Source organism: Procambarus clarkii, chromosome 9, assembly GCF_040958095.1.
Source record: "Procambarus clarkii isolate CNS0578487 chromosome 9, FALCON_Pclarkii_2.0, whole genome shotgun sequence".
In the NCBI taxonomy this organism is placed as follows: Eukaryota; Metazoa; Arthropoda; class Malacostraca; order Decapoda; family Cambaridae; genus Procambarus; species Procambarus clarkii.
Window position 1 is genome coordinate 18,033,030 of NC_091158.1, and position 66,279 is coordinate 18,099,308.

At 44.1% G+C, this 66,279-nt stretch overlaps 3 protein-coding genes across 4 annotated transcripts; all 3 read right to left on the reverse strand.

The window, feature by feature from the left end:
- Positions 1–35,291: 35,291 nt before the first annotated feature.
- LOC138362827 (tenascin-like) lies at positions 35,292–38,338 on the reverse strand. Its single transcript, XM_069321395.1, has 2 exons — positions 38,270–38,338; positions 35,292–35,942 (listed from the first exon to the last, which is right to left on the reverse strand). The coding sequence occupies exons 1-2, from the start codon at positions 38,336–38,338 to the stop codon at positions 35,292–35,294; spliced, it is 720 nt and encodes a 239-aa protein (XP_069177496.1).
- A 5,220-nt stretch (positions 38,339–43,558) lies between these two features.
- LOC123766278 (carbonic anhydrase 2) lies at positions 43,559–51,397 on the reverse strand. 2 transcript variants are annotated; one of them, XM_069321208.1, is made up of 9 exons: positions 51,262–51,397; positions 50,864–50,929; positions 47,777–47,944; positions 47,241–47,379; positions 46,523–46,695; positions 45,623–45,780; positions 45,367–45,453; positions 45,143–45,193; positions 43,559–44,902 (listed from the first exon to the last, which is right to left on the reverse strand). In XM_069321208.1, exons 1-8 carry the CDS (start codon positions 51,332–51,334, stop codon positions 45,161–45,163), a joined length of 897 nt encoding a protein of 298 aa, XP_069177309.1. In that variant the 5' UTR covers positions 51,335–51,397; the 3' UTR covers positions 43,559–44,902; positions 45,143–45,160. The 2 variants fall into 2 exon arrangements, with proteins under 2 accessions (XP_069177309.1, XP_045611305.2); XM_045755349.2 differs by having other exon boundaries at positions 50,864–50,926; positions 51,262–51,385.
- Positions 51,398–52,462: 1,065 nt separating this feature from the next.
- On the reverse strand, positions 52,463–60,423 carry LOC138349838 (carbonic anhydrase-like). The gene is made up of 8 exons (XM_069321210.1): positions 60,313–60,423; positions 60,005–60,040; positions 59,520–59,687; positions 59,251–59,410; positions 57,716–57,888; positions 56,574–56,731; positions 55,158–55,244; positions 52,463–53,387 (listed from the first exon to the last, which is right to left on the reverse strand). The coding sequence occupies exons 1-8, from the start codon at positions 60,377–60,379 to the stop codon at positions 53,370–53,372; spliced, it is 867 nt and encodes a 288-aa protein (XP_069177311.1). The 5' UTR covers positions 60,380–60,423; the 3' UTR covers positions 52,463–53,369.
- Between the last annotated feature and the right edge of the window lie 5,856 nt (positions 60,424–66,279).

A 66,279-nucleotide genomic window follows, 5' to 3' on the forward strand; every position in this document is an offset into this window, starting at 1 on the left:
CACACACACACACACACACACACACACACACACACACACACACAATTTAAAAAACAATAATTAGTTCTTGTCACAGAAGAGTCGTAACATTTCAAATGAGGCCAGTTTGTCAAAATATATTTATATATATATACACCTTAACGCTAGATAAATGTTTAAATGAGAGTCATTAATTTGGTTAAATGGTCGTTGTAAATATCCTTTTAAACACCATGTATTCTGACACTATGAAGGTGTGTGTTCTCCCTTGTCACCTATATATGTGCGTACTGGGTTGAGACTCGGTTCTTGGTCTCCCAGCTTTCCAGCCGGTGGTTGGCTAAATCAGTTACTCTCGACCTATTTTTTCCTATAACATCTACTTTTGAAACTGAGGTTGGTGTTGACGTATATTTCTACCGTCTCAAAACTTGTGGGACGCGGATCATAAATAATTCTCCAGGTGGCTCTGGATAGGAGAGTCACACTGTGCTCGAGCATTTGAAGTCTTTTGAAAGTCCATCTTCGCCCCTAACACGTCGCATTTCTTACGTAATCGACTCATCGGTAAACAAAATATGTGATGAGCAAAAATTAAAGCACTGATATATTGACATTTTCTATCCATTAGCTTGTATAGGTTAGGTGGGTTGCTTCGGTTAGTACGTTTTTAGTTAGGCTAAGACGATTGAATTTATTAACAGTGGCATAATCTCAAAAATGGGCTGTTTTTAAACTTTTCTAATTTTACGAATATTTATTTTTAACAGGAGATATTTTTTTTCTTTTTTAAATATATTGAGCATTAAAAAGACTGTTTTTAAAGCATAATTCGCACACCTTGAATGTATTTTTGGCGGGCTGGGAATATATTTTGGTTAAAGTTTCTTTTATGTTGGCGCCCAGGGAGAAAATAGAAGGGTGCCGTTGTTATATCTCTTAAGCCAGCAAGTGTAGTGGCTGGCTTGCTGCCTAGCTCTTGCTCTTAGCGCTCTCTATCTCTCTTTCTTTTGCCCTCTTTCTTTCTCTTGTTCTCTCTTTTTCTTTCTCGCTCTCTCTCTCTCTCTCTCTCTCTCTCTCTCTCTCTCTCTCTCTCTCTCTCTCTCTCTCTCTCTCTCTCTCTCTCTCTCTCTCTCACTCACTCACTCACTCACACACACACACACACACACACACACACACACACACACACATTCTACCTAGCTGGTGGAATGCATTAGGCAGTGATGTGGTGGAGGCTGACACCATACTCAGTTTCAAATGTAGATATGATAGAGCCCAGTAGGCTCAGGAACCTGTACACCAGTTGATTGACGGATGAGACGCGGGACCAAAGAGCCAGAGCTCAACCCCCCGCAAGCATAACTAGGTGAATATAACTAGGTGAGTACACACACACACACACACACACACACACACACACACACACACACACACACACACACACACACACACACACACACACACACACACACACACACACACACACACACAAAGGAACTAAATAGATAATCTGCAGTCAAGAAACATTTTGGTACAACGAAACTTTCATTTCTCGCCAACACAGTACCGTCGCGTCTGCCAAACCACAGAATATTGCTTGCTAATAATGGAAGCTTAATTGAGAATAATAAAGAGCCGAAGAAGACTGTTTGCCTTACAGAACGAGCCAAGCAGCTGATCCCCAGTACATGAACAAGAGTACAGGAAACTCACAAGCCTACATTATGAGTTGCCCAACGAGTCATGAGTCTTTATATTCTAGCCCTAATACTGAATAGATGTTTGATTTGTTCACATAAATATGTTCTGTGAGGGTTGAGGGCCATTTAAGTAATTTATCAGGATAGGCTATATAGTTCACAGTACTTTCAGCTAAGTCATGTTGAACGACATAAACGAATGTGCTATTCAAATTCAAATGAACCAATCAGAGGACATCCAGTTTGGCCTGACCAATGAGAGAACATCAGCATCACCAGCACGTGTCAAGGAAAAAAATTGTACATTCTCTCGCTGGCGTTAAGACGAAGATAATATCGCGCATGTTGGATGGGTAATGTCATGGGCATGTTAGCTAGACATGCAGGCAGGAACTGGCACCGGTTACGTGATTCATCACCGGGTGTGTGGGTGTGGGTGTGTGGGTGTGGGTGTGTGGGTGTGGGTGTGGGTGTGTGGGTGTGGGTGTGCGTGTGTGTAATTACCTAAGTGAAGTTACAGGATGAGAGTTATGCTCGTGGTGTCCCGTCGTCTCTGAACTTGAGCATCATATGCAGGCGATGAGTCACAATAACGTGGCTAATGTTGACCAGACCACACACTAGAAGGTGAAGGGACGACGACGTTTCGGTCCGTCCTGGACCATTCTCAAGTCAATTTTGAGTCATTCTCAAGTCACAATCGTCTTGAGAATAGTCCAGGATAGACCGAAACGTCGTCGTCCCTTCACCTTCTAGTGTGTGGTCTGGTCAACGTGAACATCATATAACGCTTTTGAAACTACTGACTATTTTAGCCCCCTCGATTATATTGTCCCAACCGTCCACCGCTCTGTACTTGCCTAGTTATACTCGCCTATTTGTGCTTGTAGGGGGGGTTGAGCTCTGGCTCTTTAGTCCCGCCTCTCAACTGTCAATCAACTGGTGTACAGGTTAACATCTGTTAACTACTCAGGCTACTCTGACTCTGAAAAAGTTCTTTCTAACGTCCCTGTGGCTCGTGTGTGTGTGTGTGTGTGTGTGTGTGTGTGTGTGTGTGTGTGTGTGTGTGTGTGTGTGTGTGTGAGTGATTACATACAACAGTACTCCACGAACACAATTTTTTTTAATTCATAAATTACCCAGTTACCTCGTACTGGCAGTAAAGAAATATCCATCAGTTAAGAAAACTCTTTGAACCACATGAAGGAAAACTGGGATTTAAAGAAAATAAAAATCCCGCTTTTAGACATTTTTGCCATATTAACAGAGCACGGGAGAATGAGGTCGAGTTATTATCAAAGAAAGTATTCCCTTTGAGCTCAAGATTAATCCTGTAATAGCATCTTAGGAGTAAGTGAAGACTAATAATGGAAACTTAAGGCAATAAATTATCTGCTTCATGGCAGAAGCAGCTCATTTGCATAATTATTGATACGAGGCCTCGCTGCACGATTGGTGGAAGATTGAGCAAGCTGTTGAAGTGTAGCCGTGGGGCGTTCTGGGAGGGGAAGGGAGGGGAAGGGATGGTTGATGTGGTGGTGATGGTGGAGATGGAAGGGAATTGGTTGCAATGGAGAAGGTGGGAGTGGCAGCTGGGTGGTATTGATGGTGGTGGCGTTACTACTGCTGTTTTAGATTTAACTACTCAGAACGAATCAACTATTTGTACAGGACGGTAGAGCGACGGTCTCGCTTCAAGCAGGTCGGCGTTCTATCCCCGACCGTCCAAGTGACTGAGTACCATACCTTCTTCCCCCCTCCCCCCCGTCCCATCCTAAATCCTTATCCTGATCCCTTCCTAGAGCTATATAGTCATAATGACTTGACACTATCCCCCTGATAATTCCATACTCAGAACGAAATGTCCATGTAGCACAGGCTATGGTGAGCCCGTAATGTTGCTTATGGTGATTGTGTTATTAGTTGGGGTGGTTGGGTGAGGGGTTATCTTGACGCCTTTTCCTTTCCACAGGCGAATACAGGAACAGACGAGTTCTGCCTCCCGTTAGCAGGCCGAAAGCTTTTCCTTCCTATAGCTCATGGTAAGCCTTTCCCACCAGTTGTCCCTGGAACCCAACCTGCCAGTTGGTTAACAACCAGGTACCCAATTATTGCTGGGAGCACAGAGACGAATAGTTAAGAATTAGCGCCTAGTCATTGCTCCTGGCCAAGACTCGAACCCAAATCAAATCGTGAGTGTTATTCTGATGGTTGTTGTTGTTGTCGTACTTTCTGTGACAAGGGGAGTGATAGATGACCCCCCCCCCCCCCGTTACGTAGTAATGTGTTCCATGTAGTACGAAGTAGAACGTAATACCGCGAACGTAGATTTAAATACATATTCTCGACATAACACATAAAATACGATAGTACCTTGACACTGGGTTCAAGGAATGCGAGACGTTACAAAATCCTTCAAGTGACCTTAAATGCTTCCTTGAAAATGCGGTCATTTGATGGAAGGAATCCGTTTTCTATACACCTGTAATCCCAGGAGGTGCTAGAGTGTAAAGATAAGGAGGGTTAGATCCTAAGGAACGGAAGGGAATCTTTAATGACGGCACTCCATCACACACCTACTTCATATAAACTGCAATCCGATAATCTTACTCTGCGTGACAGTGAAATCAGACAGTGAATGACAAATTTCATCAGATAAACACACGAGACAGCCAGGAAAATGCTCCCCCCCCCCCCCCCACACACACACTTTTCATCCCCCAGTAATCTATAATAATATTAGCCACAATAATGATGGTGGTCATATAAAGGATTCAATTCTGTCCACGAGAGTGAATCTGCCACAGGGCATCAGATCATTGTTTCTAACACGGTAATTAACTGCGGCAACAATTACTTTTTCTCCATGCCCGTTTTGAAAAAAAAAGGAATGGAAAAAAACCTCTTTGGGTCTGATAATTGGTCCTCTGCGCTAATTAAGGAACAGCTTCGTTGGCCTTGATTGTATGCAATATTTACAGGCATCGTTCGATTTGATGGAAATGGCTAGAATACAATTAATTTCCGAGGACGCGTTTAATTTGATTTCAAAGATTAAACCAACGTTTGGGGAGCCGGTCGGCCGAGCGGACAGCACGCTGGACTTGTGATCCTATGGTCCTGGGTTCGATCCCAGGCGCCGGCGAGAAACAATGGGCAGAGTTTCTTTCACCCTATGCCCTTGTTACCTAGCAGTAAAATAGGTACCTGGGTGTTAGTCAGCTGTCACAGGCTGCTTCCTCCTGGGGGTGGAGGCCTGGTGGAGGACCGGGCCGCGGGGACACTAAAACCCCGAAATCATCTCAAGATAACCTCAAGATAACGTAGCGTTATTTTTAGGCTCCGATATACAAATATTTCAGGGAAATTAATTTGTGGAGATCATAGCTTTTCCGAGCTAGAAATTACTCAGATTACCTACGGAGATGGAAGACCAGATTCGTAATAATTTATATGTTTTGAATGGTGAATGGCACATGTGCAGCGAGGGGATGACGGAACACTTTGGGCAACATTTGCTGGGCTTACGTACAACTGTCGGCCGCGTCTCTAGCGTGGTATTATATTTAGAGTTTTGCATAACATCTTATCCAAAGAAGCTGGAAAGTTTGTAAATACCGTAATGTTCTTTGGTATATTATGATAATAATGTTATTAATAACCATAATGTTCTTTCGTTTGTTAGACTGTGTTCACTTGTTTTTAATTTGCATATTTTTTGGTTGTACCTGTATTTACTTAGTTGTATTCACCTAGTTGTTCTTGCGGGGGTTTAGCTCTGCTCTTTCGGCCCGCCTCTCAACTGTCACTCAATCAACTATAATTAACTACTAACTAATTTTTTTCCCCCCACACACACACACACACACCCAGGAAGCAGCTCCGTAACAGCTGTCTAACTCCCAGGTACCTATTTACTGCTAGGTAACAGAGGTATCAGGGTGAAAAAAAACTTTGCCCATTTGTTTCTGCCTGGTCCGGGAATCGAACCCGGGCCACAGAATTACAAGGAGAGTGTAAAGGGGGAACCTGATTCTTATATAAACATTTACACAAGTATACATACATGTTATAACCCAAATATAGCGATGTAATGTCGTATTTTATCACACAAATAATATTAATGGATAACAAAATACAATACCATCAGGTTATCCAATATTAAGATAACATGTAGGATCTTCGGAAACATCTCCAAGGTATAGGATCGTCGCCATGGCAACATCAACTTGGCTAGCATCCAAGATTCCTTCTCCAAATTCCCACTAATTCCGTCGGAATTAGTGGGAATACAAGGATACCTACAAGGATAACTGTTTCTACCTGTTATTTTATATCCTAGGATAACATGCTATCCCATCCTCCAGAACCTTATTTTTGCAATCTAATTTTCCCCAGCTTAACCAACATTATTTTGTCTAATCGTATTGTATATAGTAGGTCAAATATTAGCTGCGTATTGATGCGTATTTACGGATCTGCTAAGCTTCCTAAAGTTGAGCGCCAGCTGCGTATATTTTGCTGTATACTAACTTGCGTATGTTCGTATATATTTGTGTAGTAGAGTGTTGCGTATACAGGCGACAAGCTGAACACAAATGGGGAATTAACTGTATTTTGCGTATAATTCAGTCAATTCCCAGTTGCGTGTATCACAAGTTTACTTTTGATTTTTACAAATCTCTCGAAATTTAAACTTTTGGCGAGAAAAACGAAATAAAAATACTGGCTGCACTTAGCAGCATCAAAAGGCGAGGATATAATTACATGTGATGGACTGTGAATGGTGCTTGTCATTACATAACGAGACGTTTGACGTTTGATGATTGATGTGGCAGGATGAGACACATAGTGTGTGGACTGTGATGAAACGATTCGACGTGAGTTTCAAACAAGCAAAAGGAGCCAAAGACACAGGTGACACTAGTAGAAAAAGGGGCCACAAAAGTAAGCCAGTGACACCACGAAACATCTTAATGGAGGAATTGCTTAGGGTGGAGGGGAGGTGGTGCTAGGGTGATGGAAGGGGGGGGGGGTAATGGAGTGGAGAGGGGTGAGGGGGGAGCAACCATTCTCCTCCTCTCCCCCCCCCCACTCACTTCCAAGGGGGTAAAAAAAAAGAATCTGTGCAGCCATTGTGCTTTAAGCAGCAATAAACAGACCTGAATTGCGAAAGTGCGTTGTTAGGAGAAATTTATCGGCATAATTACCACACTCTAATTTTTGCCCGACTGGAAGAGCCGCAAAGAGGGAGGCTGAGGGGAGGAGGCTGCGATGGGGGGGGGGCGGGGGGTGTCTCACGATTGATAAAAGAAGGGGGGAGAGGTTATGGGGGGTTGGTGAAGTTGAGTGGTTGAGGTTTGGATGGGGAGTTAATAGGGGGTATTTAGTGAACAAATTCACAAGGGCAGTGACGAGGATTCGAACCTGCGTCTGGGAGCATCCCAGACACTGCCTTAATCGACTGAGCTACGACAGGGTGATGCTCCCAAACGCAGGTTCGAATCCTCGTCACTGCCCTTGTGAATTTGTTCATTTGATGCATCACGTTAGTGTGATCTCTGTGTGTGAGGGGTATTTAGATTTGCTTTATGGGGAAGGCGGATGGTTTTTTGAAAGGTTAGGTGTTGGTTGTGGGTAACCTGCAAGAGTGGAGAGGGGGAGGGGGAAGAGGGGGAGTTAAGTGGGGATTAGTAAGAGGGGGGGAGGGAGGTAACTGGGGATTGGAGGGATGAGGATTGGTCATTGGGATGTCGGTTGGGAGTGCTAGATAAACCAACAAATTCTAATATGTCTTTTATTAAGCGAATTACAATAAAAATGTAATGCACAAATACATTTAATTCGCGTTATTATTAATAAATGTAATATTATCTTTATCGCCGATATATAAAGAAATAAAAAAAAATGATACGTCATAATAAATTAATAATGTAAAAGTTGAACAATTTTCTCCTTTTAATTTTCACCAGTTTTTAAATCACTCTAAACGACGGAAAACTTTAATGTTCACTCAAACTATAATTCCAGAGAATTTCCACTCCTCCAGATCATTAACACATTTACTTTTAATTTTTGAGCAATTTTTCGAGGCATTAATTCGAATTTCGCTTATATTTTTTCCCTAAATTTGATGGCGGCGGGGAAATTTATCAGACAATTCCCCGCCGCAGAGGCCTGTTAGTGTCTTCACAACTTCCCGGCAAGTGGATGGTAATAGGGAGGTCCAAGCAGGGAATACATGCAGGGGAGGGGAGGAGGGGGCGGGGGAGAATGTGTCGTGGGTGTGGTATTGGGGTGGGGGGGAAAGGGGGGTTGTGGAAAGAGGGTTGGGTGTGGAGTAAAGGAATGGGTGTCGAGGTCTGGAGTGGATCTGTAGAGTGGGGGGGGTGTGGGGGTGTAGGACGGTTTATCGAGGGTGGGGGGGTGTATCGAGGGTGGGGGGGTGTATCGAAGGTGGGGAGTGTGTGGGGGGGGTGAAATGTGGGCTACGTTGAGTAAAGGATGCTTTATTGGGAAGCGAGTGCGTGACCTAGAGGACTGGGGGGCGAGTGAATACACTCAAACACATTTAAAGTGGCATACATACACCCAGGTGAATACATACACTAACACATTTTTATACACTAGTACGAATACAAAAGCACACTTAGGTGTATACATTGAAACGTACCTTACACACACACACACACACACACACACACACACACACACACACACACACACACACGAGAATATCCACCGTTTCCGCACTATTGACACCACCCTTCATCACGACAAGTGGGATGGCACTCTCTGCCACCTTGGGATGGCACTGTCTGCCACTTCTTCCCCATCTTCATCTTCTCCTTCAGAGCTGTTGGGGTACGCGAGGCTGTGAGGCAGGTTGGCAGGGAACGTGGAGCTTTGGCAAGGAGCGTGGTGGAGGCTTGAAGACACAAAGCAGTGGACATTTTGGAAGGAATGCAGAGTGGAGGAGGCCAAGAGAGAGAGAGAGAGAGAGAGAGAGAGAGCATGGAGCAAAGGAACGCGGATCTGGAGGTCGGGAAGGTGGGGATCTGGAGGCCAGGAAGGTGCGGATCTGGAGCCCAGGAAGGTGGGGATCTGGAGGCCAGGAAGGTGCGGATCTGGAGGCCAGGAAGGTGCGGATCTGGAGACCAGGAAGGTGCGGATCTGGAGGCCAGGAAGGTGCGGATCTGGAGACCAGGAAGGTGCGGATCTGGAGGCCAGGAAGGTGCGGATCTGGAGACCAGGAAGGTGCGGATCTGGAGACCAGGAAGGTGCGGATCTGGAGACCAGGAAGGTGCGGATCTGGAGTCCAGGAAGGTGCGGATCTGGAGACCAGGAAGGTGCGGATCTGGATCCCGGGAAGGTGCGGATCTGGAGGCCAGGAAGGTGCGGATCTGGAGCCCAGGAAGGTGCGGATCTGGAGGTCGGGAAGGTGCGGATCTGGAGCCCAGGAAGGTGCGGATCTGGAGCCCAGGAAGGTGCGGATCTGGAGGCCAGGAAGGTACGGATCTGGAGCCCAGGAGGGTGCGGATCTGGAGCCCGGGAAGGTACGGATCTGGAGCCCAGGAAGGTGCGGATCTGGATCCCGGGAAGGTGCGGATCTGGAGTCCAGGAAGGTGCGGATCTGGAGCCCAGGAAGGTGCGGATCTGGAGCCCAGGAAGGTGCGGATCTGGAGGCCAGGAAGGTGCGGATCTGGAGACCAGGAAGGTGCGGATCTGGAGGCCAGGAAGGTGCGGATCTGGAGGTCGGGAAGGTGCGGATCTGGAGCCCAGGAAGGTGCGGATCTGGAGCCCAGGAAGGTGCGGATCTGGAGCCCAGGAAGGTGCGGATCTGGAGTCCGGGAGCGAGGCCCACTCACCTGTCAAGACACGGTCCACAGCAGTAACTTTATCAGCCAGCCACTCACAACTGCTCCTCCCAATTCCCTCACCCGGAAGACGAACTCTTGCAGAATTAATTTCCAAGATTCCTCCCTTCTGTGCTATTCTCGGTCATTTCACGCGTTTTAGCAGCGCAATACATGATATCTTGTCGCCAAGAGTACTACAAGGATAACTGTAATGTGCGTACGTTACATATTATTTTTGCCTGGAAAAACGAATGTGTAAATATTGATGCATTGTTCGTTTAAGCCGTGATTGGTTGATTTTCTTGACGTCACTTCCAAGAAAATCTCAGATTGGTCAGATTTTACTGACGTCATTACATGATGTTTACAGGTCTAATTTAATTGGTTGACTTATGACACGGGTCAGAAAAGTTAAGATTAATTGGTGTCCATTAAAAGTTTCCAGAATGAAGAAACAAAATTTCCGACTACTAATTTGCTTTTGTATATTAGTTTATATGTAAACTAGATGGAGTACCCGGCGGTGTCCGGGAGCATCAGAGGCAAAGATCCCTCTCTCACACCCTCTCACACTCTCCCCAGTTATCTTTAATACACACTTCTTCATCACTTTAGAAACCTTCTTTGTCCTACGTGTCTCCTCTCTCTCTCTCTCTCTCTCTCTCTCTCTCTCTCTCTCTCTCTCTCTCTCTCTCTCTCTCTCTCTCTCTCTCTCTCTCTCTCTCTCTCTCTCTCTCTCCTTCACACACTGTTTTCATCATTTTCCCTGTACATAATCTCCCTGTAAGGGAAGATCCTTACCCATACCCGTTCCGGTCTTCCCCCAACTCTGTAACCAGCTTCACTACTGGCTTCATGCAGGTTGTCGTTCAATCCCCCGATCGTCCAAGTGGTTGGGTACTATTCCTTTCCCTCCGTCCCATCGTAAATCCTTATCTTAACCCCTTCCCAGTGCAAACTCTATGGACGTTGAACAGAACATTTCACAGCCACCACCACCCTTACAAGCGAGGCATGGGGACCTGTCCTGACCTCATTCGACAATCACCGGTTACCCATGCAAAGTTGAGTGAGCATAGCCCCACGCATCTGGCCTCGAACCCTGGACAGATAAACATTCTTTTTGATAATTTGAAGAGGTTTTGGTCAAAAAAATATTAAAACAAAAGATCCAACCCTGAAAATGTAGATGGACTAAACAGAATTCAACTAACCTACTATAACTTAAATGAAACAACCAGTTAATAGGGAAGAGAGAGAGAGAGAGAGAGAGAGAGAGAGAGAGAGAGAGAGAGAGAGAGAGAGAGAGAGAGAGAGAGAGAGAGAGAGAGAGAGAGAGATGGGGGGCATACACATCCATGCACAACTGTCTTTAAGTGCACTTAAGAGAGTGGAGCATCATCTCTGCCAGCTACAAGTTTACTAAAGTACACGCACACCATCACGTACGCCATCACGTACACGCACACCATCACGTACACGCACGCCATCACGTACAGAAACAAAGGTCCGATTGGTTCAACAGTCGGCGTTTATTACGCCCCTCACAACCTTCGGATTGGCAAGGGGGGGGGGGGGAGGTGGGGCCCTAAACTGGGAACATGGGAAGGGGGAGAACGAGAGAGAGAGGGGAATTATTTGACACAGACTTCACCTGACACTCCATGACACTTCAACCACACCCTCATTTAGCAAATCAATCAATCAATCCCACTGTTACACACATACAGCCCCACCGTTCCTGTGACAGGTAAGTCCACTACGGGCTTCACCATAGCCCGTGCTACTTGGAACTTTATGTTTCCAGTAGCTGAATCTAAAACAACAACCTACTGTTAGGTACGCCCATGATCCTTCCCAAAAATGCACCTCCTACCTTTCCCCTTTCTTCCATAGACATGGTTGGGCTTGCTGCTGGGTGGATGACTGGGGCTGGGTGGATGGATGGATGGGCTTGGGACTGGGTGGATGGCTGGGGCTGGGGCTGGGTGGATGGTTTGAAATATTCCGATATTTCACGGTTAATTGGAAATTCTCTCTTGCTGGGCTTCTGATAGACGAGATGCAGAAAACTCTAAATAACTATTATCTTGAATTCTCCCTTGTAGATATCCTCTTTTGTACCTCTCTCACTCTTCCGTGCTCTTACCCCTCATCCTCACTCTCTCCTCTCCTCTCCCTCCTGCCTTCTCTCTCCGTCACTCTCCCAACCTTATGGACCCTCTGGAACTGATGTCGACTATGGAGGCATTAAAGACTATGGACTTGCCACCAGAGGTTTCCCAATTAAGTTCCAAATTTATGGTAAGCGTGGGAGCTCTGGAAGGGTATGGGGTATACAGGCGTGGTTGTGGGTATGTTAGTGTGGGTATACTGACGTAGGTATTGATGTCTATAGGTTGCAATGTGCAACATTCAGTGACGTCACGGCCTCGAGAATATATAATATCTTTCGTCGTCAAAATCCTTGATTTCAATTCAAAATAATTAGTGTGTGGGGCTCCGGCGGACCCACCCACACAGGTTCCTAAGCCTACTGGGCTCTATCATATCTACACTTGAAGCTGTGCATGGAATCAGCCTCCACCACATCACTTGCTAATGCATTCCATTTGTCTACTACCCTGACACTGAAAAAGTTCTTTCTAACGTCGCTATGGCTCATTTGGGCATTCAATTTCACTCAAGCTGTCCTCCTCTGTCTTAATCCTTCTCATAATTTTGGCGTTGTATGCAAACTTTAAGAGGAATGAGGTTATATCCTCCGGGAGATCATTTACGAATATCAGAAACAGGATAGGTCCGAGTACAGAGCCCTGTGGGACTCCACTGGTGACTTCACGCCAATCTGAGGTCTCACCCCTCACTGTAACTCTCTGCTTCCTATTGCTTAGGTACTCCCTTATCCACTGGAGCGCCCTACCAGTTACTCCTGCCCGTTTCTCCATCTTATGCATCAGCCTTTTATGGGGTACTGTGTCAAAGGCTTTCCGACAGTCCAAAAAAAATGCAGTCAGCCCATCCTTCTCTTTCTTCCTTAATCTTTGTCCCCTGATCGTAGAATTCTATTAAACTTGCAAGGCAAGATTTACCCTCCCTGAACCCATGTTGATGGGTTGTCACGAAATCCCTTCTCTCCAGATGTGTTATTAGGTTTTTTATCACGATCTTCTCCATCACCTTGCATGGTATACAAGTTAAGGGCACTGGCCTGCAGTTCAGGGCCTCTTGTCTGTCACCCTTTTTGTATAATGGGACTACATTAGCCGTCTTCCATATTTCTGGTAGGTTTCCCGTTTCCAGTGACCTACTACACACTATGGAGAGTGGTAAGCAAAGCGTTCCTGCACACTTTTTCAATACCCATGGTGAGATTCCGTCCGGGCCAACAGCCTTTCTCACGTCCAGATCCAACAGGTGCTTCTTGATCTCATCTCTTGTAATTTCGAACCCTTCCAAGGCCGCCTGGTTTACTGCCACCTCTCCTAACGAAGTGACCTCTCCTTGTTCTATTATGAAGACCTCCTGGAACCTCTTGATGAGTTCCTCACACACCTCTATATCGTTCTCTGTGTACCTGTCCTCACCCGTTCTAAGTTTCATCACCTGTTCCTTCACTGTTGTTTTCTTCCTGATGTGACTGGCTAGTAGCTTTAGTTCGGTCTTGGCTTAATTAGCTGTATCATTTTCATACTTTTTTCTCAGCTTCTCTTCTCACACTAACATACTCGTTCCTGGTTCTCTGGTATCTCTCTCTACTGTCTGGTGTTCTGTTGTTTCGGAAGTTCCTCCGCGCCCTTTTGTTCAGTTCCTTTGCTTTCATACATTCCCTATTAAACCACGGATTCTACTTTTGCTTCTCAGTTTTTTCCTGTCGGACCGGGATAAACCTGTTTACCACCTCCTGACACTTTTGGGTGACATAGTCCATCATGTCCTGTACGGACTTAGTTGTGAGTTCTGTGTCCCATGATATGTATCCCATGGTGTGTGTGTGTGTGTGTGTGTGTGTGTGTGTGTGTGTGTGTGTGTGTGTACTCACCTATATGTGCTTGCAGGATCGAGCATTGACTCTTGGATCCCCCCCGTGTGTGTGTGTGTGTGTGTGTGTGTGTGTGTGTGTGTGTGTGTGTGTGTGTGTGTGTGTAAAAAAAATAGTAATTAGTAACAGTTGATTGATTGACAGTTGAGAGGCGGGCCGAAAGACCAGAGCTCAACCCCTGCAAGCACATCTAGGTGAATACAACTATGTGAATACACACCTATTCTCTCACTCTCTCGTAATCCCATAAGACTCTCTCTCTCCTTCCCCGTTCTAAATTGTGTCTGAATTTACCCCCACTTTTCGTGTCTAACCCTTGCATAAAAATTATAGTACCGAAATCAGCACAGAAAAACACGTCAACTTTTCTGTCCCTTAACTTCCCACACCGGACGCGCCCCCTTGAGCACGTGCCCTTAACCCTGACCCCCTTCGGTGCCCTTAACAGCAAATGGGAACCCGGAAGTTAGACATCTGTTGAGGGCTGCATTTACCCCCCGTTCTCGTAATCCCATTACTCCTATCCCTTCCTCTCCCTCTCCCTCTCTCTCTCTCTCTCTCTCTCTCTCTCTCTCTCTCTCTCTCTCTCTCTCTCTCTCTCTCTCTCTCTCTCTCTCTCTCTCTCTCTCTCTCTCTCTCCCTCCCCATTCAACAGACCCGAGAGTGCTGTATACATAGTCGCGGTAAACAAAAAGATTGCCGCCGCCGCCCCTATTCTGGTTGCATTTTCATAACATTTTGTATTTTCCTGGGAGACATGAGCAGCAGAGGGCATGTTCCCACGCTAGTGGGAGCACTGGCCGCTCTCCTCGGCTAGTGAATAATGCCTCTGCTTACCCTCCACATTATTTATCGTGACAATGGTCATCTGCAGAGCAAGAGGTGTGAGAGAGACAGAGAGAGAGAGAGAGAGTCGGACAAATACACTCTCACAATGACAAAGAAATGGAGAGAGAGAATGAAAGACTCATTCATAGAAAACGAGAGAGAGAGAGAGAGAGAGAGAGAGAGAGAGAGAGAGAGAGAGAGAGAGAGAGAGAGAGAGAGAGAGAATGGCAGATAAACATAAACAGAAGGGGATAGTAAATGGAGTGGATGAAGAGAGTGTGTAGAAGGACACTGGAGAATGACTTGAGAGATACGTGATATCATCTGGTGTGACAAGAAGCCTATGGAAAAAGTATATTCTGGATGGGAGTTAAAGGAAGGAACTACAATATTCAGAGATGATGTATAAGAATCAAACACAAATAGTCTATAAATAATTTTAAGAAAACGGTGTCCCACGTGCATTGTCTTAAAGAAAAATCATTAAGGAACCCCTGTTTTAGCAGCACTCCTTGCCTGTAACTTTAAAAAGTATCCTTTTCAAGGTTAAAAGTAGGAATAATCTTAAGGTATACCCTTGAGGAGTATTCTTTAGGAACATCTTAAAGTAGCGTGTCCTGTGGCACAGTAGTATGCGGACCCGAGTCGCCACTGACAGATCCAGGGTTCGTGTCCTAGGGAGAGCCAGAGAGAGAGGGAGAGAATTGTCGGGGAAAATCTGCCAAGCTATTACGGCTATATAGCACTTGGAAGGGGGTCAGGATAAGGATTTGGGATGGGACTGGGGAAAGGAATGGTGCCCAACCACTTTTAGGGTCGGGGATTAAACGCCGACCTGCATGAAACGAAGAACGTTGTTATTCCTGATATCCTCCCTGGTTCACGTAGGAGTAGATAACTGGCCCTATTGTCTTGGGTTGCACCTTGGGGATTATAGATAGTTAACCTAGGGGGGGAGGGGAGACCCATGTATACTCAACAGGCTTCCTGTGCTCTTCAATGTACAACTAAACCATATGTGCACACGTGGAACTAACAGGAGTACATATAGAACTTAAGTGTACTGAAATGTACTTAAATGCTGAAATTTGGAAATCAATCATTGGAAAATCATAAACAAATAACCTCAATATATTACCTCAATTTTGTAAGTTGATTACAGTTTTTCTACATGGTTTTAACATAAGTATTTGGGAACTGATTTTGCTCGAAGCTTACACTAAACGTTCTTCATTCCCGGCTGGTCTAATTACTTTAATTAGCAAGACAAATTGTCTGAATTGCTGGGTTTTTGACACTTTGGCTCCTTAATAGTCGCGTTGAGGAGCAGGTGAGATTCTGGGGAGGAATTCTGAACAGTAAGCACGCGGAGATGTCTGAACTGCAGAGTGTGTGGGTCTTACACTCCCCTTTCTCATCTCTCTCCTCCCCCCTCTCTTCCCTTTCTCATCTCTCTTCCCCTCTCCCCTTCTCTCCTACCTCTCCACCTTCTTCGGTTACATCACCTTTTTCCTCAACGCTCTTCTTCCCTCTCGCCCAGTATTTCCCTTCTCTTTCCGTCTCCCAATCTCTTTACCTTCTCTCCTTGTCCACCTACCTCTTCTCTTCCCCCTTTCGCCCTTCTTACCCCCTCTATCCTGTCCATTTCAAGGTGTTAAACAGTGCGAGTAGGCATCAAAACCTTTAGAAAATGCAACCCAAGATTTGATTTGAGACTTCACGAAAGAGCGAATCCTATTTGTTAGTGTTCCTTCTCTAATACATTTTCGCTTCATCTCTCCATATAATTATATACAGGTTTACCATCATTCGTTATCCTTTACAATTTCCGCTCAAACCAAAGTATCCCTTTGCAAATATAATATTCTCAATATTAAATAAGAATTGAAATTGCATCCATTTGTTTTCACAAACAAAAAATTATATTTTTTAATTCACAAGACCTTGTCGAGGATACGTTTTGTTCAGATTTGTTGATTTAAAGTTATAATTGGCCAGCGGTCGATCTCTGGGTTGTGAGTTTTTACCCTAGCTGCTAATCCATATCCTGTTGGAGTTATAGATAGGATATAGCAGGTATTTTGTGGGATAATTGATTGGTTACTGTGTGTGTGTGCGTGTGTGTGTGTGTGTAATGGGAACCATCTTTGCGTGCATTAGTGAGAGCACGTAATCATAGAGAATAAGCCCTTGGCAGGAACCTGGTTGACTTTCACGAGTGTTCCTGTGAATTGTCTTCAACCAAATATATAAAGACCTGTGCATACTCATTCGTTAGATCCAATGACCTGCAAACACACTCGACGTTATTTCTGCTTGATATATAATTGTGTGTTTAACATTGCCTCGAGTTATATATCAGACTGATCTTTTCTATTAAGTTGCTTAGGCGAAAAAAAGCCAAAACGTCTTCCAAGTTGTTTCATATAGATGGTGCCGCTTAGTCTTGAGAAAGTGCGCGGATTTATAAGAATGTTCATGGAGAGGGTGTAGGAGTAACACAAATATTTACTTCAAGATAGAAGGAGTAGTGAGGGTGGTTACAATCGTTATTGTGAGGGGTGATTCTAGGTTTACATTGTAGTTTACTGTCATAGGGATGGGAATAATAATGGTTTACTGTAAGGAAGTAAAGAAGGTGGGAGAGGGGGGGGGGGAGGCGAAGTGAAGATGGGTAAATATGAACCAGAATAAAACCATTTATTGTAGTGGAGTAAAGGGACATTGGATCAATTTATTTTTATTGTAAGTGTGCATAGGGGAAGGCAGTAATGTACATTGTGAGGATGTGACGTGATAGGCCAAATAATTAGGCCTATGTGATCCGGGGTAGGGAGAATAAATTACTGTGAGGAAATAAGGCAAGTATTGAATTATGTCGTGAGAAATGGTTGGGCTTTATGGTTGTATATTGTGAGGGAGGATGAGATAATGATTAGTGTGAGGATGTTGTCGATGTTGGTGTCCCAGTGTGATTTGCAGCTGCTTTTTGCTGTTTAAGTCTTCAGTCCACCTCCCCTGACTGTGTAATCCCATATTTTCTGCATGTCAAGTAATCTCTTGAACAGATCAGTGCCTTCCTAGCTATTTCGGAACATTTCTTCATTTTATACGAGTCATTTTCTTGGGGGGTGAGGAACAGACTCTAACTTTTGACATCTTAGAAAAGGAAATTTACTCCTATCGAGTTTTAGTGATCCGTTAACCTGGCCTGACTTCTACTGTAATTGAACAAATCCACAAGGGCCGTGACGAGGATTCGAACCTGCGTCCAGGAACATCCCAGACACTGCCTTAATCGACTGAGCTACCCTTGTGGCAAATCCACGGCCTTTGTGGATTTGTTCATTTAATGCATCACGTTAGTGTGATCTCTGTGTGTTCTACTGTAATTCCTTTTTCTCCTTTAGTTACAAAGCTTATCTTCGGGTGCTCCGTTATTTTCATCGTGATTATCCTTACCGTGTTCACAAGGAATGTTTGCCAGTGATACTGGGATATAGTTCATTGCATCTCATCTGTCCCCATTTTTGTTAATACTAGGACTTGTTTTTCCTTTTTTTCAGGAAGATCTCGAGTCTCGTGAACTTTTTCAAATTCTAGTGTATAGATTTTGCTGCGTCTTGTTCCTCTAAGTGTTCAAAGTGCTTCTTTTACCTTCTCTTTCGTGACTACTGGATCGTCTGATGTTACTTCTGATACTTTGCCTTGTGGGATTCTTTTTTTATTGGGATGATTTGTTCCGTGGCATTTACACTTGTCTGGGATAAAAATTTCTATATCACATTTGACTTTTTTCCCTCTAATTGTGGTAGTGGTGGTTAGGTTAGGTTATTCGAGTGTTAGTGGTTGTTGTTGAGGTGGTGGTGATAGGGAGGGAGAGTCTCAATCCCGTGATGGAGGGAGGGGGAGGGAGAAGAACGTGATTCTTGTATTATCCCAAAGATTACTACCACGCGAAATGCTGGTGTCCTTCACGCTACTGAGGGAGAGATGGAGAGAGAGAGAGAGAGAGAGAGAGAGAGAGAGAGAGAGAGAGAGAGAGAGAGAGAGAGAGAGAGAGAGGGAGGGAGGGGACCAGGGGAAAGAAGAAAGGGTGGATGGGGCGATGTATATAGCTCGAGTGCATGGGGGGGGGGAGTTGTGTAAAACCCTGGTTTGTGCCTCGGAGAGGCTGCAGGATCCACTTAGTTCAGTAGAACTTCGGTTTCAACTCCTGTTGACCATATCGCTGCTCAGTCGATTAAGGCAGCATCTGGGATGCTCTCGGACGCAGGTTCGAACCCTCGTCACGGTCCTTGTGGATTTGTATACATTAACACAATGGAACACATAAAGTGATCATGAACAAGTGTGTTTAGGTCGGGCTTTCTCCTCCTCTGTGCTGTTGTTTATATACTTGCAATTTTAAGCTACAATAATTCTAAAACTTCTGTTAAAAAAACACCAGAACCCAGAATGAAGCAAGAGTTGCAGTGTCGTTGCAGAGCTCCGCCAAAATCAGAATGCAATAATGCAAATGTTGCCTACAAAACCCACAGCGAAAGGGGAGAGACATGAAAATGGCAGTGGCATTTCGGCATTAAGTCAGACAACCGGCCCCCTTCCCCCCCTCTCCCTTCCTTCTCTTTCTTCTTCTTCTTTTTTCCCCACCTCATCTTCGATTCTAATTTCACTCTACTCTCTACTTCCTCCTCGTCTTCTTTCGTCTCTTCCGTTCTCCTAAATACTGTTTTTGATACCCTAAGATTTTTCTATTTCTGACGTTTCATTTATCTTTTCGTCCCAATTCTTCTTTTTTTATCTCGGTTTTTTTTATACTTCCTCCTCTCTTCCCTACAATGCCATTTACTGCTTTTATTTCTGCACGTCTCCTCCTTCTTTAGCCATTCTTCTGTTCTTCGTCCTTTTCTTATTGTATTCTAACTCTTCACTCTCGTTTCTCCTGAGTTTTGTTCTTTCCATTCTTCGTCGCCTCCTTCACAGATTTAAAAAAAACTTTCAATTCTTCCAATCCCATTTCTCTAATAACTCCATCCAAATTATCGCAAACATTCCATATTCTTGCATCTACCTCTCTCTCTCTCTCTCTCTCTCTCTCTCTCTCTCTCTCTCTCTCTCTCTCTCTCTCTCTCTCTCTCTCTCTCTCTCTCTCTCCAGCCACTCAGCCACAAGGGAGAAATCTCAGCGGACTGCAGCAGACTGTGATATGTAAATTCTGCCAAATGATTTACGCCATTGTTTTTAAGCAATAAACTGGAGGCGGGTGGAGAGGAGCTGGCACCAACCCTGGGAGATGGGTTGGGTTTGTCACTGTCTATCTGACAGTCTGTCTGTCTATCTGTCATCTCGGTGTCTTATTTTTTTCTCTCTCTTTCCCCCTCCCCAACATTTCCTCTTATCCTAGAACTGTTTCTGCTTAACTTTTATTTTTTTTACTATTTTTCACAGCTTCTAAGTATACTGTATTTTGTGATCATGTTGTCTGCTTACAAATTGTTCCACAATTTTAGATTATCTTATTAGATTGGGAGCCGGTCGGCCGAGCGGACAGCACACTGGACTTGTGATCATGTGGTCCCGGGTTCGATCCCGGGCACAGGCGAGAAACAGTGGGCAGAGTTTCTTTCACCCTATGCCCCTGTTACCTAGCAGTAAAATAGGTACCTGGGTGTTAGTCAGCTGTCACGGGCTGCTTCCTGGGGGTGGAGGCCTGGTCGAGGACCGGGCCGCGGGGACACTAAAAAGCCCCGAAATCATCTCAAGATAACCTCAAGATATGTCTAGAATATTGGAAAATTACCCACTCAAGGTACACTGGGGAAATGAATAGAAAATCGCTGGAAGATCTCCAAAAAAGAGCTTCCCGGACGATTCTTGTAAGATTAGAGCTCAAAGGTGTTGGGCATAACATAGTGGCATTCCATTCCTGTAAGACGACTTGAGGAATTGAAGAATGCAAAGCGTATCCCACTTGTATTGCTCTTCACGTAAACTTTACTTATTTTAATCCCTTCACACTTCGCATAGGCCCCTTTTCGAAGTCCCATTTCGTCACTCTTCCCGTAGATCTTGACTACGGGAAGAGCTACGTTACCTTTCCGTTCTCTAGACGGGTACGTAACGCCTGAGGGGGCTCTATAGAAGTTTTTAAATTGATCTTTAGCTTCTGAATCCGTCGCTCTACCGTCCAGCCACTTGGGCTGGACGGTAGAGCGACGGTCTCGCTTCATGCAGATCGGCGTTCTATCCCCGACCGTCCAAGTGTTTGGGCACCATTCCTTCCACCCCGTCCCATCCCAAATCCTTATCCTGACCCCTTCCAAGTGCTATAAAGTCGTAACGGTTTGGCGCTTTCCCCTGATAATTAAAAAAATCTGAATTCTCTTATCCCCGGTAATGCTTCAGTTTCTTCTTCAATTAGATTACAGGTTTTTTCAGCCCCCGTGTTAATATCACAAGATAGCACCCCATGTTCCCTATAATAATTTTATAATTTTCCCTATAATCATTTAGAGAACGTGTGATATCTAAACGAATATCATTCATCTTTCAACATGACCAACTAAAAACAAAAATTCCAAGCCTCTTGGAATTTTTCGTAACTATAAATTTTAACTCTCCTCGGGTATCTTTTGGGGGAAACAAATCAATATAGATTATTTTAGTTAAATCAGAAACAAAACGTAATCCAAAAAACGAAATATTTCGGTGCCCCAGAGACTCCTTGTCTCTTCTACACGTAAACAATTACCGCAAGAACATTTGAATCGTAAAGAAGAAAGGAAAAGTCGAAGAAGAATGAAGGAAGGAATGGAAAGAAGAGGAGAGAATGCCGGTCACACTGTTAAATGGCACGTTGTTACCTGTCTCTCTCTCTCTCTCTCTCTCTCTCTCTCTCTCTCTCTCTCTCTCTCTCTCTCTCTCTCTCTCTCTCTCTCTCACACACACACTAATGACCTACGGAAGTCACATGTCGGATGCATCAGCTTATTAACAGCCTGCAGGCGTCTGACAGGCAGTCACAGCCCCGTCGCTCCTGTGCCAGGTAAGTCCATTACGGGCTCACCATAGCCCGTGCTACTTGGAACTTTTTTGTTCCGAGTAACTGAATCTAAAACAACAATTCTTCTTCCTGACAGAACTGAGAGACACTGATACACAACACGACTCAAACCGGAGCCGCGATGCTCTTAATTTCAGCCTTTTCATGATTTCTTGGTGACCCGGATGCGATAGATGCCGACGCCTTGCTCAGATGGTGACCTTGTGGGGGTAGATAACTTGGGCAGTCTGTGGTAATTTGCCTTCCCTATAGCTAGAACACCCAAAACATTGACTCAAAGCATGCTACTTCCTGTAAATTAGGATCTAAATGTAGTAGTTACATTATGGACAACCATATTGCCTCGTTCCAATTTACCCATTTTACAAGTTAATCCGCGACCTTAACGACAGGGTTCCGTATGTCAGAGTTTGATGTGATATGTTGTATAATGCCACAGAACCACAATATAATAATGGATGTACCCCTATGTACCGTATCAGGCATATACTTGAAGATAACACTTATGCACTGTTCATTCTCTCTCTCTCTCTCTCTCTCTCTCTCTCTCTCTCTCTCTCTCTCTCTCTCTCTCTCTCTCTCTCTCTCTCTCTCTCTCTCTCTTTAAATCTTTTATTGCTCCTACCAAGTCCCAACACTTTCAACAACTAGCGCCTCTGCCCTGAGTCCTTACTCGATGCCAGCAGCCCAAACTTTGTGTATATATACACACAAACTGAGGGGGAAGTCCTGAAGTGCCAACACAAGCCCCCATTGTTTGCTGATTTAGCTTTTTTTCCCCCCCTTTCCCTACTCCTTTCTTTCCCTCTAACCTCAATTTCTGGCTTTCTCCTCCAATTAGTTTCCAATTTCATTTTCAATCATTTTCTGTTGTTTATAATTAACTTTTCCTACTTCCTTTTTTATCTTTTTCCTCCTCCTCTTTTCCCTCTGTTCTATTTTCCATTATTTTTTCTCTCCTTAATATTTTCCTTTTTCCTTAATATTTTATTTCAGTGCACCTCTTAATTATCTCCTTTCGCTTTTTGTATTTATTTATTTTGTTTTACCATTTTAATGCCGGTTTTTCTCTTCCTCTCACAGTCTTCCTGTTTCGACGTGTAACATAGTTTGTATCCTCTTAAAGACTCTCTTCCATTTTCAACAAATAATGTTTTCGTCTTACATTCTGCTTCTCTTACATTGCCTTTTGCTACGTATTTCTCTCTCTCTCTCTCTCTCTCTCTCTCTCTCTCTCTCTCTCTCTCTCTCTCTCTCTCTCTCTCTCTCTCTCTCTCTCTCTCTCTCTCTCTCTTTCTTCCTTTCCACACCTCATATCTCTTTTCCCTAAATCTTCCCTTTTTTTCTTTTTCATTCATTTCCATGCCCTTTTCTCATTTTCCCTTTGCTTACCTCTTTTTTTCCTCCAGTCAAACTTTCCATTTTCATTACACCTTTTCCTCCTATCCCCTCTTCAATTTATTCTCCATTGTGTATTGGGCTTCTTATGGGGAAAAAACAATTCCTGTTCGCTATGAGTGAATACGTTTTTCTCGTTGTACACACTCACACTGTGGAAATAATCTCAATTTTTGTCCTGCTCACTGAAGTGATGGTCCTCGCTTCACTGGACATTTTTTTTATTTCTCAATACAATGGAAAGCCAAATTTACGCTTTCTTTACTCCCAAAAGTGTAAGACCTTCCCTTTTATCCATGTATATACTAGTGGTAGGTACACGGCGTTGCTCGGGTGATGGGAGCCCCATATTCCCTATACACACTCTTCTATACTGTAACCCTCTTATTTACACACCTTCCTTTTCTTTCACCACTTTCCCCTACCCTTTGCCACCTTTGCTACCCTTCACGCCTTGCCCTACCATTCACCACCTACCCCTTATCTTCATCCCTGCAATCTTAGCGAGGATGGAGTCTTGTATTTAGCAAGATTGGAAACTGGTATAATTTGCTATTTTATGCAAAATAGGGAGGCGAGAGTATGAGGCTCGACCCTGCTCTCCTATGACCATCGCAGACCCAAGACCAATCACTCTGCAAAGTTTGACGCTAGCCCCAGTCGCCTGGCCCTCCAACCTTGAATGTACAAACGGGCATTCTTATTTTGGGTAAAAATTTATTTGTCTATAAACTTAAGTAAGAGAGGAAAATCGAGCTTTTCTGGCCGCTAAAATATCTCAATTAATTTGGAGTGAAGAATAATGCTGATAAGAGTGGTACTCAAGAGTGACTCTCGCGAGAGACTCTTGGGACTTTCACTCTTACGGCTAATCTCGCAGCGCTCTTTGGAGCATATACTTGTTTTCAATTAGTTCCTCCTTTTAGTGTTCATTTGAGCAGTAAACCTCCGGAGTAAGGCGGAGAAGAGGGGGTAAAGGAAGAGAGAGAGGAGAGAGGTAAGGAGAAAGAGAGAGAAGGAGAGAGAGAGATAAAAAAAAGGAGAGAGAGAGAGAATAGGAGCGAAAATATATCTTCCATCGACACTCCTCTTAGATACCTGTGTGTGTGTGTGTGTGTATGTGTGTATATGTGTGTGTGTGTGTGTGTCTGTGTGTGTGTGTCTGTGTGTGTGTGTCTGTGTATGTGTGTGTGTGTGTGTGTGTGTGTGTGTGTGTGTATGTGTGTGTGTGTGTGTGTGTGTTCTCTTCTAGCTGTACTCACCTGAGTGTGTGTGTGTGTCTACGTGTATATCAGTCTTTCAGTCTTGCTGAAATTATTTTCAACGACACAATCCACACGCTTCAAAATTTTAGCACAAATTCATACACCAAAACTTTCACCACACACCAAACAAAAAAAAAGCTGAAAGTGTTGATACGTGTCTTGAACTAAAACAATTGTCTAAAGTTTTATATTAAACACCACACCGAGGCTTTTAGAAATATTAACACAGACGGTGTTTTCCCCCTCGTTTTTATTGTTATTTCTGTTTCGTTAAGCAAGAACCACGATATCTTCCTTACGGGTGATAACAGTAAGTGTTTCGTCATTAGCAAGGTTGATAGCTATGATAACCATGATAACTGTGACGACTATTGATGAATCTTGATAACTGATAATGTCACTGCTCTCAAGGTTCAAGTTATCCCCTACACGTCTTTCTTAGCCATATATTCTCTCGACTCACTTAAGCCCTTCACTCCTCCTTAGCGGTAAGCACCTGCCCACCCTGTCCGTCCTCACTCTGCGCACCCTGTCCGCCCTCACTCTGCGCACCCTGTCCGCCCTCACTCTGCCCGCCCTTCCGCCCTCACCGCTCATCCCAACGCCCTTCCCTTCACCTGTCGGAAATGGCGATGGTGCTATGAAGGGCTTCTCAATTTGCCAGGAGGGAGGGAATTCTGAAAGGTGTGTGTGTGTGTGTGTGTGTGTGTGTGTGTGTGTGTGTGTGTGTGTGTGTGTGTGTGTGTGTGTGTGTGTGTGTGCGCGCGCGCACTCATTCGTATTCACCTATTCGTGACTGCAGCTTCGAGTTTCAGGTTTTGGACCCCGCCTTAAGCAACAGAAGTTCACTAACATGCAATGTTTAACAGCAGTGTGAAACAGCAGTATGAAACAGCAGTATGAAACAGCAGTGAGAAACACGAGATATGAAGATGTCATGCAAATACGAGGAAGGGCTTCTTCCCCCTACTGTCTCGCTGATCGCTAGAATAAATTATTTCACGAGTTTCTTAAAATTTGTACTCTAAAATTACTTCTCTAAAATAGATTATAACTTTATCTCGTGTCAGCAGGGCCAATCACGTGATACTAGGTATGGTTCAGAGTAGTGGTAGTTATTTTATCAATCGTAAAAAAATGACAATCGTGATGTTTGACAATCGTATGGTAGTGGTACGTTTTTCCAAACGTACCACTACCATAACAGTATATGGGGTAGTATTACTGGTATTAGGCTCATCTATTATCAATTTACTATTACTAATGCTGCCTATTCCTACTTTGTAGTACTAGTTTTCATAAAAATGATCGTCATTGTTTTTTCAATGAAACGTGATTTATTTATTATATTTCCCTGGTGGTAGTTCAGCCGACGGAAGTGAAGATATGGGAGAGAGCCTTCAGGTCTTCTATGCTGAATACATATCTCAAGTAGTAGTGTTTTCTTTCTGCAGAATTCCTAATGGCCTTAACTTACCCTTCCTCTCACTTCCTCACTTTCTCTTTACCTTGCCGCAAGACTAGAATACAAGCAGCTATTGCAGGACCTAAATAATGTATAAGATGCAGCACGCAAATATACATATTGCTACAAGTGCACCTGCATCCTTTTTCTCTTTCTCTATCTCCCACTATCTTTCTCTCTCTCTCTCCCTCGCTTACACAACTGATGGAAACCCGAGGATAGATGCCTCCCAGGGCAATAAAGAAAATATCAGGGACTGCAGTATATCATGGCAGCAGGAGAGTCTTAGGGAGTATATCACTGGAAGATGGCTGTGCCTGGCACCACGGGCAAAGCCTAAAGGGACAGGAAGCCCTTGGACAAGGTGGGCAAGGAGTGAGGTCAGCAAGATGACGCTGGAAATATATTTTGGTGGTTGTGGGAATAACGTTTTCCAGGATGTAATTTGCAACTAATCGTATGTGACTTGTCTAGAACATGAATGTGAGAGGAATATAGACAATAAAGCTTCGGTCTCACATGTAGGGTCCACGGTTCGAGTCTTCTAGAGCTCAGGTGAATGGACTAGACATACGCAGGCGATGAGTCACAATAACGTGGCTGAAGTATGTTGACCAGACCACACACTAGAAGTTGAAGGAACGACGACGTTTCGGTCCGTCCTGGACCGTTCTCAAGTCGATTCACAATCGACTTGAGAATGGTCCAGGACGGACCGAAACGTCGTTGTTCCTTCAACTTCTAGTGTGTGGTCTGGTCAAGAATAGGCATACACCTAGGGCTAAGGGACGTGGCTAGATATCACCTCGAGTGTAGGGAAAGAGATCTAATAAGCTCATAGTCCAAATAGTAAGATAAATGCCAGACAGTGAGATGATAGACTATGCAAAACCAATATTTAAATGGGCAACAGGAATCAAAACTCAGAAGTTATAAGCCAGCATACCAAAGTGCAACCCGTCCTCGACTCGAGTCCATTACATCCAGCGGTCGACCCCACAGACGCATTAATAAATTTTAACATGCTGTTCATTCAAAACGGGAATTTTCTCAAATATAAATTAATATTATATTTTCATATTGTGCATATATAGGCATAAGTTAGGTTAGGTTAGGTGTTTAGGTTCTGTTGGCGATTATTTGTATTTGAAGTACGTGAGTGAAGCATTTACAGCGTTGTGGTTCGAACAAAATTCGTCAGTGAAGCACTTGTTCCGGAACTGTTCGAACGTCATCAGTTGTGAGTCGTGTGTGTCCAGAACGGATGTTCTGGACACACATGGTTTTAGGGAAGGGTCCACACTTGTGTTGGACACACTGGTCTAGGGAAGGGTCTACAGATGTTCTGGACACACATCTGTAAGGAAGGGTCCACGGACGTGCTGGACACACTGGTCTAGGGAAGGGTCCACGGACGTGCTCGACACACTGGTCTAGGGAAGGGTCCACGAACGTGCTGGACACACTTATATCTTGAGGAAGAAACGATGGGGTCCCGCCCGTCTGTTAAACTGCAGGATTATTGTCACACAGTTACGAACAAACTATTAATATTATATAAATAATATGAAAAGGAATTTGAACCCTAGGATTCTACCCCAGCGAGAGGTACAGTAATTATCCACTGTGCCAAGAGCTCTTTCATAAACAATATGGCAGCATGGAGCCCCTACACCCATGATGCCCGTGGCCAACTGCCTATTGTGCCCTTGCGCTAAGACGACACTGCCGTAGGTGCTCAGAAATTAATAAGATGCGATCATCATTTAGAAAAATCAAGCATATCGAACTACTTGTTCCAAAATCAAAGTTGTCCTCCAAAATCAAAGTTGTCCTCCAAAATCAAAGTTGTCCTCCAAGACTATATATCGAGGTATCAACAGGGTGCACAAGGAAAGACTTTCAACATGAGAGGTGCCTCGGATCAGGGGACCATGGGTGATGCCTCGGATCAGGGGACCATGGGTGATTGCCTCGGATCAGGGGACCATGGGTGATGCCTCGGATCAGGGGACCATGGGTGATGCCTCGGATCAGGGGACCATGGGTGATGCCTCGGATCAGGGGACCATGGGTGATGCCTCGGATCAGGGGACCATGGGTGATGCCTCGGATCAGGGGACCATGGGTGATGCCTCGGATCAGGGGACCATGGGTGATGCCTCGGATCAGGGGACCATGGGTGATTGCCTCGGATCAGGGGACCATGGGTGATTGCCTCGGATCAGGGGACCATGGGTGGTGCCTCGGATCAGGGGACCATGGGTGATGCCTCGGATCAGGGGACCATGGGTGATGCCTAGGATCAGGGGACCATGGGTGATGCCTCGGATCAGGGGACCATGGGTGATGCCTCGGATCAGGGGACCATGGGTGATGCCTCGGATCAGGGGACCATGGGTGATGCCTCGGATCAGGGGACCATGGGTGATGCCTCGGATCAGGGGACCATGGATGGTGCCCCCGTATTAGGGGGCCATGGGTGGTGCCCCCGTATTAGGGGGCCATGGGTGGCCCTTCCGGATCAGGGAACCATGGGAGGGTCCCCCGAAGTGAACATGTAAAGAACCTAGATCAAGAAACGTAGATAAATCATCCTGAAAAATACTTGTGAAATGAAGAATCGGAACGAGTTAAGATGTGTAGTGGAAACAGACTCCAGACACGAATGCAAAAGTAGGCAAGTCAGATGTGAGACCTTAACCATGCCAGGAGATTGCAAGGTAAGAAGCGGATCCACGAGCTGAAGCAAAAGCCTTGCACAAAAAAGATAGTCGTTAAGAGTAAACTATGTCCTAGCCAACAAAAACAGTACTCCAACAAAAGCATTATCCCGAAGCCTAAATAGTGGAAGTTTTTTAGAACGATTTGCAAACACAAATGACTAGGCAAAAGAAAAAGTAACATAAGGAAGAAGTCTTTTTTTCGGGACATAATGGTTGGACTGAGAGTTAAACAAAAGAAAATCAAAAGATCAAAATCATAAACAAAAGAATACATCATAAATGGAAACGCATAAAATCTTGCATTTGGAAAGACTGCGTTATGAAATGACGGAATAAGAGCGACAAATGTGAAACCTTTAGAGATTAGCGGAATCTGAGCTGCTTGCATTTATTTCTTGAACTAAAATGATTTTCTTGGCAATGCATTGTTGGCTCTAAATATATGTACACTTAGTTTGATGTAGTCCTGGGGCCAGATTCACGAAAGCACTTACGCAAGCACTTACGAACGTGTACATCTTTCCTCAATCTTTGACGGCTTTGGTTACATTTACTAAACAGTTTACAAGCATGAAAACGTCCCATTAAACTGTTGTTATTGTTATAAACAGCCTCCTGGGGCTTCGGAACTCATTAACTGTTAAATAATTGTAAACAAAGCCGCCAAAGATTGAGAAAAGATGTACAGGTTCGTAAGTGCTTTCGTAAATCTGGCCCCCCTGGACTATATGTTCAGGGCAAATGTTCATACTGTCCTGGACTAAAGCGTACCGATAGGACAAATTATTGTGACGCCTTAATAATCCGCCAATGGATGATAAGCTTTACAATACTAAAACACACAATTACTGATTGTATGCGTCATTAATTCATCTATTATTCCTATTAGTAGTAATGGTGCAACCCGTTCTCGCAAATTTAATAAGTCAATATTGACTTATTAAATATGTGCATAGGTGACATACTTAACATAATAGTTTCTCTTGAAAAGCTTCATAGAAAACACCGACCTTACCTAACCTACTTAGTATGTTAAGATAAGCATCTTATTGCTTCGTAATTACAATTATTACCTAACCTATACCTATAATAGGTTAAGTAACAATTGTAATTACGAAGCTATAAGATGCTTATTTTAACATACTAAGTAGGTTAGGTAAGGTCGGTGTTTTCTATGAAGCTTTTCAAGGGAAACTATTATGTTTAGTATGTCACCTATGCACGCAACTAATAAGTCAATATTGACTTATTAAATTTGCGAGAACGGGTTGAATGGTGGTAGTATTAATGTTATTCTTATTATTAGTATTGTTACATTTTTTACTTTTATCATCGTTATTATAAAATTATAATCATGGACAACCTCTAACATAAATACTAAATTTAAATACACATTTCACAACGTAGTATTTAATTTTACTAATAAATTCTATCATACTCCCATGTTTTATCCAATATTGCTATTAATATACCTGGCATACCTCAGTTTTATATGCTAATATTACTTTGATTTCCTCATAAAACACTGGGTATATACATGGAGCTCATATTATACAAGGCAATAGTTTTTAATGTAGTTCATTTATTATGCACCCCATACCCATCTTGTGGGCGGCAGTGGAACGGGTTACAGAGGCACATAATGGGCTCAGGCAATATATTACAAAGCAGAATAACGTGAATTTTGTGATTTACATTAACCAAGCGATGTAATTTTTGTTATTTGAATGAACTATTACCAATATTAGTGGGTTATTTTATGGTGATGTTGATGGGACTTGCGATGTGAATGTGTGTTTTCTTTAGTCTTGAGAATAATGAGAATTTATTTACTCTTGAGTCAGGGGGGGGGGATGGTTTAACATGCAGTGCTTGGTCTAGAAGTGACTGGCATTATGACTTCTCCTTTTCCATTACTCTACAACATTACTCTCCAAATCTAATCTCTAATCTCCAACACTACTGAGCCATCCACCTCCAGCATCACCGTCTGGCACTCCATGTCATCTCACTGCCATCACCACTGTTCCAACTCTCACTCGCCCCAATCACCAATCTCAACAATCTTTACCACCAACAACAATAATCTCCATCCCCACTCAATTTCACCCCCACTACCAACAGTAAAATAAACATCACAGATATCCACCAACACAATCACCATCAACAACAACAATACAACACGAACAATCTACTCTAGTATCATTGTTACCCTTACCCATCACCCCTCTTCTCTCAAGCTTCTCCTTTCTCTCTCTCCTCCTTCTCCTCTTCCTCCTTCTCTTCTTCCCACCATCAGGTAACTGGGAAGTATTGAGCAGCTCCACAAACAGTTCAGGTGGGAGGGGAAGATCTAGACCCACCTCAATCTTGCGGCTCCCAGCGGGTCCAACACGCTCCATCTGTATATATTTTGCACCTCCAAGAGAATTCAATTCCCCTGAAACGGTGTGAATCGTCTGTTGTGATGCGTTCCTCAGATCACGATACTTCTCGGGACTTCTCATACTTTTGTTATGAAGTTTTATATATTTAGAGAGTATGGGAAAACACTGCGAAATAGAATATGGAATATAGGGATAGAATGTAAGGAATTTTGAGGATATATTAGTTCTTGGGTCGTTCGTGGTGGCGCGTCCCACTCACTAGAAGCTTTGTCCATTTGCTATCGTTTCTATTTAATTGGAGTTTGCTCATTTTTGCTGCGATTATCTTGTTTTTTTTTTACTCGTGGCTTTTCTAAAGGTGTTGTTTCATACTATAATCGGCAATAAAGCTCCCTTGATAATATTTAGCATTTTGTATGAAATTTTATCCCGCTGTTGTTTGTATCTTTATAAATGAATATTGTATGGTCAGGTGTGTTTAAGTGCAGTAGTGTGTGTGTATAATTCCAGCTGTCAGATACAGGAAGTTAGTAGTCAGGTCTACAGATATCCCTTCTAGTCCAATTATTGGCATTTCCAAGAATACAACTCAAAATAATTGACTGACTCTCAGTGTACCTACTATACTGCTAGATTACCAGAGGTATTAGGTGAAAGAAAACGTGTTGACCAGACCACACACTAGAAGGTGAAGGGACGACGACGACGTTTCGGTTCGTCCTGGACCATTCTCAAGTCGATTGTGTTTTCAGCCGTTTCTCTCCTGTCTGTCGATTGAACCCGGGTTAGGAGTCGAGGATGCATGAATGTTTGTGGAAAACTAAAACCATTTTCACTTGATATTCTAGCGTCCATCCGATTACCTTCGCATTCGAAATGCCTCCAATTACTCGTATAATTATTCAATTATCATCAAAACTTTAGTGCGCATTGTTACAGTCAAATGTTTCACGTTGATGATGTGATTTAAAAAACGCAAAATTGGTATCAATAGCGTTAAAACAAACATCCATCGTCTGGCAGTGCTGTTACATTCTGCTACTGGCAGCAGGCATCTAACTCTCGTACATCTCTGGTGACACGAATGAATAATTCCACTAAAATAGATTTGCTGTTGTTTCTTAATTCAGCGATAAACTAATGCCAGAAAATTACATGGGGAAAATTAAACGCTAATAATGTTAATAACTGTATTCAAGCTAAAAATGTTAGATAATTATATCCAAATCTAAGTGAGCATTTACCAAGTATATGTTAGATAATTAATGCCAACACCATATTATTTTTAATACATTCAAGGACTCTACTTTATATAGGTATACAGACTTACTGGTTATACTGCAGTAGAGATTAGGGGCCTGAAACAGTCCACCAGACGTGTGAAACACAATATGTAACTTTAAGGACAAAAATGACAGACGCTTTAAACCTTTCATCATATATTTAGACTGTAGACCTCGAATATTATTTAGAAACTCGTAAAATTGCAATTTAAAATATATTGCCCAATTTTTTTTTTTTTTATAAGTTTTTGGAAAACAATATTTTCAGGAATTCAGGTGTTCTTTCATTTTGCTTAATTTGAAATATATATTCTTCTCATTAACATATAATGTTCTTGCTGACTTATCAGTCATATAGCTACATATACATCTAGAAATACTCTAAAATATTTTTCATTTAATGTTAAGGTGTTTAATATGATTAAAAATTATACTGAAGCATCCATTAACACGAACATCCATGCCATTTAAAAGCTAAAAAATCTATGTGCACAAATATATCTAAAATGAGACACGGTGAGAAATATATGTTAGTGGTGGTGGGATTTTTCTAAATTAAATCTCGAATATGTTTCAGCAGATAAGTATATTTCCATGAGAGATATGTGAGCGGTAAAGTTCCAATGTAATGAAATGTGGTGCGGTTCTACCGCAGACTTTATTCGTTGGAGTGGGTGGCGGAGTTATTTGAGCGAGTCCTCACACTACACTGAATACTCTCCTCACACGTTGCTACAACCTGTCCTCACACGTTGCTACAACCTGTCCTCACACGTTGCTGCAACCTGTCCTCACACGTTGCTGCAACCTGTCCTCACACGTTGCTGCAGCCTGTCCTCACACGTTGCTGCAACCTGTCCTCACACGTTGCTGCAACCTGTCCTCACACGTTGCTACAACCTGTCCTCACACGTTGCTGCAACCTGTCCTCGCACATTGCTGCAACCTGTCCTCACACGTTGCTACAACCTGTCCTCACACGTTGCTGCAACCTGTCCTCACACGTTGCTGCAACCTGTCCTCACACGTTGCTGCAACCTGTCCTCACACGTTGCTACAACCTGTCCTCACACGTTGCTGCAACCTGTCCTCACACGTTGCTGCAACCTGTCCTCACACGTTGCTGCAACCTGTCCTCGCACGTTGCTGCAACCTGTCCTCACACGTTGCTGCAACCTGTCCTCGCACGTTGCTGCAACCTGTCCTCACACGTTGCTACAACCTGTCCTCACACGTTGCTGCAACCTGTCCTCACACGTTGCTGCAACCTGTCCTCACACGTTGCTGCAACCTGTCCTCGCACGTTGCTGCAACCTGTCCTCACACGTTGCTGCAACCTGTCCTCGCACGTTGCTGCAACCTGTCCTCACACGTTGCTGCAACCTGTCCTCACACGTTGCTGCAACCTGTCCTCACACGTTGCTGCAACCTGTCCTCGCACGTTGCTGCAACCTGTCCTCACACGTTGCTACAACCTGTCCTCGCACGTTGCTGCAACCTGTCCTCACACGTTGCTACAACCTGTCCTCGCACGTTGCTGCAACCTGTCCTCACACGTTGCTACAACCTGTCCCCGTTAACGAACAATAACGAAATCTTCAGCACTGCCAGACGCAGAATAATTATCAAACAAGAAGCAAGGGTTAATGACACATCTTGACGCCACCTACCTGTCTCTTTTTCTCAGATAACAAAATATCATACCGGGGCAAGTTGTTGTCGTTCGACATAACTCCAGAGAAAGACAAGAAATGCAGAGACTCCTACAGCTCCTTGTCGTATTTGACTGACCAAGTAACTAGTCCATCTTCCTCCCGTCCCTAACAACCTCTCCAAACCTTCTCAACCCGCGGGAAATCCAGTCCAAGCGTGGGAATAATTCATCTCAGCTGGGAAATCTTTAAGCTTGGAGGCTAAGATAAATGGCCTGGATGCTGGATAAGAAAGAGGAGGGGAGGTAGCATGATGAGGGGAAATGAGGGAGAAATAAGGGCAGGAACAGGCAAAATATAGGGAGGGGGATAGAGGAGAGGAAAGAGGAGAGACGGAGGATAAGGTAGAATGTGCAAGAAAATGGAAGAATCCTTCGTTGTACACACAATGTGTTCCCTCTTCCTTGAAACACGATCCTCATATGCTGCTCCTCATTGTGTTCTGTTTCAGAGTTGTTAAATTCCTTGCGAAGGTAAGCTGGATTGGGTTTCGTGTGTGGTAATGCTGCAATTAGTAAAGTTGAATTCCATTGTTAGACTGAATGGAATATGCTGTACCAACTTCATTGTCCCAAGCTGCTAAACCCGCCTTTAGGTAGGTAATTTTAGGTTAATTTAATATTCCGTCGGGTTTTATACACGGGGAAATTTCACTCTGTACTTCTGTCATAAATATCATGTTCGTCTTTGGGGAGAATAGTGTTTAAAGGTTTCATGAATTCGGTTTCCAAGACATGTTTAAAAAGTGCATATTTGCAGCATCGAGTGACAAAGTAAATTTGTCCCCTCTCTCTCTCTCTCTCTCTCTCTCAACAGAGCGCAGGATTAAACTTGCTTTACATACACTGATAAATTCACTAGGGTGTGTATGTACCGTTTAACGCGTATATTGCTATGCCGTAGACGGCTTGCCGCGTTAACTTGGTCGGAACACAGCCGCTTGTGGCATAGCAACTAGCAACTGCATCGCGTTGCCTAGGCCAGAACACCACTATTCGTAACTTAGTAACTGCACTGCTGAAGCTCTCGTTATTATATAGTAATGAATTTGATGTTAATTAAAATTGTGAACACTAGAAATGATATGCAGTGAAGCACTGTTCTCACACTGGCCCTCCTCACACTGGCCCTCCTCACACTGGCCCTCCTCACACTGGCCCTCCTCACACTGGCCCTCCTCTCACTGGCCCTCCTCACACTGGCCCTCCTCACACTGGCCCTCCTCTCACTGGCCCTCCTCACACTGGCCCTCCTCACACTGGCCCTCCTCACACTGGCCCTCCTCACACATGGCCCTCCTCACACTGGCTCTCCTCACACTGGCCCTCCTCACACTGGCTCTCCTCACACTGGCCCTCCTCACACTGGCCCTCCTCACACTGGCCCTCCTCACACTGGCCCTCCTCACACATGGCCCTCCTCACACTGGCCCTCCTCACACATGGCCCTCCTCACACATGGCCCTCCTCACACATGGCCCTCCTCACACATGGCCCTCCTCACACATGGCCCTCCTCACACATGGCCCTCCTCACACATGGCCCTCCTCACACTGGCCCTCCTCACACATGGCCCTCCTCACACATGGCCCTCCTCACACTGGCCCTCCTCACACTGGCCCTCCTCACACTGGCCCTCCTCACACTGGCCCTCCTCACACTGGCCCTCCTCACACTGGCCCTCCTCACACTGGCCCTCCTCACACTGGCCCTCCTCACACTGGCCCTCCTCACACTGGCCCTCCTCACACTGGCCCTCCTCACAGTGGCCCTCCTCACACTGGCCCTCCTCACACTGGCCCTCCTCACACTGGCCCTCCTCACAGTGGCCCTCCTCACAGTGGCCCTCCTCACAGTGGCCCTCCTCACAGTGGCCCTCCTCACAGTGGCCCTCCTCACACTGGCCCTCCTCACACTGACCCTCCTCACACTGGCCCTCCTCACAGTGGCCCTCCTCACAGTGGCCCTCCTCACAGTGGCCCTCCTCACAGTGGCCCTCCTCACAGTGGCCCTCCTCACAGTGGCCCTCCTCACAGTGGCCCTCCTCACACTGGCCCTCCTCACACTGGCCCTCCTCACACTGGCCCTCCTCACACTGGCCCTCCTCACACTGGCCCTCCTCACACTGACCCTCCTCACACTGGCCCTCCTCACACTGGCCCTCCTCACACTGGCCCTCCTCACACTGGCCCTCCTCACACTGGCCCTCCTCACACTGGCCCTCCTCACACTAGCCCTCCTCACACTGGCCCTCCTCACACTGTCCATCCGGCAACATCTAAACAACTCGGCTCCGGTAATATATTTCGCTTCTTCGAAAGAATTATGAGAAATTTTGAGTCAAAACTAGAAAGAAAAGCACTTCCATCAAAGATTGTGGCAAGAAGAAGGAACAGAACATGATGAAAAGGAAATAGGAGTAAAGGGAATATTGCAAGGAAAGAGAGAAAAAAAAGCAAGAATAGATTAACAAAGAGCAAACTCAAAATAGACAAATCATCTCAAGATAACCTCAAGATAACCTCAAGAAGACATGTTTCCCCTCCCCCCCTACGGGCATCGGGGGAAAGTACCCCCAGCCGGGCACCTTACCGGCCGTCTTCACGGCGAAGGAGGGTAGGCCGGGCCTGCTCCTTCCGGCCCTCGGCTAGGCACACAGCGGCCAGCAGGCTGTGCAGAGCCTTTTTGACCCTGTCCAGGAGGGTAGCGGCCAGCTGAGCGACGCTCACGATGGTGACTGGCAGGAGGCAAATGGCCGTGGGGCAGGTCGCCCACGGCGCCCACGGCCCTCTGACCGTCCCGTCGCTCGCCGTCCTGCCCCGTGTCCCTGGCGTCCCTTAGTCGGAAGAAGGTTCCTCGACTGTTTCAAGCAGATCTGGCATATTTAGTTTTGTATTTAATGGCTTTGCGCCCTGGTGAGGCCACTCCAGACCAGGCCAACACCAGAGCGCAACTCCATAGTCTTCAGAGACTAATGGATGCCTACTACTATTTATTTTGTGTTTAACTAATGAACTAGTTTCTTCAGTTAAACACCTGGCAAGACAGTTTGACCAGTTGAACAGGTGTTTATACACCTCTCGGTGTACTGATAAGTTGCCATAAGCGGGTGTTGATAGCTCTCTCTTAACACTGTGAGGGGTCGGCCAGTTATGCCCCTTATGTGTAGAAGTGTGTTGAACCTCTCTCTCTCTCTCTCCCCTCTCCCTCTCTCTCCTCCATCTCCCTCTCTCCCCCCGTCTCCCTCTCTCCCCCATCTCCCTCTATCCTCCATCTCCCTCTGCACTTCACGGACAAATAAACCTTCGCCTAATGGGTAATCTCGCACTTGTTGTGTGAGATGGAAGCTCACTTTTGCGAGTGGGAGGGGAGCAGAGGAGGAGGGAAACGAAAGGGAAGGGAAAGGGAAGGGGGGTAAATTACCCACGTTACGGCCTTGGTGATTATACTTTGTGGGCTTCCTTCTGAGGCGTCATTAACTATCGGTCCCTGTGGCCACCACAACACCCCTGCAATTATCTTAATGGTCTGAGAGGAGGGAGGGGGTGAGGAAGTGGGGAAACAGCGTGGTATGGAGAGGTGGGGTTGAAAGGAGGGGGTGTTGTCGGATGGACAGAGGGGGGTATGGGGCTGTCTTCCCTCTAAGAGCCTGCTCTAAGTCATGGGTAATCTTATCTGATGGCAACGTTTGTGATAGCTAGCAGAAGGGATAGGAATTGGGGAGAAGAATTATTGCCAGAGCATTTTGGGGAGGTTGGGGGAAGAAGTATTGGTGTGTGACTGTTTATGATGAGGGGGGAGGGGTAGCTGTGAGGATATTGATTATTGATGCGCACACACATGTGCACATATGTATACACTCGCTCTCTCTCCTGTGTTATAATTCAACAAATGCACCAGCCACGCCTAATGGGTGCGTTCAGCGGCTTAAAACGTAATAGCTTCCCGTTATTGCCGCCTTCAATTACATACACAGTTTTAGTTCTCAGACAGGCCACGCTTAGATAAGGTAATGAGGTGAGAAAGCTTAACACGCTTCCCAGCTGATGCGTAGAGCAGATAGATGGAGGAGGAGGAGGAGGGGAAGTAAGGGAAGGAGGGGCGGAGGGAGAGAAGTATCTTTGAATATATTATTTGATGAGTTGATGAATGAACGAGTCGAGAAGGGTACAAGAGCTCTCTTATCCAAAATCTCACAACAGCTACTTTACCTTGAGGTGCTTCCGAGGCTTAGCGTCCCCGCGGCCCGGTCGTCGACCAGGCCTCCTGGTTGCTGGACTGATCAACCAGGCTGTTAGACGCGTCTACTCGCAGCCTGACGTATGAGTCACAGCCTAGTTGATACCCTATCAACAGCTAGCCCAGATACCCTATCTATTAACTCAATCCCTACCCCCCCCCCCCCTTTCATCCATCATTCTCCATACATTCTGCACATTGTCACGTGAACTATTGGACACATTTTTATCCTTGAAGAGTGTACAAGAACCGAGAAGGAACATCATTGAAAGATATCGTCATAGGTCATCCCGGTGCTCTTAAAATACCTGAATTTACCTGCTGGACCCCATCTCTAGCGGCTTCGACGAGGACTGTGGCATGGCCGGGGTCCTCACTCCTCCACATTCTTATCCCTAGCCGAGCTGTGAACCGGAGTCCCGTCTTGGTATTTACGGTTTAAGCGGGTTAGTGATTCCTTGGGTTGATCGTCCTGTGGGTTATAAAACATGTTTTCTGTTCTACATACTCTTGAAAGCAAGTCTTGCCCCTTTTGCGAGTTCCATTGGCCCTTTTAAAGAAGGATTCTGGATTAATATCCTACAGTTTGTCCAGGATTTAAGTAAATTTATTGTATGTATTCCGAGAAGCGGGGATATACCACTCCGAGTATATCCCAGTCTGAATAGTGTTGAAGAGTCTTTAAATACAGCCCCGAGCCTTCGAGAATACCTTCCTCTGCTTCTGTTCTTCCCGTTTTCTATTAGAACAGAGGCAGTGGGAGAAGTGCGAGGGGGGAAACTGTTAAAATTGTGTCCCGGATGATTTATGCGCTGCTGGTCATCGGTGTTGGATAACCAGTGGGGCGGAACGCTGGCGAAGCCTCGTCTGGCGATGGCAGGGAGGGGGGAGGGTGAGGGAAGATGGATCTATGCGAGAGTAGTGAGAGGGACGAGGAGGATGGAAGGAAGAGAAGAAAGAGGAATGGGGGGGGAAATATAATAGGGAGGATGCAGAAAAGTAAGGAAGACGAAAAGGATGATGAGCAAGTTAAGAAAGACGATAAAAAGAGAACAGAAAGAATGTGATAAAGAGGAGACACGAGTCTGTAATGTGACTGAATAGGTGTAGATTACTTTCCTCAATATTTTTCACTTTAAAAAGTTTCTATTTTGAGCCATTACATAGTCCGAATTAGAGTCAATGCTTTAGGTTACTCTAACGATCTAGTTGTATTGTCCCTTACCAGAGATGATATTGACAAATATACACAATTATACTAAGGATATGATGCCAAGAACAACCTAACCTTTAATGACAGTATGTCACATTGACTATTGACAGCCAACACTAGTATAATTTAGATAAATTCCTGCTAAATATAGAAGCATCCGATATAGTACCTGAAAAGCCAGAACTAATGTCGAAGTTATTGAATGTGTCATCTTGACACCTGGTCGAAAGTGTAGCTATTTTTGCTATCCATTACAGTGTTAAAGTTTTCTTGATTGGATTTCCTGGAGGCCGCACTGCCGACTGGAGTCATCTGCGCTGTGAGAGGTGATGCTGCCTTGGAATCTTGACTCGTTCTGAGTCTAGATTCGACTCATCAGTACTCATCATTTTAGATCTAGATGAGTACTCTCGTTATGACACCGGCCACATATACACACCTGCCCACTCAGTCAGTAAAATTTACTAAAATTGCACCGATACCCGGAGGATTAGCACCGGCCTCAGGTAACCGCGTACTTGAGGCAATAATTTAATCAAATAATATCCTCTTGTTTAAAGTATTTACTCATTGATATCAGAGTATGAGCTCATTTTTAATGTATATCCTCCTGTCACGCTCTCTCTCTAGTTGCAATATCAACATAATTCTAAACAAATAGAACTTGAGGTTGTGATATATATATTAATCCCCGTGTCGGGGGGGACAGGAAGCCAGAGTGTATTTATACTCGTTTGGCTATTATCGAGCTTCCCCCCCCCCTACCCTTCCCAAGGCTGAATTGCAGACCCTACCCAGGATGCAACCCCACAACAAGCTGACTAACTCCTGAGTACCTACTCACTGCTAGGTGAACAGAGGCATTTGGTGAAAGGAAATGTGTCCCGCCCAATATTCGAACCAGGAATTCTCGGTTGTGCATCGAGAACGAGCCCTACTGTACTACGGGGACCCTCAATATGTTATGGAGTGGGAGCACGTCGCCAGGTACGGATGGATTGACTGGTCAGCTGGTTTAATCCAAGCTGGAAATATGATCAGGCAAACAGCCTGGTTTGCAGTCTCCGTGGTGTAGTGGTAAGACACTCGCCCGGCGTTCCGCGAGCGCTATGTCATGGGTTCGTATCCTGGCCGGGGAGGATTTACTGGGCGCAATTCCTTAACTGTAGCCTCTGTTTAACGCAACAGTAAAATGTGTACTTGGATGAAAAAACGATTCTTCGCGGCAGGGGATCGTATTCCAGGGACCATAGGATTAAGGACTTGCCCGAAACGCTACGCGTACTAGTGGCTGTACAAGAATGTAACAACTCTTGTATATATCTCAATGATATCTGGGAGAACTATTGATGGCGTGAGATAGGTTGATGATGGGAAATTGATTGATGCTGCGAGATGCATTGTTGAATTCAACCTATTTAAAAAAGGAAATTAATTAAAGATACGTATTGTTTTACAGGTGTGGATTGAGGAAAATGTTTGCAATAAAAACAAATAGAATTGGAAATTAATCAATGAGGCTTAAGAATGATCCTGGGAATGAAAGTGAGTGGATAGCCTGAGATACTCGTTAGTTACGCCTTGTACTAGCAAATACCTGCTAAACTAGGAACGTTGGGAAAATAGTGTATATCCACAGTGGTGTAACCTTGTGTCATTCTTTAGTGGTGTAACCTTATGTCTACTGTGATCTTGGATGATTCAACGTCCCTTCTTGGAACCTTTTTTTGGTCCAATATATCTTTCCTGGAACCCTTCTCTCTCTCTCTCTCTCTCTCTCTCTCTCTCTCTCTCTCTCTCTCACTCTCTCTCTCTCTCTCTCTCTCTCTCTCTCTCTCTCTCTCTCTCTCTCTCTCACTTTCACTCTCACTCTCACTCTCACTCTCACTCTCACTCTCACTCACTCTCACTCTCCCTTCCCCCTCCCCCAATCGTCTCAATTTTTCCGCACTTCGGCTAATCAGTTAGTCTCTTTTTATTCATTATTTTATATGTCCTATTTGCTATCTAGTCTCTACCTCTTCCTGTATTGTTTTATTCTTCTTCGTGAATTATTATTGTACTAACGTTATCATAGTGTTAAGTGGCGCTAACTAGCCAATCCAACTGATCAATATAAAGATATGTTCAGATACCTTACGGGTTGGGACTGAAATGGTTGTACGTGTTTCCCTAACTGATGCCTCTGTTCACCTAGCAGTAAATAGGTATTTAAGAACTAGTCAGCTTGTTGAGGTGTTGCATCCTGGGAAGAGTCAGAAGTTCGACTTTGGGGAGGGGGGGGGGGACCTTCATATAAGCTTAGCATGTATATATACATACTGCAGCTGCCTGTCCCGCCGACACAATGAATTGAATAAAATTTTGAATTTTGTTAATTGGTGGAAATTTTGTTTGAAAAAATTCTTAGGAATTTACATGTATACATTATACATGTATAATGCACCAGTTTACTACGTGTTATTTGAAGTGTTAATATTATTACCTGATTTTACCTGATTTTACCTGAGGGCCACTAACACTAGTGGCCTAGACGAGAACAGGAAGCCGGCGTCTTGTCCAAAGTCATGACAATACAGGACACTTTCTAGCTAATATTATTAAATAAATCGATAAATAAAACGATAAAATAACTTAGGTAGATAATTATTGTGAAAGTGGACAGCAAATATTTACAATAGTTTATGCTACGACGATTCTTTAAAGGAGCAGCAGTTTTTTAAGAGAAAACGTTTTGAATGGTAAACCAAAATAATTAAAATATATATTGTTCCCATCTCTTTTTGTACGTATATGTATGGGTATATTACATTAAGGGTAAAAATCCTTCGCCTCTTTTCTATCCTACATTGTGGCTTGTTGATCTTGAAGCTATTGGGCCCCCTTGTGTGGATTACATTGGACCTATTTAAAAAAGGTATTGATTAATATCATTCAGTTTTTTTTTGTTTTTTTTAGTATTTTAAAGATCTCGGTGAGATCTGCCATGTCGTATCTGGTTTATGTCCTGCCAGTCCTGATAGTTGACAGTTTATTGTTTGACAATGCTAGTTGATTGATGCTGATCGATGGGTTCGATTGACGGGCACTAGTTGGACGGTACTGGTTGATGGGTTTTGTCTGATGGACATTATAGTTAATGGGTGTTGACTGACTGGTTCTATTTGACAAATATTGGTTGACAGGAATTAGTTGACAGTTGACAGGTAGTGGAGTGCAACGAAGGCATGAGTGGGATAGTTAAGGCGGTAGGAATTGTGATAAAAAAAAAGTATAAAGGGAAAGAGAATGAGGAAGGGGGGAAAGAATCAAGGGAAAGAGAATGAGAAAAGGGAAAGAATAGTGCAAGGGAGAAATAGTAAATGAGGAAATAAATGGAGTAAAAGGTGAAATAGAGACGGAGATGCCTCACATACGCCTGCTTCCTCGACACTTCCCACGCTGTGGACGTTCATGTAAGCAGTTGTTGAACCTTGAACATTAATTCGTGAGGCTGGCAGATATACGTGTGTGTGTGTGTGTGTGTGTGTGTGTGTGTGTTTGTGTGTGTGTGTGTGTGTGTGTGTATGTGTGTGTGTGAGATGGCAGCACAAAAACATGCCACTTTTCAATACTGGTGTTTAGTAACTCTCAAAACCACTTCATTCGGCAAATCTCAAAGATATGTTTGGGCTTAAAATTTCTATGTCAGTTCCACTATCATCAATTTGGCTATCAACACCTAATGCTTGATTCATAGAGCTCACTAGATCAGGTTAAGTAAAGGACCCAGGCACAGGTACTCCACATACCTATAGTCTCAAGCACTGCATTGCACTATTTAGCATTGCGTTGCACAAGATGGCACTGCAATGCACTTCATTGTACCTGAATGCACTGCAATCCACTTCAATGCACTTTAATGTACTGCAGAGCACAGTGATGTACTATAATGAACTGAGACTCACCACAAAACATTACTTTATAGTGCGATATAATGCCTTTTAACACCGTACTATAATGCAATTTAATGTCCTGAACTGTACATTGTATAATAGTACATTGTAAATGCACTGCAGTGCGCCTTGCTCTATATTCCCTTGAAGAGTCGTTTTCCTCGTTAGGTTTTGGCAGTTGAGTATATCAGTTTAGTGGTAATGTGAACACTCGAGAGGACTGGCCGGATAATAGTCCAGGCCGGATAATGGTCCGGGCCGGATAATGGTCCGGGCCGGATAATGATCCGGGCCGGATAATGGTCCAGCACAAATCGATACATCATGACTTCCTTTCCATTAAGATGTGTGGGTTGGGTATCTCTTGTTATCATTTTTGTTATTAATATTTTTAATCAGTTGACAGGTTTTCTCTGGGCATATGTGCAGTAATATTATTGAGGTATTAATGCAAGTGGCTGTTATTAGATATTTTAATGAGTTATATACACGTATAATAAAGGATTTACATTATAATATATTATTCTAAATTATAAATAATGGGTTACAATCAATAATTAGATAGAATCACCATGGATGACTAGCGGATTGTTTGACTCTTTGGAGTCCTGATAGAATGGTTCTTCTGGGATATTCTTGTCCAAGATGAAGCCTTCCGCATAGGCCTGAATCAGGCCTACCTTAACCTTGAGGTTACCTTGAGGTGCTTCCGGGGCTTAGCGTCCCCGCGGCCCGGTCGTCGACCAGGCCTCCTGGTTGCTGGACTGCCTATGTTGAAGATTGTTTTTATTATGTTGGCAATTATTTGCGACCTGCCTGCAACGCGTTTATAGTGAGCATTCTTCCGTCTTCTACATCTCTTGAGATCAATGAAGCCGTCTCGCATCTCCTTGCACGAAGCTGCCACGTGCAAGCTTCGTGTAAGGAAGTTCAAGCTTCCTGAAGCCGTGAATGAAGCAGCAGTCTCATTCACTTGTTGCCATAGAGGGTAGAGAGTCTATAGTGTGGTGCTAGACACCACAGTCCAGTGTCTTGTCACCATATGCAAGCACTTTATCCCTCACTTTGTAAAGTAAATAAAGTTAAATTATATGTGGTCGGGAGTACTGATTCAAGGATAAAGTTGTTGTTTAGGACATAAATGCTAATCCCTGGTTGTGGCAGCAAGGATGGATTGAGGGCGTGCAAAGGTAGTCATATGTAGAGATATGATTGATTGATAAAGATTAAGCCACCCAAGAGGTGGCACGGGCATGAATAGCCCGTAAGTGGTGGCCCTTTTGAGCCATTACCAGTATCAAGAGCTGATACTGGAGATCTGTGGAGGCGCGACTGCACCCTGCGTGACGGGAGATGTCTCCCGGACCAAATGGTGACCAAATGGTCATAGAGATATGTGTTTAACGGGGTTTATATATGTGTCGACAATTACGAGAGAAGTGGATATAGGTGTAGAGAACATGAGGGAGTTAGGGGGTGTTGGATGAGGGGTGTAGAGAACATGTGATCATGTCTTGGTGAGTGTATAGAGCGAAGATGAGTGTGTACTCGTATGTTGTTGTTGTTGTTGTTAAAGATTCGCTACCAGGAACAAAAAGTTCCAAGTAGCACGGGCTATGGTGAGCCCGTAGTACTCGTATGGCTGTGTGTACGGAACAATGCACATTGTAACAAAGAAACTTACACAGGGCAATACAGAGTAGCGTAAAGTTATGGTGTGTAGTACACATGATCTTGTTTTATCCGTCCATTTGTCAGTCTAAACACACACACACACGCTGTCATCTAGGTGTATTCCACAACCTGTTTGATAAAGGGAAAAATATGATAATAATAACTGTGATAAATATGACAAAAAATTAGTAATTCTAACTAATAAACAATGATTACAAAATGGATTTATAAGCAAAGAAAATTTCTTTACTGACAGAACACCGGACTATAATATGCTCTCTCTCTCTCTCTCTCTCTCTCTCTCTCTCTCTCTCTCTCTCTCTCTCTCTCTCTCCCTCGCAATAAATAAATGTAAAGAAAATAGCTTACCACTTTGGGAAAGAAGGTTTACAGGTAGCCTTCTACCTGGCCCGTGTAGACCTAAATAAAACATAGAAAACGAGGTTCTAATATCAGAGAAAACTATCAATATTTGTTTACATGGGTGACTTAATTATTTAACAAAAATCATTCAAAATGACATATATTTTGAATAATTATTTAAAGGATTATAGCTTAGTTCTTTTTCTATATCTAGTTCAAGATTTACTCACCTCGCGACCATTCAGGGGCTGAGTCGGGCGGAAGTTGTCCATCATTGGCTGACCATCAGGGAAAATCAGCTGTCTGAACTCGTCCAACTATGAGAGAGATTATTATTTAACTGTTTTTCTCCTCGATGTTAATGTTTGTTTATATTTCCATTAGTGTAATTATTTTAATGTTAAAATGACGCCTCTTTACTGTTAGAATTATTTGTATATTGATTTTTATTAGTGGTAGAGATGATAGTGGTAAGATATATGGCACCTGAGCACTGGAGACGGTGATTGGTTGCTTGAAGACGGTCCAGATGACAGCTTCGGAGCAGCCTGGTGTAGTGAGGGAGCCGTCGTACCTGTAGAACGCCTCAACGTCGCGTGGAAGGAGGTCTTCTAGGGCAAAGGGGACAATGGTCGCGCTGGAATCTGTGAGGTGGTGGTGGTTGTGTTGTTAGTGGTTGTAATTGTGGTGATTATCGTTTAGTAAGCCCAACTACGCCTGCATAGTAGCATTCACAGTGGTCGTTACCAGTAATAATAGTATTGTTATCAGCAACAATAGCAGTTGTGGTTACACACAGAGATCACACTAACGTGATGCATCAAATGAACAAATCCACAAGGGCCATGACGAGGATTCGAACCTGCGTCCGGGAGCATTCCAGACACTGTTAAACCACTGTTGTGGTTAGCATTGTGGAAGTCAATATAGTTCTTGTAGGAATAGTCTTGGTAGTAATACAAATCGTGAAATTAAGATCATTAACAATAGTTACCGATGCTTAATGGTTTGAAGAGAATGGTGTCATTGCTATTACTATTGTCATCACTGTTATTAAGAGTACTGCTCCATCTATTGATCACTATTATTGCTGATTATATTACCAGTGACCACAGTATTGTACTTGATTGATGAGCTTTGTTCTGAGGTGGTGATCTATGTCCATTCTGGCATAGAAATGCCAGAATGTTGGGATCTTCTCTTTTCCCCTCTGTCCCTACCTCTTTCCCTCCCTCCCTGCTCTTAATCCCTCCTTCCTTCTCTCCCTCTATTCGTATTTCTCTCACCCTGACCATCCCCCTCCATCTCACTCACCCATTTAACTCATCCAGGCCTGTCCCTCGCTTCCTACTTCCTTTCCTCCTCCTTCCCTTCCCTCCTACTCACCGGGTTCCTTCACACTAGGCAGCCCCTTCACAAGCTTGTCCAGGTTCGGGTTGTCGCTCTGGCTGAGGTCGAGCAGAACGCCTAGCACCACCACTCCGTCAGGATACTTCACAGCCTCGTCCATACCCCCGTACTCCCGCTTGTAGTGGACCAAGTGGAGCTCGCTGGCCCACCTGGAGGACGGGTTGTGGTTAGCGAAGACCACAAGGCGCACCTTTGTGGTTGTGGTTAGCGAAGACTTGCCTTTCAAGCCGATCGAACCAGAATTCGATTCCTGGTAGAAAACGACTGGGTATAAGTTGCAGTAAAGTAAATAGGTACCTAACAGTAAATAGGTACCTGGGTGTTAGTCAGCTGTCACGGGCTGCTTCCTAGGGGTGGAGGCCTGGTCGAGGACCAGGCCGCGGGGACACTAAAGCCCCGAAATCATCTCAAGATGACCTCAAGAAGAAGTTACCTCACATCTAATTCCTCCTTTTCAACCAGAGGTATATAATACTACACCTGGGAGTTAGGTAACTGTTATGGGTAGCACCCTTGCAGAAAGTCAGTCGCTGAGTTATCGAGGGGCCCCCTCCATAAGCTTTACCTAAATTCAGACCCAGACAATGGGAGATTACGAAAATCCTCCTGAATATAGGAGTTCTACTCATCTGCTTCAGTCTGTCCAATCACCTCAACTAATCTACCGGGTGCCTGGCTTGTCCAATCCACTCACCTCACCCAATCTATGGTGTGCTCGGAGCCTCCGGTGAAGTCGTTGCTGCCCCAATGGAAATGAAATTGCGCGAAAACGTATTCCCCATACAGCCCCCCGCCATCGATGGACGCCTCCAAGTCCGATGACGACACTTGTGCTGTGAGGCCAGGAGAAAGAGAGAGAGAGAATTATCAGGGGAAAGCGCCAAGCCATTACGACTATATAGCACTTGGAAGGAGTCAGGATAAGGATCTGGGATGGGACGGGGGGAAGGAATGGTGCCCAACCCCTTGGACGGTCGGAAATTGAACGCCGACCTCCATGAAGCGAGACCGTCGCTCTACCGTCCAGCCCAAGTGATTCGACTGTGTGGCCAGGAGAATGAGGTAGTTATCTTAATTAGTAACAATATTGACGACAATTCCTACCTAAATGAATTTTACGGGCATTATTCATGTTGTAATATACTGGATGCTAACGTCCCCCTGAGTGGCCGGTCTTGCCTTACCTGAGTGGCCGGTCTTGCCTTACCTGAGTGGGCGGTGGTGCCGTACCTGAGTGGCCGGTGTTTGTGATGGTCATGGAGTCTGGTATAGTGGCGTAACCGTGAAATTTGAAAGGAGTAAAGGGCTCGTCTCCCAGGGCCGCCCAGGATTCGATGTTGATGGGAGACTGCCTGCTGCCCCCACACTCAGGGTAATGCTCGGCCCAGTGGCTGGGACCTGGTGATGGTGGGGGAGAAAAACAACGTGGCAGTTACAACATGTCCTCTTACAAAGAACGTCGTATTTCGCTGCTGCTAACTGATAATCATTTTGGTTTAGCTTTATTTTAAGAACGTAAAAGAATAACTTTTGTATGATAACATTAGTACAAAACTTATTCTAACTTGAGAATAAACATAATGATAAGAATTTGACAGTACCAAATTTACTGGTGCTAAATATACGTCAATTGATTAATACGAGCTGCATAAACACACATACAAATTAGACTAACGTGATATATATATATATATATATATATATATATATATATATATATATATATATATATATATATATATATATATATAAATATATATATATATATATATATATATATATATATATATATATATATATATATATATCAAAGAGAAAATCCACCAGAGGGCTGTGAGGTTCCTCACTCTCAGCCCTGGTGGATTTTTTTCATGGGTTGTAAACATGAAAGTTCAAAACGCTGTAGTGGGTCAGGTCTCCCACTGTCAGAGACGGAAAGCCTTGAGACGTTCTCCCTAGACCAAAAACAATCTTTCCCATCAGCTCTTTAAATGTATTCATTAATTTATATCTTGGTGTGGTGTTTTTCTGTGTGTGTTTCAGGAAAAAACTCTGGTATGTCTTGCATGGGTTTGAAGATGGGAAGCTGGGAAGAAATCAGTCTTAGATGTTGACGAATCCACACACTAGAAAATGAAGGGACGACGACGTTTCGGTCCGTCCTGGACCATTCTCAAGTCGATTGTGACTTGATCACAATCGACTTTGATCCAAATTGTCACTTGATTGACAATCGACTTGAAAATGGTCCAGGACGGACCGAAACGTCGTCGTCCCTTCATTGTCTAGTGTGTGAATTGGTCAACATATTTCAGCCACGTTATTGTGACTCCTCGCCTGTACTCTTTGATGTGTTCAGGTAATTTAGTTCTGCGATATCGACAACCTCTCCTCAGGAAGGAGAGCCACTCAATTGAAATTGAAATTGAAATAAGTTTATTGAGGTAAAATACACATAAAGGGATGAGGTAGCTCAAGCTATTCTCACCCCGTTCAGTACAACGTGTTAATACATACATAGACACACATCACAAGCAATAAACGTATTACCGAACATTCTAAGAGATAAACATATACATTTCCTCCTTTACACAAGTAAAGAGCCGCTCAAGGGAATAGATTGGAAACGTCTACATAATTGGTGCCATTATCTACTCTCATAATACAAGAGTCAGAGCTTTAGCTTTTTATCTTTCAGCTCACGTTTAGCCTTTCCGGTCTGTTCCATTAACATTTGTATTTCACCCACTCGGCTCATTACAGCGCTTCAGTACAGCTTCCTGACTGTATCATCAAACATCAGTGTAATATGGCAGTCAGTGAAGGGTCTCAGGGTCTTCCTGAACTGTATGTAGTCAAGATTTCTTGTAAAGTTTGCTGTCTTTATGATGACTTCCATGATATTATCCATGTTTAATGTTTCACTGCTGAAGACCAACTTGCCCCTAACTATTGTTTGCGACGCGCCATTGTAGCCAGACTCGCAGTTTTTGTACATTAAACGCCCAATATGACAAGCATTCCCGCCAAACTCGAGTGGTCATCATCTCTTGTTTGTTCTTTATGTTGATATCAATTCTCAAAACGTCCGTTTCCTGCATACTTCCATAACCACCGCGTTCAGGAACGCATACCCAAGGAAATGACACTAACGTGATATTTCATTCATTTAGATACAAGGAGACTCGAGTAACGTGAGTAGCGTGATAAATAACGCGTTAAATAACGTGATATATTTATGAGAAAATCCATGGAACAGGACTAGGGGGGAGGGGGGGTTCGAACCAAATCAGACCAGGTGCATCCTGTGTAACTCTTTGGAGATTGCAAGTTGCACTGTATCACTTACATCTGCACTTTACTGTATTTTCTATTGCAACAGGTTAAAGTTCTTTACCATATCTTTGAGTCGACTGTTAAGATGTTAAGACTCCTCCGATAATCCACTTAAAACCATTAATAACTGATATCTACTGAACTGACACAAACAACTTGGGGTTTATACAGTGGCAATGGTCTTGCGGTTTCCCTTCGCTAGAGGACCTACAAGCACCTCCTTTTGAATGGCCACAACAGAGAAATTTATCAATACGGGTGCAGTATTTTGAACTTGAACTTAGTTTAAGATCAGAATACTCAATAGTTGGGGTGCTGAAGGTACTGGGGAAGGAGCAAGGGAGCTGCGAGCCTCGTATGGATGGGTGACCGGTTGCTAATGGCCCCTCAAGTTCAAGTACGTTTATTGAGACAAGAAAGAAATACATCTCAAAGGGATAGAGTAGCTTAGGCTATTTCTACCCCTGGGCCGCATGTTTGACCCCCCCCCCCCCTAAGGGGTCAACGCCTAACCTTCCCCAAAATGCAACCTGTAACCGGTGCCACCTGACCTATCTACTGTGTGGTGAACAGAAGCATCACGTGTAGAGAAACGTCCCTAGCGTCTCGCCCGATCAGTGTTTTCTTTTTAATGTGGGACTTTATTAATGCTTGTATTTGAGTATTATGCAAAGTTATACCAACAATAACTTCATTTGCGTTACTTGCATGGTACCGGGTTAATGTATGTAATTTATTTTGTACAGAACGTACAAAATTGACTATTCTATTGAGGAGCAATGTCCACAGTCAAGGAAGTTGTAATGAAAGCAGTAACCTCACAGGAGGCAGCTAGATGCACAAGCCAGCTAATGGAAAGGAAAAGAGCTGTAGTAGTGGTAGGTGTCAAGGAACACCTACGACACGTACTCAGGCGTGTCGGTACGGAGGTGGGAGAAGGTGCTAAGCCTGTCAGACTGTATGTGACACTTGACAACTTACCAGTGTCGCCCTCGTAGCTCCAGTCTGAGGACGTTGGTGCTGGGTACCGCCCCTCTGAGTACCCTGCTGGGGGGAGAGAGAACTGTATCAGTTGTGTAACTCCAGTTCTGTAAGGTCGGGACAAGTTAGTGGTTGAAATCTTCCTAGGAGCTTTCATTGAGCAACTCATATACTTATCTTTCCTTGTGAGTGTGTCTGTGTGTCTGCGTGTCTGTGTCTGTGTCTGTGTGTCTTTCTGTCTGTCTCTGTCTCTGTCTCTGTCCGTGCGTGAGTATGGAGTCACTATGTTTGATTTAGTGACTAGCATGGAACTGGTACGGTATTCCTCGTGTATTTTGGAGTCGAAACAATGTGAGCGAAATTCTTACAAGCGTGACAAGGAGTGACAAGGATCTTACCAGCAACAACAGCCGCCCCCATCAAGAAGAGCAAGATGGAGAGGGCAGGTGAGAGCTTGTGTTGACTCTGCATACTGAGGGAGTGATGATACCTTGTGGAGTACGTCTTCTCTCTAATATATCTTTCTTAACTATGCCATCCCTCCAGCTCTTCCTTACCCCCCACTTCTCCTCCCTGATGCCCCCCTCCTCCTCCCCCCACATCCCCTCCCCAACTCACTCGACATACTTTTCAAGTCCTTGTAACAAGATTCTTCTGTAGTATTGAGGACAAAGAAAAAACTGTATCTTTTTAAATTAGAGATTCATCACAGTTCCCAAGTTCTCAGTCTTCAAGACTATCAGTATGTGAACGACACGTTGGCCCACTTTTTTCAATTGGATTATATAATTTTAAAACTTTGCTAAGTATTTTAAGATGGTTTAGTTGAGAGGATTCGTGCGGTAGAGGTTCTTTGCTTGTTCTACAGATCGGCGGTTTTTCCTGCCTTGATTGGATAAGTAAAAGGTGAATAGCATATTTCACCCTGGATAGTATTCGTGTCTTTACAAGTGCCGTCATTGTTTTGAGTACTCAGGGATTCGCAGAGAGGTTTACCCCCCATTTTTCGGTTTATAAATATATATATGTATATATATATATATATATATATATATATATATATATATATATATATATATATATATATATATACATATTTAACAATTAATAAAATAAAATATAGAGTACCACCTCTGGCTGGAAGAAGGGGGACCCATAGCCTAAGAGGAAACCACGCATAACGCATTAGAGGGAATGTTTAGATCCCCTCCAATACTTTTTCTGTGTCTTTCATATATATATATATATATATATATATATATATATATATATATATATATATATATATATATATGTATGTATATATATGTATATATATATATATATATATGTATATATATATATATATATATATATATATATATATATATATATATATATATATATATATATATATATATATATATATATAATATCGAGCCTTTCCTTTTGTCCTGGGCAATGTTCAGGGGTAAAGTATACTTGCTGGCTGATCAGTAGGCTATTATAGGAGCATAAATTAGACTCCAGAGGTTGATAGGCCTTAAGCCTTACACTAAGCCACACAGGTTTGACCAAACAGGTGGTGAGGTACTGACAACATTGTAGAGAAACACAAAGAGAAAAGTAGACTTTATTTGTAGTGAATTTTTTTCTCCTGGAAGAGCTTTATTAATCATGACCCTCGATTGATTGATTGATGAAGATTAAGCCACCCAAGAGGTGGCACGGGCATGAATAGCCCGTAAACCTGGCTTTACTCACTCACAATACTCACAAATAACACAAAAGTAGTGTTTTTAACGGGGCAGGAAAAAAGTGAGGGGTGAGGACAGGTGAGGTGACTGTGAGAATAATAAATGATTATCTGTTGACCTTTATTATGTAGTATTATTATGTATATAGTGTACTCACCTAGCAGCAGGTGAGTACACTGTATAGATAATAATAATACATCATGATCAACACATAATAATTTATTATTCTCACTATCACCGTATTCTTCTCAGTCACGGTGTATAGAACCTGCAATGTATCCTATTTATTTTTCTTCTTTGATGACGAATTTAGCCACCCTCAAGGTCATGAAGGCTTTTTATGGCTCCTGTGTGTGTGTGTGTGTGTGTGTGTGTGTGTGTGTGTGTGTGTGTGTGTGTGTGTGTGTGTGTGTGTGTGTGTGTGTGTGTGTGTGTTACAAGCGCTGTTTGATATTATCGACACCAGAGCATCGGAGATTTGGAACGTTTCACCTACGTTCACTTCGCCTTTAGCTTGTATCAACCTTCGCCTTTAGGTGGCAGAGCATTACAGGGTATATAATATACAACCCTGTGTAGTGGTGAGGATGTTCCTGTTGCTTGTGGAGCTTGCCACGACGGGGAGTTGTGATTGTAGTGGAGGCCTCGTCCACCCACTGGCTTTATTGTTGCTGATGGCTTGATTGATTGTTGTCTGTCCTCCCGGGAGAATGAGGCCCTCGTCGTTCTGGATCTGTTTGAACGTTTTTCTTGATGATCGTACAAAGGTATTAAACACCTTTGTACACCTAAAGAAAAAAGTGGCAATGAAAATCAAACATAAAAAAACAAAGTCAATCTTTTTTTGCTTACATAAAGTATGGTCGTAATCATTATAAAACGTAGCTTATTATAGTTATTAAGTGTTTGTTTGTATGTTTATTTTTTGGGCCGAAGCCTTTGGGTCATAATCTGGCTGTATGTGACATGGTACAGTTTTTTTTTTTCGTATGAACAGTTTTAGAGAAACACGTTCGAGCCATCTTCGTGTACTTCCACGAAACGGTTACCTGTTCAACACGTTCATAACACGTCTGTCACGAGCGGAAGGTCAAATTGTACACACAAGTGTTATGAACATAGATTGGATTAGGTTAGGTTGTGCTGGGTTAGCTTAGGTTGGATTATGTGGGGTTCGGTTGTGCTGGGTTAGCTTAGGTTGGATTAAGCTGGGTTAGGTTGGGTTGATTTTAATACAACAAAATAACCATTTGAAATGACCTGTTTCTGTCCACCTCATATTCCTGTAGTCTCTGTCTATCTTCATCTGTCTTGCTTCTACTCGTAATTTTTGCATCATCAGCAAACATTGAGAGGAATGAATCTATTCCCTCTGGAAGATCGTTTACATATATTAGAAACAGGATGGGTCCATGTACAGAGCCCTGTGAGACTCCGCTGGTGACATTTCGCCACTCTGATGTCTCACCCCTCACAGTTACTCGCTGTTTCCTGTTGTTTAGATACTCCCTTATCCACTGGAGCCCCTTACCTTTTACTCCTGTCTGTTTCTCCAACTTTTGTAACAGCCTCTTATGGGAAACTGTGTCAAAGGCTTTCTGGCCGTCTAAGAAAATGCATTCTGCTCTCTCTTTTCGTTCTTGCCTAATTTTTATCGCCTGGTATAGAATTATATTAAGCCTGTCAGGCACGATTTACCATCCACAAACCCATGCTGGCGGTGTGTTACAAAGCTCCTTTTCTCCAGATGATCTACGAGCCTTTTCCTCACGATCTTCTCCATCACCTTGCATGGTATACAAGTTAGGGAAACTGACCTGTAGTTCAGTGCCTCTTGGCTGTCACCCTTTTTGTATATTGGGACTACATTAGCTGTCTTCCAGCTTTCTGGTAGGTCTCCTGTTTCCAGTGACCTGTTACACACCAGAGAGAGTGGCACACTTAGTGCTTCTGCACCCCTCTTTGCATACTGTGTACTTCTCTCAAATGGACTGGACGGTTCAGGTCGACGTTCAATCCCCGACCGTCCAAGGGGTTGGGCACCATTCCTTTCCCCCGTCCCATCCCAAATCCTTATCATGACCCCTTGCCAGTGCTATATAGTCGTAATGGCTTCACGTTTTTCCCCTGAAAATTCCTTCCCCTTCCCTCCCTCTCAGATATTTTTGTTGATCTCTTTCTCTCTCTCTCTCTCTCTCTCTCTCTCTCTCTCTCTCTCTCTCTCTCTCTCTCTCTCTCTCTCTCTCTCTCTCTCTCTCTCTCTATCTATCTCTCTATCTCTCTCTCTCTCTCTCTCTCTCTCTCTCTCTCTCTCTCTCTCTCTCTCTCTCTCTCTCTCTCTATCTCTCTATCTCTCTCTCTCTCTCTATCTCTCTATCTCTCTCTCTCTCTCTCTCTCTCTCTCTCTCTCTCTCTCTCTCTCTCTCTCTCTCTCTCTCTCTCTCTCTCTATCTCTCTATCTCTCTCTCTCTCTCTCTCTCTCTCTCTCTCTCTCTCTCTCTCTCTCTCTCTCTCTCTCTCTCTCTCTCTCTCTCTCTCTCTCTCTCTCTCTCTCTCACCTTGCGACCATTCAATGGTTGCACTGGCCGGAAGTTGTCCACCATTGGCTCTCCATCTGGGAAGTTCAAGGTTCTAAACTGCTTCAGCTGTGGCGAAAATTGCATTAATTGGTATTAATATTTGAGTTATTACCTTCGTTGTTGCTTTATTTTGTTATTTTATTAATTTTCATTGTAATTATTTTGTAATTAATATTTATATTCAGTATTATTTTGACATTAATTAAGAATGTTGTCATATCATATTATGATTAATTATATTATTTGATCTGGTAATAGCACTACTATTCTCAGTCTTTATTAATATTTTATTAAAAAATTTCATTACTTGTTACACAAAGAGGAACGCGATTTGCATAAATCACTTTCGAATGAAGCCTCTAATGCTCGAACTGAAGCTTCTCTGTTCAGTCCCCCGTAGCAGTGCAGGAATGCTAAATATTTACTTGATAACCATTCGTGTTATCTTCTTCTTCTTGAGGTTATCTTGAGATGATTTCGGGGCTTTTTTAGTGTCCCCGCGGCCCGGTCCTCGACCAGGCCTCCACCCCCAGGAAGCAGCCCGTGACAGCTGACTAACACCCAGGTACCTATTTTTTACTGCTAGGTAACAGGGGCACAGGGTGAAAGAGACTTTTGCCCATTGTTTCTCGCCTGCGCCTGGGATCGAACCCAGGACCACAGGATCACAAGTCCAGTGTGCTGTCCGCTCGGCCGACCGGTTCCCTTAAGTGTTAAGTGTTAAGGGAACATTTATCTGGTCACAAAACACACCTCTTGTGGTAACCAGATTACATACTAGAAAGTGAAGGGACGACGACGTTTCAAAATCGACTTGAGAATGGTTCAGGACGGAGCGAAACGTCGTCGTCCCTTCACCTTCTAGTGTGTGGTCTGGTCAACATACTTCAGCCACGTTATTGCGACTCATCGCCTACGTAAGGTGATGCACATTCCTATGTAGACATACATATTTCTTAGTGCAGTTTACTGTGTTCTATTTTTCCCATTCCTAGGAGAGAGTTCATTAACCTTTACGTTTGATATATAAATCGACGGGATATATTCCTAGTTAATAACGTCTTAACTTATAACGTATATCCTACTTGACAAACCAGGCTGTAATTCATACGTCAGACTGCGAGCAGCCGCGTCCAACAGCCTAGTTGACCCGACCATCAACCACTAGGCCTGGTCAGAGACCGGGCCTCGGGGATTTTGGCCGGAATCAACTCAAGGTTATACTCGAACAGTATATTCAGTGCCTGAGTGAGATAGCCATCTTCTGAATCTTTTTTATTTTTGGGGGGTGTATCGTTACCAAGTTACTATCTCCATAGACATATCTGTTCCCAGAGCATCGTTAATATGCGTTGGTGTTGTTATTGCTGTTCGTTGCCAAGAGTAAGATAGTACCTGAGCACTGGAGACGGTGATTGGATGCTTGAAGACGGTCCAGATGACAGCTTCAGCGCAGCCAGGTGTAGTGAGGGAGCCGTCGTACCTGTAGAACTTATCAACGTTGCCTGGAAGGACGTCTTGTAACGCGAAGGTAGCGATGCTGGCGGTGGAACCTGTGTGTGTTGGTAGTTGTAGTGTTGTAGATGTTATCTTGGTAGTGGTAGCGGCTGTTGTGGTTGTATTATTGGTTATCGTAGCAGGGATGACTTTAGTGGTAGTGGTGATCGGAGTAGCATGAGGAGTATGAAGGGTAGATAGTAGCAGTGTTTTTTACTGGAGGAATTGTTGATAGAAGTGTCTGTAATAGTGTCAGTGATGGTTGTAATTGTGATAACTACCTACTAGCAGTAATGGCAGCAGTAGCCGGTGCTGGTGACGTTGTTATCCTACTAGGGATTGCGTTACTAATAACGGTAGCATGAGTATCAGGACTAGGGGTAATTTAGGTGTTTTCAGTGGTTAAGGACGTCAAGAGACAAGTGATTAAAAAACAATAATAATATTATTTTTGTCGCTGACATTCCTTCTCCCCCCCCCCCTTTCTCTCTCTCTCTCTCTCTCTCTCTCTCTCTCTCTCTCTCTCTCTCTCTCTCTCTCTCTCTCTCTCTCTCTCTCTCTCTCTCTCTCTCTCTCTCTCACTCTTCCCTAATCTCTCCCTTCCCTGACTAATCTCCTCACCTCGTCTATCTCTCTGATCATCCACCGGATTCTCTCACTTTCTCTCCCCCCCACCCTCACTTACCGAGTTCTCTCACTCCCCCTCTCACTCATGGGGGTTCCGTCACTCCTTCACTTACCGAGTTCTCTCACTCCCCCTCTCACTCATGGGGGTTCCGTCACTCCCTCACTTACCGAGTTCTCTCACTCCCCCTCTCGCTCATGGGGGTTCCGTCACTCCCTCACTTACCGGGTTCCCTCACTCCCCCTCTCACTCATGGGGGTTCCGTCACTCCCTCACTTACCGAGTTCTCTCACTCCCCCTCTCGCTCATGGGGGTTCCGTCACTCCCTCACTTACCGAGTTCTCTCACTCCCCCTCTCACTCATGGGGGTTCCTTCACTCTCTCACTCACCGGGTTCCCTCACTCCCTCACTCACCGGGTTCCGTCACGTCAGCCAGTCCGGCCACGACCTTGTCGAGGTTCGTGTTGTCTTGCGTGTGATGTTGGAGCATCACCCCCAACACAGCCAGACCGTCCGGATGGTTAAGGGCCTCCTGTACACTGCCGTACTCACCCTTGAAGTGCACCAGGTGGAGCTCGCTGCTCGACCTGGAGGAGAGGTCGATGGAGGAAATGTGGTTATGGATTGGGGTAGAGGTTGATGGTGGCAGTGGGGGGTTAATGGTGGGAATTGTGATGTTTGTTTACTTTCTATCACCTTGAGGTTACCTTGAGGTTATCTTGAGATGATTTCGAGGCTTTTTAGTGTCCCCGCGGCCCGATCCTCGACCAGGCCTCCACCCCTAGGAAGCAGCCCCTGACAGCTGACTAACACCCAGGTACCTATTTTACTGCTAGGTAACAGGGGCATAGGGTGAAAGAAACTCTGCCCATTGTTTCTCGCCGGAGCCTGGGATCGAACTCAGGACCACAGGATCACAAGTCCAGTGTGCTGTCCGCTCGGCCGACCAGCTCCCCCGATGTGGGCGTTTGTTTAAAACGCTAAACAGCATTTTAGTCTGTCTTCCATGGGTAGGGTTAGAGTTCTTTGACCTTTATATTGCTTAGTGCTAGAGGAATTGTTGAGAGAAGTGCTTGTAATAGTGTCTGTGATGGTCGTAATTGTTGGTGTACACTCGTCTAGAGAAGATGGCTGGCTTTAACAATGGCAATTGGCTGTTTAGGATTGGCGATAAAGTCTAGGTTTCATGTGGGTCAATGGTGGTTGGTGTTGACGCTGGAGGTAAACAAATGTCTACGAATGTTAGTGGTAATCTTTTTTTTTCACGTAGGTGGGTACAGGAACAGAAGACTGCTGACTCCTGTTAGCATGCTGAGAGCTTCTCCTTCCCACAGCTCATGGTGAGCCTTACCCACTAGTGGCCCTGGAATACGACCCGCCAATCGTTTAACAACCAGGTACCCAATCATTGGCTGGGTGTACAGAGGCCTACAGTTAAGGATTGGCGCCTAGTCGATCCTCCCCAACCAGGATACGAATCTAAGCCAAATCGCTCGAGAAGTGCTGGGCGCGTATGGTACCACTTTTTATGGCATTTTGCAAACAATAAAATGTAATCTACTCGAGACACTTCTGTTAGTGCGGTTTCGAAACCTTGTGTTAGATACGTCTAAAACTATCTCACTTAATGTCTAATTCTGGTTTATAATTCACATAATAACATTGACGTCAAATCGTCAACTAGAGACCCCGAATAGAAAACGCATTGATCGATATTATACACCCCGTAGCCCGTAGTGATATTATACACCCCGTAGCCCGTAGTGATATTATACACCCCGTAGCCCGTAGTGATATTATACACCCCGTAGCGATGCAATACATCTTAGTAAAGGACAGCTCTTAGTGAGTCTTCATACATAATACGCATGCTTATAAAAAGTATGTATTTCTCGCCCTCGCAACACGTGTGTGTGTGTGTGTGTTCTGGTCCTGTCGACTATACCTACCCCTGCCCGTCAACGAGGTGTTCCGATCCCTCTACGAGGTGTTCCGATCCCTCCTCGAGGTCGGCCTTGCCCCAGTGCAGGTGGAACTGGGAGAATATATATTCACCACTCAACTCCCCTCCACTGATGGATGCTACCAGGTCCGGTGACGACACTTGTACTGGAAAAATAATAATTGACTTTTGACTCGTTTGGTCAAGCACGCAAGATACGCCAAAGCCCAACTGGTTCCAACGATGCTGCGTGTGTGTGTGTGTGTGTCACTGTACCTGAGTGGCCGTTGTTGGTGATGGTCATGGTGTCGGGGACATGGTCGTAGTTGTGGAAGCGAAGACTGGGCCAGGGTTTGTTTCCTAGGGCATCCTTGGAGGTGATGTTGATGGGAGACTGCCTGGAGCCCCCGCACGCCGGGTAGTGGTCGGCCCAGTGGTCGGGACCTGTGGAATGACGTTGCTTTTGTACATTGACACAGCTGTCACGGAAATTTAGCAGGTATCCACTCTGGTGGTTGGTAAACAGTGTCACTCATCACCTGTGAGGGTTGCATCATGTAATTCAACAATCTTTAGTAGTAACGTAATTATCAAAGACATTGGTGGAATGACGCTATTACTTTCCCCTTTGCCCCCTTGTCTCTCTCTCTCTCGCTCTCGCTCTCTCTCTCTCTCTCCCCACCCCTCACCCTCCAAGCAGCTCCTGACCTCCCTACACGGTGTCACAAAGTCAGTGTAACAATGAACTGAGCACAACTTACCATGTTCGCCCTGGCTGTAGTCCCAGTCTGAAGAGCCTGTGGGAGGAGAAGAAGAAGGATCTGTAGAGGTAGATCTCGTCACTATAGAAACATAGAGCCTCAGTGGCTTCCATGTGTCAAATTAAACTCGAGTAGAAACTGGTAGCTTCAACTAAATTTAGCTTGATCGTTTTTTTATGTTGTATGTTCATTATCTCATTGTATGTGTGTGTACGAATTGTAAATGTAATATGAGAGGTGCGGAGGTGGTGGTGGTGGTGTGATCTTGAGGTGTTGGAACATCAAGACGAAGGAAGAGAGGACCTCACCAGCCACGGCGGCCGCCAGCAGCAGCAGCACCAGCATGCGAGACGAGCGCCTGGGCTGACCCTCCATACTGTGTCAGTGAACCAATGTGAGGATACACCTTACACCACTGAATATATCCCTCTCCCTCCCTCCGTCCCACACTCTCTCTCTCTCTCTCTCTCTCTCTCTCTCTCTCTCTCTCTCTCTCTCTCTCTCTCTCTCTCTCTCTCTCTCTCTCTCTCTCTCTCTCTCTCTCTCTCTCTCTCTCTCTATTTATATCCACCTAGTCGGAGTTCTTTCTAGATTCACAGTCTGGAACTCCGGGTTAGAATCCCGGCCGAGACAGAAATGGTTGGGTGCGTTTCCTATCACCTAATGACTCTCTTCACCTAGCAGTAAATTGGCACTTAGGAGTTAATCATTCGGCTTGATGTCGGGGGAAGGGGGGGGTTACCTCCCGAGGAGGGGTCAGTAACTCGACCTAGAGGGAGGACCTTGATGTATATATATATATGCCCTGGCTGCCTGTCCCTTAACAAAATGATTTATTATTATGATGTAAACTACGCTTGAAAGAGTCCAGCGATGCCAGAGTGCTTGCCTAAGAGTGCGTACTTAAGTGTGGCCATGGAGGAGTGACATCTAGCTCCGGGTCCCCGCCTCCTTGCCTAGGAGCTAGGCAAGGAGGCCTTTAACGTTTCCAGATCCTTGTTGTCTACACTATCGCCGCCTTGTAGAGACCTTCGTGTATACTACTACTAGTAATAATATTAATAATAAGCCATAAACAGCAGGTAAACAACATTATACTATCGCCACCTGAAGCGAGGGAGAGACATCATCATAAAGTTTAATCATTTTATAACCAACAAGATAAGAGTAACCTTCAAATTCCCTTACAAGGCTAATCAACGAGTTTCGTATCATTCATTTAGTTAAAATGTGATAATTTAGAATGATGTTATTTTGTTTAGTCGTGAATTCGGGTTTAATAGAATAGTTGAATTGCTCATCCGCGGCGACACCAGGGGGGGGGGGTCACTCCCGCCCTTTTGGATATCGAAAAGTAAAACTGGAAGGGATAAGGCTCTGTGGCCTAATGGGCTCAACGTGCTCATTCTCAGAGAATGTAATATTCTTAGTATCTTCTATATTTTTTTCAGAAAAATCGTTTCACAAAAAATATAAGAAAAGGTCTTAAATACAATTATCGGTTATTGAACATCACCGGAAGAAACGGAAATATCAACAACAATTCAGGGATGAGAAATCTTGCTTCTCCAAACTTGATGGAATCGTATTACTTGACAACATAGCTGGGACAGCTTCGAGAGATGGGTGGAGCAGACAGCTTCGAGAGATGGGTGGGGCAGACAGCTTAGAGAGATGGGTGAGACAGACAGCTTAGAGAGATGGGTGAGACAGACAGCTTAGAGAGATGGGTGGGGCAGACAGCTTCGAGAGATGGGTGAGACAGACAGCTTCGAGAGATGGGTGAGGCAGACAGCTTAAAGAGATGGGTGAGACAGACAGCTTAGAGAGATGGGTGAGACAGACAGCTTAGAGAGATGGGTGAGACAGACAGCTTAGAGAGATGGGTGAGACAGACAGCTTAGAGAGATGGGTGGGGCAGACAGCTTAGAGAGATGGGTGGGACAGACAGCTTAGAGAGATGGGTGAGACAGACAGTGTAGTTTGTTACGGATGGAGAACCTTAGACCATATAGCTCGCCTGAGACACTAATGCACATGTTGGACACACATGTTGGACACACATGTTGGACACACATGTTGGACAGGGAAGGCGCTCCAGCAGGTAACAAGAAAATACCTAAGCAACAGAAGACAGACATGAAAGACTTTTAAGGAGGTGAGAAAAGCTACCAACCGGAACCCCATAAGAAAACATGGAAATACATGATGTATACAAATAATGATATATGCAAATAAATAGGAGAGATAGAGGAAACAAGGACCTATTTAACATATGGGTGGAACACGAACAGGGAAAGAGATAGATGGAAATTGATTTTTAAAAATGAGCAACAAAGATATTATAAAGAATATTCTTCAATGCCAGAGCAATTAACAAATGTTTTGCGCAAAGAAAGTGTAAAAGGTGGATTGCATGCACGACTTTATATGAAGACGTGGCAGAGCATTCTCGTTCCAATAAATATATAAAAGGTTTTAATCATTTATATTGAAAACTAAATGATCATATGCCTTCCAATGGCAAAAAGGCGAAATCTCATCTTTGTTCTCGATGAAAATAATGTGTAAGGATGTGTGCCGTCCTCACTCCACTAGCTTCTTGTTTTAGATTTAGCTAAATCTATAGTGAGCCCGTAAACTCTCCTAGCATTCTACCATCTAAAGCAGAATTTAATACTATTAAAAAGCCAATGTTGGGCTCATAAGATTGATTTGCTACAGCTCGCTTTCCATTCGTAGGAATTCTTTGTTTACGTCCAACGAGACAGCCAATCACAGGGCGTAATAAGTCGAAAGCCCCGCCCACTGATGACTCCAGAACAATATTCATCACTAAATCTATTTTTATGTAGAGTGCAGTACATGTAATTATGTTACATGGTCGACGCCTGCCTTTATAATTTATAATCTTCATACAGACCCTAATTGCGTTTAGCGTTTTGGGTATATTATTGTGTGGAACACACTCCATAGCTGATGACTTGTGATGTGATTAGTTTTGTCAGGGATATGAAGCATGTGCTGTGCCTAGTTGTGCTTGCGGGGGTTGAGCTCTGCTCTTTCAGTCCGCCTCTGCGTGTAATTACCTAAGTGTAGTTACAAGATGAGAGCTACGCTCGTGGTGTCCCGTCTTCCCAACACTCTTTGTCATATAACGCTTTGGAACTACTGATGGTCTTGGCCTTCACCACCTTCTCATCTAATTTGTTCCAACCGTCTACCACTCTGTTTGCGAAAGTGAATTTTCTTATATTCCTTCGGCATCTGTGTTTAGCTAGTTTATATCTATGACCTCAAGTGTGTGTATGCGCGCGTGTGCGTGTGCGTGCGTGTGTGTGTGTGTGCTATAAAAGAGAATGTCCGTCTGTCCGAAATTGAAGGCCAGACGCCTTTGGCTAGCCTGACCCAAATTTGCAGGGGAAATGGTGTGGGGTTCGGGACGGACATAGGTTGGTCGGAGTAAGCCTAAGTTAAATGCTTTAACACACACACACACACACACACACACACACACACACACACACACACACACACACACACACACACACACACACACACACGTATGTATGTGTGTGGGGGGGCCTGGTAGCCTGGTGGATAGCGCGCAGGACTCGTAATTCTGTGGCGCGGGTTCGATTCCCGCACCAGGCAGAAACAAATGGGCAAAGTTTCTTTCACCCTGAATGCCCCTGTTACCTAGCAGTAAATAGGTACCTTGGAGTTAGTCAGCTGTCACGGGTTGCTTCCTGGAGGATGTGTGTGTGTGGTGTGGAGAGAGAGAGAAAAAAAGTAGTAAACAGTTGATTGACAGTTGAGAGGTGGGCCGAAAGAGCAAAGCTCAACCCCCGCAAACACAACTAGGTGAATACAACAAGGTAAATACACACACACACACACACACATAGGCTCAGGAACCTGTACACTTGTTGATTGACGGTTGAGAGACGGGACCAAAGAGCCAGAGCTCAACCCCCGCAAGCACAATTAGGTGAGCACACACACACACACACATGCACACACATACACACACACGAACACACACACACACACACACACACACACACACACACACACACACACACATACACACACACACACACACACACACACACACACACACACACACACACTAAGCTTGCAGCCAAGGTCGAACTACTAACCTTCCCCAAGATGCACCCACACAACAGTTGCTTAACTCACCGGCTGCCTATTTACCACTAGGCGAACTGTGGCACTACGTGAAAGAAAAAATGCCCAACCACTTCCTTTCATCCTAGGAATCGAATCCAGTAATCCCCCTCCCCCCCCCCCCCCTCCATCAAATGCAAGTCGCGAATGAAACCAACTAAGTACGAGACCAAAGTATTCGAATCCGGTTGCAGAGTCCCCCTGATAACCATCACCAGAACCTTAGACAAGTCGCCGGCTTCGTGTCCCAGTCGAAGCCACTAGAGAGAGATGGTGGCCCTCGGGTAAATTCAGGTGGTAAACCTAGGGTTCAGAAGGTAATTACTAGTAGGAAGTGTTGCCAGGATGACTGAATTGGAGGAGACATGACAGTGGGCTTACACCCGTCACGCGAGGACGGGGGAGACGGGGAAATTACATGAAATGTAGGATGAAGCTGGAGACTGAGTAGGATGTAAAGGTTCCGTGGCCTCTCCGGGTTTGTAGTGATTGATAGATGTGAGATTAATCCACCCTAGAGGTGCCACAGGAATGAATAGCCCTTAATTAAGGAGGGTTTGTAGTTGTGATATTTTACGGGCTATTCATGCCCGTGCCACCTCTTGGGTGGCTTAATCTTCGTCTATCTGTTGTGATACTATTACGTAGGTGATGTGAGGGGTTAATGGGTTGGCAGGTCAGCATGGCTGGCTGGTGGAGGGGTGGCTGTGTTGTGCTGCTTCCGTGGCTCCTCTGACATCAAGCTTTCTGCGATGCTTGCTTTCTTCGTACAGGTTGTGTAGCTTTTATTTTTTGGCTTTGTTTTTTAGTTTGAGTAATATGTATATATATATATATATATATATATATATATATATATATATATATATATATATATATGTCGTACCTAGTAGCCAGAACGCACTTCTCAGCCTACTATTCAAGGCCCGATTTGCCTAATAAGCCAAGTTTTCATGAATTGTTTTTCGGCAACCTAACCTACCTAACCTAACCTAACTTTTTCCGCTACCTAACCTAACCTAACCTATAAAGATAGGTTAGGTTAGGTTAGGTAGGGTTGGTTAGGTTCGGTCATATATCTACGTTAATTTTAACTCTAATAAAAAAAATTGACCTCATACATAATGAAATGGGTAGGTTTATCATTTCATCAGAAAAAAATTAGATAAAATATATTATTTCAGGAAAACTTGGCTTATTAGGCAAATCGGGCCTTGAATAGTAGGCCGAGAAGTGCGTTCTGGCTACTAGGTACGACATATATATATATATATATATATATATATATATATATATATATATATATATATATATATATATATATATATAATGTTTAAAAACCGTCAGTATACTCTCTAAAAACAGTTAATATGGTCTCACACTTTGCTCTCCTCTCATTATACTGCGCACTAATCTATCCGTATCTTACATACGGTATCTGTGTATGGGGTTCAACCACTGAAAATTATCTCAAGCCCATCATCACTCAGCAAAAATCTGCTATTAGAACTCAACAAGCTGTCTTGAGACAACACACAGGCCCGCTGTTTAAGTTTCGTAACCTGCTAAACAAACATATACTCCACACATTCTCTTGTGCTATTTACATGTACAAAATCTTTTTCCTAAATGCTAATCTTGATCTGAAACTCTTTCTTGATAGGTGTAATAGAACCCATGAGCATCACACCAGAAATAAATATCTCTTTGATATTCCCAGAGTCAAACTAAATCTGTGCAAACACTCGATGGAATTAAAAGGACCTAGTCAATGGAACTCGCTCTCTAACGAATTAAAAAAAAATCCAACCTATGCCTTATTCAAAAGTAAAACCAAAAAAGTATTTAATTACATCCTCATAGTTTCCTACTTTGTGCTTCAAACCCACACTGTATCTTGTACTACCCAATACTTGTACTTTGTCACTTCACCAGTGTAATAAGGGGCTTAATACGTAGAGTAATAAGTAGACCTCTGGCAATTTATTTTGTAGTTATATTTTAATATAAAACTTTGCTACATTGTACCTTTTCATATTACCTATGAAATGTTAGATTAAGGACCTGCCCGAAACGCTATGCGG

Excerpts from the sequence above, each read along its gene's own strand:
- LOC138362827 (XM_069321395.1), bottom strand. The coding sequence starts at position 38,338 with ATGTGGAGGAGTGAGGACCCCGGCCATGCCACAGTCCTCGTCGAAGCC. Across the intron at positions 35,943-38,269 it reads CTAGAGATGGGGTCCAGCAG|TGTGAGGAGGGCCAGTGTGA; the intron begins GTAAATTCAGGT and ends GAGGAGGGCTAG.
- LOC123766278 (XM_069321208.1), bottom strand. The coding sequence starts at position 51,334 with ATGCAGAGTCAACACAAGCTCTCACCTGCCCTCTCCATCTTGCTCTTC. Across the intron at positions 47,380-47,776 it reads CACAAACACCGGCCACTCAG|CACAAGTGTCGTCATCGGAC; the intron begins GTACGGCACCAC and ends CTGGCCTCACAG. Across the intron at positions 45,194-45,366 it reads AGCCCCTGAATGGTCGCGAG|GTCTACACGGGCCAGGTAGA; the intron begins GTGAGTAAATCT and ends TGTTTTATTTAG.
- LOC138349838 (XM_069321210.1), bottom strand. The coding sequence starts at position 60,379 with ATGGAGGGTCAGCCCAGGCGCTCGTCTCGCATGCTGGTGCTGCTGCTG. Across the intron at positions 60,041-60,312 it reads GCTGGCGGCCGCCGTGGCTG|GCTCTTCAGACTGGGACTAC; the intron begins GTGAGGTCCTCT and ends CTCCTCCCACAG. Across the intron at positions 55,245-56,573 it reads TCACCGTCTCCAGTGCTCAG|CTGAAGCAGTTTAGAACCTT; the intron begins GTACTATCTTAC and ends TTTTCGCCACAG.